This window comes from Trichogramma pretiosum, unplaced genomic scaffold, assembly GCF_000599845.2.
Source record: "Trichogramma pretiosum strain Unisexual culture from Peru unplaced genomic scaffold, Tpre_2.0 scaffold8, whole genome shotgun sequence".
NCBI lineage: Eukaryota > Metazoa > Arthropoda > Insecta > Hymenoptera > Trichogrammatidae > Trichogramma > Trichogramma pretiosum.
The window spans coordinates 761,534-833,622 of record NW_019641699.1 but is presented as its reverse complement, the minus strand read 5'-3'; the positions used below and the strand labels follow the sequence as shown (position 1 = coordinate 833,622).

Sequence of the window (72,089 nt, the reverse complement as noted above, 5' to 3'; positions counted from 1 at the left end):
AGAGCTGAATTATGCGTTGGATTTCAGTTTCGTGCCGCGCAGCAGCCAACGTATACACAATTTTTCTTCGGCTTATGTTGTGCGCTTTGGTATTCGTTGCAATTATAAACGGAGTTGGTCGTTTTTAAGCCGAGCAGCGAGCGAGCTGGACAGGGGCACGATAGCGATTCGATTTGCTTCGACTCGCGCTTTGTTTTTTACCAATTCCAAAAAGTTGGCTCGCCAGCTCGTAGCAGCTCGCGTTGTTGGAATATTTTTTGCCGCGGCCATTTTTGAGCGGAAGCTGAGAGCTTTACTGCTTTGCAGCTCTCTTTAATTACCTGCAAAATGATGATTTAACGCGAGCTGAAAATAGGCTAAAATACTGCTGCTCGACTGGACGAAAAGAAAATGAGTTTCCGGCGCAAAATAAGCCGCTCCGCGCCTTCGTAGACCACAGAGCGGCGTAAAAGGAAAAAAGCGCCGCATCACGCAGCGCGACGAGTATTCTCGGAAAAATCAGCCGATCTGCGACTGCGACGCGCATATGCAGTGGCGGCCTCGCAGTCTTATCATTTCCGGTTGCAGTAACAGTGGCATGGTAGCTCACACACTGCCTCCGTGCCAGCCGACTTCTAAGTTGTTCCTCGTGATAAAATCGCGACTTTTCGCGCACGCGTCCGCGCAATTAGCAATCACGCATTATGTGCACAGACACACACACGCACACACACGCGCGTATGCTGCTCGCTGCGTTCCGTAACGCCGTTGCGCAACGAAACTCCGGAGCCGAGATGTGTTTCGTTCGTGCAAGCACAGACACATTCATCATAACCTCGTACACACGCAAACGCTCGTCGGCTTCGCTTTGCGCTAGCTTCGACGTGCTCGCTGCTTCGCCTTACGCACTGCTGCATCATTACCAATATTTTCTGTGATTTTGGCTGATTTCTGCTGAAAGCAGCTGGCCATACTGGCTTACCGGATTCGAAGCCGGAAACAAAGCATAGCTCGAGACCTTTCAAACACCCCACCAATTGTTGTTTTTATCACAAAAATATTTGATTCTCGTACGTGATCTTCGTGTTGCTGTTACAATTACATGACCCTGCTTCGCTGGTAAATGTATAATTTTTAAATTTCAAAAGGTCTTGAAAGGTATTGAAAGATTATTCGTGAGTAATGATATAGTTCAAAATGTCATAAAATAAGTGACACATTGAATGTAATTATGAAAAAAAAGATAAAATTTCCTTCGTGACAGTTGAGATATAGGTTCGGTCATTTGACACAGTAGAGTATTTAAATTTATATTGTACAGTCGATGAAAACATCATGAGCCGTTGGCATATTATTTATGTAAAAAATGAAAAAAATAGTAGAAAGTTTAAAGTTTTTCTAGAACCTATGTTGGAACATGAATGAGAAAAGGATTGATTCGACGAAGAGGCAAAATATAGCGGGCATAATTTGGCATCTGCTGAACTTTGGCCTCGATCGCGCAGTCACGAGTCGTCCGCGACATGCAAATACTCGGTTACTCGGAGGGCTTAGCTGGCGCACGTCGGCGACTCACGGACGCATGTGCGTGTGTATTATCGTAATAGCAGCCACGGTCTAACGTTCATGTATACGTACTCGGTACGTCGGAGCAGCAGTCGGGTAGGACGCAGTGCTGCCAAGGAGAGCCAGCCGCCACCGCCCCCGCCGCATCGATTTTTCTTCATCGACGAATGCCGTGCCGAGAGCCAATTTTCGCCTTCGCGATATAGCCATGGCTTATAATGTACGCTGCACGCACCGCACGGACGTTCTGTTATAGTTGCTCAACGCCCGCTCACCAATCTATATAATACCCATACTCGGCCGCGCGCGTACACACACGCACACACGGGCACGCATAAACACCTAAGTATACTGCAGCTTTTACTCGCCTGACGCCGTGCACGAATCTACAGTAAGTCGTCTCGAGCTATAGGATGACGTTTCTCTTACTTTACGATGCATTCGGCTATGCGTTCCCTAAATGTGTATGAAAAAATGTATTTTCCTTCGCCCTTAAACTCACGGGCAACACGCCGTTGCCCTTGTACAATCATATTGGACGCTTTACTTCTATGTTTTTGCCGCCAGTTGTAGGCACCGTATAAAATTAATGACAATTGAAATTATTCATTGCTTTTAAACTTTGATTAAAAAAGAAGCTGCTATAAAATTGAAATGTAATACAGCTATAGATTTTACGGTTTTGGATGAGAAAAATGGGCAAGTGTGATCGAAAGTCTTCCAAATGCTCGCACTCATTTTCGGGCCTCGGCTTATTTACATACTTTTATATGAAAAAAAAAAGTTATATTACGCTATTATGAATATTAGATTCGATGCGAATATAAGTAGTCTCAGCTTTGGTATGAATTGCCGCGCTATTCATTTAATAAATCACTCACGATTCACAAATTTCATCTGAATTCATAAAAAATTATGAGCGAATAATATACGAGCTCTTTGGACAGCTCGACTATATAGCTATTACAAGCCAATTACTCTCGATCAATTTGTCGAACTTTCGCAGCGCAACTCGTACATGAATGTGTATGTGCAAGTATCGTGAATACAGCACGCCACACACGAACTCACCTTTGCTTGCGTATGTACATGTAAGTATGTGTGTATATGTATATGAAAGCTGTACTTAATAAATATACGTGTATACATTATCCCTTGATATGACTTTAGTGATGCAGAGGCCGCCTCGAGTCGGTAGAGTCTTCTTTGTCCTCTTAATATGACATTATACATTGCATATCCTTGGTTTAGATGAGCTCGCTCGCTGAGCGACTTTTTCTGCATATCGGAAATTAGCTGCTGCCGTCGACGCTGCCGAACACCGACGACGTCGCGCTGGACAAAGAAAATTGCACTTTCCGGAGATGCCTTTCTGTGTAGTGCGCGCCTCTATATAGACGATCTACCGGGCATAGCTTTCCCTTGCTCTTGGCCAGCGGAGCTCTGCACTCGAGCGAAACGCTTTAGCGTCACACTCAATTTTTTTACAGCAGCCAAGGACCGATGGACCATGTAAATTGACACTGCAGCGAGGCAGCTTTTGTTTCCGTTTCGGCTAGCTTTTCTAGCCATTTATTTATCTCTATTTCTGCGTCAAACAGTTTATAGCACGGAGCGTGCGGCTTCGACCCGTTGGCTCGTCCAAATCGTCCGAGTCATTTTTATTTTGTAAGAAGCGTCGCGAGCACGAATTCGAGTGCTAATGGCCCATTCAATTTGCCACTTGTCCATAAGCACTTCATTAGTGACTGGGACTGGCTCGAAGCCCCTATTCGCGCGCACCCATACAGCAGCCAAAGTCACCACCCGATTAAATCAGGCACTCGCGATTTTAATTCAAAGTATTTCGAGCTGCAACCAACGCAAAATATACAACGAGCCGCTTCACCGCCGCACTTATTTGCACCAATAGTTTCTCCCTTTCTCCTGCTTCAGCTCGACTCTGTAATGATGGAAAATAATCACAATAATAATGACAAATTTAACGATATAAATTCGCAGCGTATCGGCCGCAGAGGCCGTGCTCTACGTAACGCTACGATCGAGCTGGCGCGTAATCGCTGGCTGCGGTCAGTTCAATCTATATATCGGCCCGTTGCTCCCCCCTGCTTGTTCGACGCTCCTACCCGTTTTGCCATTTTCACTTTTTTTTCTTTCTTCTTCAAACACTCGGCTGCGCCAGAGCAGTTTCTTTTCCCCGCGTAGCCCCGTCTCGCTTTATCAGTCCTGTGTATATAATGTGTATCTGTGTTGCGACTGTTGCTCGTGCTGCTGCAGCCGCGCATAACAGGACCAATGGCAATTTCATTACCGATATGTCTTTTAAAAAAATTTCAAATCCTAGCGGACGACACGAACCACGCGCCTGTTCCTTCCAAATCGCGGATTGTCAACAAATTTGAGACAAGTGAAACGTTGTGAAACAAAGTGACAAGGCTTTTTTCTTTGCGTACACCAGCGGATCTGAGAGCAAGTTTTTTATCGCCAGTATCGATGATGCACACAAGTATTATTGTTATATCATTGGTAAGTGCGAAAATCTCTCGAGCGATACCGAAACTAGCCTGACTGCCAAAATCGAAACTATATCTTCAAAATAATTTATAGAATAAATTGAAATAGCTTTTCGTCGACCTAGGCTATGAATAACCAAAAAAATCGTGCGATTATTTTAAAATGAGCATTGAACTCGTACTCTGGAGTTTTCCGTTTTAGAGGCTGCTTAGACCAGTATGTTATTTTTCATATACCATGACTCAAAAAAAAAGTTTTCTTATTGCCACAACTAAAAAAACCGCTGCCAATGTATTGGCAAGTAGCTTCCTCATACTTTTTTTTTAACTTAAAAATAATTTGAAAATATTAATATCATCTTTCTAATTACGAAAGCGAAACGAAAGCGCCTCTCAGCTTTATCGGGTATCTCAAACAAACAATGCAAAAAAAAAAAAATTTTTTTCTTAAATAGAAAAAAAAACGTTACGTTTATCGATAAATGAATTTTTCTGGCTTCGTCCCTATGTCATAACGAAAAAAATAAGCCCTCCCCCGTCACGATACGTGCTACCGTTATCAAGGAATCACTCTACACAGCCATACAGCCGCATACACCCACATACATTCCAAAATGTGTCAAAAATTCGATCTAGTATATAGAAATATCATTAAATATATCCTACGATAATTATATACGAAAGCCTAAATGTATCCCATCACAAAACTTCCTATATGAGGGAGCAAAAGGAAGAAAACGACAATTTCCCGCAAAAAAAATTTNACACACACACACACACACACACACACACACACACACACACACACACACACACACACACACACACACACACACACACACACACACACACACACACACACACACACACACACACACACACACACACACACACACACACACACACACACACACACACACACACACACACACACACACACACACACACACACACACACACACACACACACACACACACACACACACACACACACACACACACACACACACACACACACACACACACACACACACACACACACACACACACACACACACACACACACACACATACATACCAACATGTGTCAGAAATTCGATCTAGTATATAGAAATATCATTAAATATACCCTACGATTACTCTATAAAAAAGCCGAAATGGAGCCCATCACAAAGCTTCCTCTATGAGGAAGCAAAACAATCTCAGTGGTTTTGCCATGGTTGATAATTTACATGTGATTTAAGAACTTTGTCTTTTAGCTCCCTTATCCAGTAATATCCTATTTCCCTATTCCTATCTCCAGTAATATCCTATTTCCATTTCAGGACATAGCCGAAAAATTTTATTTTCGGGTCGCTCGCGTGAAAACATTTTATCCGTAACACGAGATGACTAAAAGCAAAGATGTAGTAGGTAGCTAATTTTCATTTTGTGATACCATTGCTTGCTCAATCCTAATCAATACAAAGCTGGACGATGGATCAGAGTTGGGTTTACTCGTCGAGCGGTGCAGGATAATTTGAGCTATACAGGTATGAAATATTTATTGCACCCATTATGGCTAGACAGATTTGAGCAGCTCATAATATGTGAAGGTATCTGGCTCGAGCAGGAGATGCTCCATAACTTTAGCATCGATCTAAATCTAGACCAAAGAAACGAATAAACGATATATCCTGTTGGATATATATAACGGCTCCCGCGCCGAGCAGCATCAGAGTAACTTGTTTTTATCACACGAGGATTATCAGGCGCGATTAAACGGCCATTGATATACGTACGCGTATAAATATTGTTGCTAACCTCCGAGCCGATGCAGAATAAAGAAAGCCAACGAAATGGCAAAGTTATGAAGAGCTGAAAGTTAAGGTACTCGCGATGTATTCCTATAAAACATATAGAAACAGACAGACAGTGGATCTTAAGTTTCGAGAATAAAAGTTTGAGTAATTTAGAATAAATGGAAAGTGATACGTATTTCCGTATCTCTCTCTTTCTCTTTCTCTTTCTCTTGTGCAGATTTCTGTGAAATACCGGAGCCATCGCGGGCAAATTTCGATCGCGTGATGCGATCAACGCATCTACTGACTGAGTCCATACAAAATCGAAAGACCACGAGACAACCTGCGTTAGCCTACTTTGTTTCTAAACTGCTTAAAATTGCTTGTCTCAAAATTCCCAAGTTGAAAGCAGCACAACGAGTTTTAAAATATTTTTATCTTCTTAAAGACAAAAGGAATCTACTTGCTTCTACAAAACGGTTTGCTACAATTAAAGAATCACACCTAAATTTAGCCATTGATCATACATTAATCGCTCATTACATCAATTTTTGAGTATGCTTACCGAATGAGAGAAAAATAAAGATAGTAATGGATAATTTGCAAGTGAGTAGTATCGATCCTCGGTAATCCAACGTGTTCTCGAGCAAGTGTTAATTTTCTGATTTCAATAGCCTCTGAACGTTTTATAATACGAGCACGAGCTTACCATTGAAAAAGGTATAGGTATGGTAGGTAAAAAGCAAAACAAAGCAAAAAGTCACTGAGCGCAAACAAACATAAAGTGCAGCATTTAAGATGCTGGTGCATTTTCAACGCACACTTATACACAAGTTAGCGTGTGCAGAATGTAGGATCTGTATGGAGAGAAAGAGAGAGAGCAAGCGGGAGACTGCGCACATACACATGGATGCTTCAGCACCTCCTTCTCTTCGTCGTCGTCCTCCTCCTCCTCCTTCTCTTTCTCGTTACTTTTGTTCTCTAATTTCTTAGCCGTTCGCGCGGTCAGCAGCAGCTATATAGGAGCAAAGAGCATCGCGTCCGGGTATTAATGCTCTCTCCCGTGCACGCGCGCGAGCAAGCAAGAGAGAGAAAGAGAGAGAGAAAGAGAGAGGCGCTCTAGGATAAAACGAGCGCGTGCTCGAGAGATAGACTGCGCGCACACACACACACACACACACACACACACACACACACACACACACACACACAAATGCAGAGAAAAGAGAGGGCTCGAAGATCTTCGTGGGAACCGTCCGTACATCTCTCCTACTTGCTATAGCTGTTGCTGCTGCTTCGCCATCTCTGCTCCAGCACTCGTGCTGCGTGCAAGTTGTGATTGATAAGCGAAAGCAGCATTTCGGTCCTAAATCGAGAACTTTTGTTCAACAACTTCAAACAAACAGTAACTTTTTGCTCCTTCCGCGGTTGCCCCGATTTTTACTCCATCTGCGAACAAAATACTCGTTTTCCTTTCATTTTAAAGCAATTAATTTACTAGCGTTATAAAAATTGTAATAATAGTAAGTAGAATAAATCTGTCATTATTTTTATATGTCAGTATTTTTTGATCCGTTGTTTACACCATTCGGCCACACGTTGAAATATCTGTTAAAATAAGACAATTGTTTTGCATTATATTCTGATACCTTCAAGCCGATAATATAAAATTTGAGTTAGAAAAAAGATGTAAAAGTAGAGTTTGTATTCGGATAAAAGCTTAAGATCTCTTATCTTTGCAATGTAGAGAACGGTGAACACACGAGCTTGCAGCTAGAAGCAGAAACAGTAGAGCCACCGCAAAAGCAGCGTCGAGCGCTTTTTGAGTTAGTAATATCGCAGCAGGTTTTTTTTTCTCGCTGTATACTTACTTAGTATCGTTAAGTGCAGTTCGGAGAGTCTCAGTGGAGAGCAGCGGTCGAGGTGGCGGCGCGAGTAACAGTGAAATTTAGTTTATTCTTTTGTTTTGCTGTTTGCTCGTTGATTTTTTTCGCTCGTAATTCGCTTGATTCTCGCTCGCGCGCGTTCCAGAGGAAGGGATTAACGGTTGGGATAGTTTGGTCGATCAGGAAGTTGAACGTTTCACGCGGGGCGCGAGTCCGGATTCGAGCAGTGCCCGAGACTGTAGGGTGCAAGCGATATGCTACTTTTTTCATCTTCTTTTTCCAAGCACGATAAAAAGCTTTCGTGTGGCCGTTGCGCCGAGGTATTTTTGATAAAAAGTCACGAGGATCGTACGCCGACATGCCAAGCATCAAACTCTTTGCAGACCCCGCGTCTACCTCGCACTCGTAAGCTCGTAATATATTATATACCGTCCGCATGCAGGTCTCGATGCTGGAATCTCGCGTCAGGAGGTCTAGGCATTGTTTTATCATTTAGTTAGAAAACGTAATTGAGTTTCACAAAGTCGCCTATAAGCAAGCAGTACAGTCAAAGATCCGAAGTAGTAAGTTTGGAACGATCGAGTCGCTGATGCAATAATCGATCGGCGAGTCTCGGACGCACTCGTCGGCATCGAGGGCCGCTTCGAAACGATAAGACCGTGGACTGTGAAGCGCTCCTTAAAAGAGCTTGGTCGAGATGCGTGCGCGCGGCACATGCTATACGCAGTAAATAAAACAGGCCGCGCTCGTACAACTATAGCTGCGGCTCGGATCGTAAGTACAGCTGCGAGCTCGGCACGCACACGAGCGCAGTCTAGTATTTTCTCCGTAGACTCGTGCAGTTTGCCCGAGGGTCACGCAGCAGCAGCAGCAGCAGCAGCAAAGGCAGCAAAGGCAGAAGCGGAGCGGCGCTGGCAAGGTAACGTCGGCACGCACGCGACATTATGTATTCATGGCGAGCTCGTCCTCCTCCTCCTCCTGCAGTTGGAGCCGTGCGTGCGCGTACACGAGCTGCCTGTGCTCGTGCGAGGCAAATGAGCACTGCTGCATATGCAAGCGACCGAGTCAGCTCGAGTCCTGCCTGCGTATACGTGCGTAGCTGTGCATGAGTCGGCTACGCACACCAAGAAAAGCTGCTGGCTGCGTTGAATATTCCGATTAGTAGTAAATGCGAGCGAGAGACGAGGACCTACTCCTTACGTGCAGCGCCGACCGAGCGAGTAATTTTAAGTACGACGTTGATTTTGGAGAAATCTGCAGCCGTACGTCCTTACGTGCAGTAGTGGTAGTCGCGCGCACGCATCTCGAAGATTTGCCCGCGCGCCAAGTAAGGATGATCATAGCGGATGGCGCTTCGAGCTGGCGTTGGGATGCGTCTCAGGCTCGGCTACGTTTTGCGATTTTAAAGTTGTTTTATTGCTGCTCGGCGAAACGGGTGCGGATCGATCGATCGCGAGCACGCCGTGGCATCGGGACTCGTGCACTCTGCATGTACGCAGAATCGCGTGCGGCTCGGCAGCTCGCGGTAAAAATCGACTCTCGACTTTAACTCTTTTCGGTCGAATCGGCCGCGCAACTTCTTACAATGTTTCTGCTATATACACACGAGTACGAACGAGCTATAGCAAGCACAACACTTTCTGTTTGATTTTTGAAAAATGCGTGCATATAGTACCGATAGTCGTGCTCGGTCTGGCTGCTCGAGGTGCTTTAGTCATTAACGTATCAAAGCGTCGCACGCACACGCACAAGTTGCGAAACTGCCTCAAACTGTTCGCGATCGCTTTCCTTATGAACGTGCGCCTGCGTATATTAAGCAGCCATATGGAAGCACGCATGAACGCATGAGGAATCTCGTGCGTGTATACTGTAGTATATCGAGGCACGCGCACACAGCGAGCCCAAGGTATATCGAGCCAGATTCGGCTCGGACTCGAATTCGATTCATCCGTGACTACTTAGCTCTCAATTGCTGCAGCGACCCGCTCGAACTTGTACTCGTGCGATTTCATTAAACCCTGCAATTTAAATGCTTTTTCTTAATATATGTGCCTCTGTTCTATTAGTCATTTGCGAATAAACTTGCCGATTAATCAAATGTGTTTGTAGTTTCGTGTAGCTCTGAGAAAAAAAAAGTCTCTGCTACTTTACTTTATACAATTTTAATGTAAAATGAGCATGAATTTTGATCGGAGAAATGATTCAATGCTGTTGAAAGAGTTAAAAACTTCACTCTTGCACTGTGTAGCAGCAATCCATGGTAATAAGTACGAATCGTTGGCATAGAGCAGCGAAGACGCGATGATCGAATAAAGATGGCTCGATCATTGTTATTGATAGGCGCAAAGAAATGACCAGCAGAGCATCGAACAGACGCGAATGAGCCGCACGAACGAGACGTGCACACGTGTCGCCAGTGCTAAATCTCTTTCATAATCGCAGACAGGTCGAGAGATACGAACGACGCGAGTTGCGAGGTTGCAGGTAAAAATGCCGCAGCCACCTCTCTTGTCGGATGTAATTGCTCAATTCCTGTAATCAGCTGGTCGCCGAGCGGACGCCGATACGGATAGATTTGGCGAAACAAGTGGTCGCGCGCATAATTTCTTTATTCTCGAGCGGCTCCAAGTGCGCAGACGACGATCGCTCGGTTTATATGATCATAGAGCAGAGGCGCGCGAACTATTTACAACAATCGCAGCGAACGCGTCTGACGCGTCTGTGCAGGCCTACACAATAGACGCTTCGAAATCGCAACGTGCGTGAGGACCCATACACGCGTGCTTGCATATATCTATATTCACGTCGAAGTTGCAAAAAAAAGCCAAAAGTTGGATATATTCTGCGAAGGACGCGTTTCTACCGCTGCTGCAATTTACCCTCGTAAAAGTAGGTCTACTGCAACGGCAGCAACAACAAGAGCGTCATGAACGAGGACGAAAAACAAGAAAAAGAAACGAACAGACTCTGAATGCTGCTGCTGCTGCTAACACGCAAAAACACGTACGGCATTACTCGAACATAAGAATAGGCTCCGAAGAGAGAGAGAGAGAGGCATAGAGTCGGTCTAAACGGCAATTTGCAATGTCGGAAGAGGAAGGCGCGCTCGCTCGCGAAAGCCCGACTTGGCTATGTAAGCCACAACACAAGAAGAAGACGTGCGTGATAATACGTTGGGTCCTTGCTTCGTGGCCTCGCGGAGAGATAATCGCTGCTGCGTGATACTGCGTAGAACACGCGGACTCGACTCTTTGCGATGTTGCACAAAAAGCGCCAGGTCTCGACTCGATGGTAACGCGCTCGAATGAGCCCAGGGCGCTAAATGTACTGGCGCAGCTCGACGCACACGAATGTATACGTTCTAGCTGGCAACTGTCTTATGCCGCAACGGTCTCCCCAAATATGCCTCCGACTCTATTCAGCGGCTACTGCGACCAATCATTTTTTTCCCCCAGCTCCTTCGTGCACAAAGTGCGTGTTAACGCAGCTCGCACTCGCGCACGCAGCCAGGCACGCACGGCCGTTCCGAAGCACCCGCTCCCAACTTCTCTCCGCATCGCTTCGTGTGTTTCTACCTACATTATGGCTAAGCGTGCAAAACGAGATGAGGATCCTAAAGAGAGAGAGAGAGAGAGAGAGAGCAAACTAATCTCGAGACTGCACGCAAATTACACTTTTTGTCATTTCAAGGACGCGAAGGGAATAACTTTACGCGCCGTCCCTCCTGCTCCTCGCCGCCAACAGATGAATTATTTAAAAAATCTAATGGCTTTAATGACATTCTTGCTGCAGTGGAAATATGCGAGCAAGTAGAGCTCGTATATAATCGATGAAACGGAAGACAAGTGGCCGTGAGAAAATCGATCGTCGCGCGCATATTGGAAATGCGTTTCTTGCGATTCGTCGATCCTTACAATAAACCGAGGAGTGACTCGACGCAACAGCCAAGAACGAAGCCAAGAACGAAGATTCATCCAATTGCAGTGCGCTGCTGATTATAATTGTTAGCCGTTGGCTGATTTGATGAAAATATATTTCATGTACAATGCAGTAGTCGCAATAGCTCATTGAGATTGGACGTTGCCCGATGGAATGCGGCCAGGTGTATTTGTCTATGCGCAGAATGCAGCCCAGCCTCGGCAATCGGCTGCGAGTACCAAGAGACACGCTGGCGCGTAAATGGAAAATATCCGAAAGTTCGCTCGCTCTCCGTTCGGCTCGAGCGCGTACGCTCCGACGCTACGGCATCGTCATTTGCGCGCTCACGTAAACTTTGATAAATCTTCGATTTCACAGATGCGAGCGCAGCGGTGGCAGCGGCGCGTCTCTTTAATCTCATACCGAAACTTTCCGAGAACGGTCTGCAGCTTCCTTCTTCGCTCAACTCTCTCTCTCTCTCTCTCTCTCTCTCTGCTCTATACACTGCGTAACGACTCTTTGTAAATCTGCTCTTGCTGCTTGGCCAGCTATGCACACCTATATCTATATGGCTGCGCGCTGCAGTAAAGCAAGACTTTTTCTTCTCTGCCGAGCGCGCCAAGGCGGTTTCTCGCGGAAGAACCAATTCGAATCGGTTGCGAACGCGAAAGAAAAATCGAGAGCTCGCCGTCGCTAATCGATTACGACATGCTATATCGCGAGCCTGATACACATCTATAGCTTGCAGGTAGCTTCGGATCAAGATGCTGATTTTGCTGCTGCTAGTTTACGCGTGTTATTGGACATATATCGCTGGCGCAGCTACCGAGTCCCTGCAAAACCCCGACAGCCCAATTTTTTGCTCCATTCCTCTTTTCTGATGCTTTGGTTTGCGAGGCCAGACTAACAGCAGCTTCCGATCTTTGACGCTTCGTCTTCTTACAGCAGTTTTTCCATCGATCCCAAAATCTTTCAAGAATAATTCAATGCGATGGTTTTAGTCAACTTTCATTGCACAATTATACTCGTCTCGTGTGGATACTCTTAAAGATATCCTTTTAACGCTGTAGATTGAGCTATGAGAGCCAATCTACCAATAAATCTACGGGCATGGCAGTGAAGCATGATTAATCATTCATTTGTAAAATCGAAATCAAAAAGAGGAACGCAAATCGCTTTTGCAATAATCAACTTTTTAATAGGCACCTTCTAATGGAGGATGAGTTTAGCAGTCCTTACAGATGTCCACGTCTAAATGGCTTCTTCCGCGAGATTCCCCTGATTGGTCGACTGACTTTTGACTCGAGTCGAAACGTAATAAAGTGACATCTACGGTCATAATAGCAACTTTTTCGAAACTGACTGAAAGATGTACGCGCGCGAAGCTCGCCTGAAAGTTGCTTAAAACACAAATAAAAAAATTGATACGCGCGGAGCGCGTCTTAAACGTCTAGTATTATATATATTGAAATATGTTTTTTGTTTGTTTTTTTTTTATACTGTAACGGGGAATACCTTGAAAAAGAGCCGGTTAGCTCGTGCCACACGACAATATAGTCGCAAGCCCGCATTGCACAATACAACTCGCCGAAGCCTTCCTTCGACGAGCTTCGGTGATGATCTCGCGTATAGATGCTCGACGAGTGCGTTGCTGAAAAAGGTCGAAATAGGCAACACAAAATAAACGATTAGTCTCGAGTTAATAAAATAAAATAAGGCGATTTATTCGCGTGAAAATAAATGAATAATTTGACAAATACAAAGTCGTCTGCAGGATTCACTCGCACAGGGCCGTCGCTTGACGTGGATCCGCGTTGGTTCGCTCGCACGCAAGTTCAAAACACACTTTTACGCTCGGACACGAAGTGAGAGTTCGCGCGCTACAACAATCGATCGTAGGTCTCTCCAGTCCTTGAGGTACGACGAGCCGAGCAAGTTACTTTTCTCTAAATTCAAATTCGAGTGCGAGTGCTATACAATTCTTATTGTGTACATTAATCAATTAATGCAATTGAAAATAACAGTTCATCGAATTATTGACCTTAACGTGGGTAACCAGAAGTCTTACATGCTGAGGAGTTTACTTACTCTTTTACGTCATTTATTTTCTTGTTTTTTTCTCATTATTGGTCTTGCTCGTCTCTTGACTCGTGTATTGGTCTGCATACAACTGCCTGCGCGAACGAGGAAATCGCGTTCCGTTTATCTGGATCTTCCAACGTTAGCCAGACGATGTTCTTCGGCCTGTCTGCTCGTTGAGGTATGTCTGGAGCCCTTCTTTTTTTTGTCAAAATGCGAGAAGTAGAAGAGAATATGTGCTCCGCATTTTCATTATTGATTATCATTAACACACAGATTAATCGATTCAGAAGCTCAAAATACATTATGATACAGTTTTATCATACAATGTATTGGGCATGTAAATTTATATAAATTTTTCTAAAGAAAATCGTTTTCTCAATGTAGGTCGCGTTTCGTCTAAGTGAAAAAATTCAGACAATAAATTTTTGCCTTCTATAAGCAGAAACAAACTATGTACAATATGCTGTGGTGACGTGAATATAAAGGCTTGATACAGCCAGTTATGCACTGCTTCACGCATTAATTAGAAACGTTAATTTTTACTTTTGATTGTTAAAAACGAGCTTATATGCAAATCACGAATCTATATTATTAGAAATCGAGCTCGATATAAAGTACGTAACATGGAGCAATTTATATTGAATAAAATCATTACATATTCAAGGTTGAGCAATATTCACTACATATATGATGGATTAATTTTTGCATAAATAATCAAAGCCGATGACAAAAGTGCGAATAACAAAGTACTTCCACTTGACCTATGATCGGATCGCTCTCAACGATTAATTTTTCGGACGTACGGGTTTAAAAGACAGTACGTGCGATAAGCAGTCACTCGCCTCATTTTCGACTCTATTTTTTCAATCGCTATACTAAATTTGATTTTGACATTGCGTTATAGATCGGATTTCTCTTGAATACCGAATAAAACGCTAGTACAACATGTATTGATAAAAAGAAGTAACAGCAAATCGTCTTTGGTGATGACTCGAGACGCTAATCAGTTTTGCGCGTGGTACACAAGTTCTATACTGACTTTGCAGCTCTGGCAAGTTGACGGTGGGCACTCACACACCGCAGACACATTCACATATGAGGCCGGTCTTGAAGCAAATCAGCGTATAATTAATAAACAATTAATCACGCTTGGTTCTAATTAACGAGCCAAGATTGCACAAGTGGCGACAGCGAGTCCGTTACTGCGCAAGGAAAGGACCGCCGTTTAATATAATGTATAAACGATAATTGGATATCGACCGAGGCAATGCAAATATTATAAGGCAGCTTATGGTTAAGGGGGTGGGAGTAAGCAATTGAACGTGGACACGCTGTGAAATAGCAAGATGGAACTAGTATTATAATTGTAAGTTCCGTTGCCTATGTCCGATAAGTATTTATCTTCGCACTTTCAACAAATTCCTCTTCACTTCATAGGCCATGAAGCTTTTATCAATCCGTTCGACGAATTTTCATAAATAGTCATCAGCTCTTATCAATCCCTCTGTTAGTGTATTAATTATCATGGTGTAATATCAGATATCGAGTGTCATTATCCGTCGGATTCTAAAATAATAAGTAGAGCTTGTAAATATTCCAAGAAGCCTATACTATGACTAGTGTAAGCAGCCAATCATCTTATGTATACGCCAACGACTTGCCACTACGTTGATCAATGGATTGCCTGCCAACTGGACTTTAAATAGTCAGCCAGCTGCATATATATGCTCACATGTACGCTAGACTTTGCGCGTTTATAAGCATCGGACTGGAGTTTTACACAAGAGGCAACTCATCGCGGGATCGAGCTGCACAGTAGCTGCTTTCTTTCGGCGTAACTTATTCGCGACTCACACCTCGCCTCGGCACCCACTCACTCAATGGTCGAGCCTCGAGCGAACGAGAGGCAGATGGAATAGCTAAGAAGTAAAAGGAAAAAAGAAAGCGATGCTGTGCAGAGATGCACGATCGGTCACACGCCGAGCTCTTTTTTGCCCACCTGTATCTACACTCAGCAGTTCGTCTTTTTCTCTTGTAACTCTTTTTTTCTCCACAGCTCCTCGCTCGCTTGGACGCTCCTCGTCCTTGTCTGCTCTGAGATCCTGCGTGAATCAACTCCACGCCGGAAGACACTCTATACTTACATAATAACTTTTTAAATATCACTTTTTTACTCGGCTCCAAGGTGGTCACCGCATTAAACACCGAGAGTACGAAGGAAGCTGTGAATTCAGCCGTGCCGGAGGACATTTTTTCCGGCTCCAGCGATAAACAAGTGTGAGGTGTAAAGGCCTGATACTCCAAAGCGACTTTGAAGTTTTTGCAAATAATTCAGGCAAGCAAGACATTTGTTTTTGTCTTTTTTTTTTTTAATAAAAAACGATCATAATCTAAGTTGTCGAAGGAACTTTGGAGGAGTGATGAATTACCAGTAGGCACTTGTTCTCAAAACTAGTTTGTCGCATATTCATAAGTTTGCACGTATACCTAACTGCCCGAGCATCTAAGCTCAAAGTTTTTATACATTTAAACAAACTCTTGAAAAAAATGAAACGGATCACTTGGTGCAAGGAAATCGTCACTAGGATCTCTGTGATGCTGCGTATAGTGTTGAATAAAAGAAGCTTTCGTGTAACCAAAGCGCGTCTGTACACATTTGGAGGGCACGGCGTACTCTTAAAAGCATCCAAACCTGCTTTTGCGTACGTCCAAATTTGAATTGAAAACTGAAATTCAAATTTAAAAACATAATGAATACTTGACCCGATATCGCTCTTTTAGTTGTATGCATGAAAAATTATGATCTTTCGTTTGATCGATTATTCGCCTGGATTATTTTAGTGCTGCTATTTTCTTACTCGAATTTGGGAGGAATCGAAGATCTAAAGCAATAAAGCTGCATAGCAAGCTGTGCACAGACGCAGACGGGGTGCGGGGGCCAAGTCCGTTTATCAGCGCGTCAGCTTTGCATTTTGCAGGAGGCGTGTATGAGCGGCGCGACTGGTATAGCACGAGTAGAGCGTCTTGCGGCGCGTATAGTCGCGTCGTTAAGGGATGACGTCGACATAGTCTGCTGCGCGTCGAGCTCGACTTGCGAGTTGCGACGTCGACCCTAGTGCGTACTATACGAGGAAATTGTCGCCCAAGTTGCGCGCGCCGCCACCCGCAACCTACTACCTACCGGCTCGGCTGTTCTAGTCTTAGCCCGAGTCTTCGACCACACCTTATAATATTTTCAACTTTTGCTTGCTACTTGAACGTCTTATTACATTTTAGATTGCGCATTATACTTTTATAATACTTTAGTTGAACAAACACAATACCATTTCAAGTATCATCAAGTAGGTACATTATGCCACATTAGATTTTTAATATATGTAACTGAGAGTAACAATTTTACAAGTATGACGATTATTCTTACCGAACGTCGCAAGAGATATCGTAACTGATATCACACAAAGAATCGTCTTTTATAATCTCAAGACCTAAAATTCATTCGTCATAAATTAATACTTAATTCGACATAGGCAGCAGTTGCTTGATTAAAGATGTTGTCTCTTTCTGACATCTGTCAACTTTTTTCAATAACCGAACATATCCAAATTGCAGTATCGTACACCAATCAATGGTTCAAATAACATGAATAATTTTTACGAAAAATGTCAATTAAAATTCAAGAGAATTAGTATTTATGAGAGAATGAATAATGGTTGCGTAATATATAAGCATTTCAATAAGAATAAAAAGAACAAAGCGATAAAAATTCGAGGCGATAAGCCACGTTGCTGGTGAGCTTTTCTTACTTGTTACAAAAAGTTGTAATAAAACCTCTGAATCGAGGAACAACGTTCGACTCTACAAAGTATATGTCTGTATAATTACGCAAGCCACGAACTCAAGGTATAATTTTAGCAACATTGTATACGCACACTCGGCTCGAGGCAGTAGCGATTCAAACGTGCACGTAGACGCAAATGTTATACCTATTACGTGTGTATAAGAGGTAAAAATTCGCACTATTGAAGCTCACTCATAGAAGTGAGCTGCAGCTTGCATTCATACAATATGCAAGCCATGCATTTGTTTGAGTATGTGTGTGCGAGCGTGTTGCAGGCGGCGCGAGTCGCCCCGCGCGCGTGGAAGGGGTGTTAGTTGCGCGCTAAAGAAAAGTCGAGTAACCTTCTTTCGTTGCTGCACGCGTCAAAGCTCCAATGCTACTTATAGCGTACGTATATATGCACATGTGCAGGTGTGTACGTGCGACAGGCGAAAGAGATACTTAATAGCCGTGACGGGGCTCGTCGTATCCTCTCGAAGTTGCTCGCGAGCCGACGACTAAGCCGCGCCACAGCCAATGTACACTCACACGAGTGTGCCGAGAAATATATACATCGTAGCAGCGCATCAATAATTAAAGCTCCTCGACCGATGTAATAAGCCAAGAGTTCGCGTATCATTTTTACCTCTCGAATAACGACTAACTCTGACTGCGGACACATGTGCACATACTCTCTACACGCGTGCATGTAATATCGATCGAAGAAGGGAAAGTGAGGCTATAGTCGGCTGCCTATGCACTGCTCTCGATGTAAAAGAAAAGAAAAATACGAAAAAGAGTTGATGTCACGAATAGATAAGTGGACGGACGAGGCTCGTGGCTGCGTGGCTGCACATATTGCCCTCAACTTAGTCAGAATCTATATATGCGCTTTACTATTTTCGATCACACACCTACACACACGGGAGCAGTGCGCAAATACATACACACGCGTATTTCTGGCAGAAGCGGAATCGATCGACGGTGAACAGCCACGAATACATTAATAACCTAAGATCAGAAGCCATCGGGGCTGTCTTATTTCCAACCCTTACGTGCTGTGTGCGAAGTTTATTCGTGTATCTCGGTGGCAGCTATGCACCCAGCTATTTCGATTAGTGGTCTCTGCGATCTGACAAATACTCATTACGCTACCGTATAAAAATTTATGTACGCAATGGACTCAAGACTATGGATTTATCTTCATTTTTCAATGTAATTTTATTTTTTTGTGTATTCTTCTTCTTTGACGGGCTAAGTGAATATTTGAAAGCGCGATTAAATCCATTTGCAAAATAATCAAAATATAAATATTGATAGTCAAGTTTATGAAATTATTCAACAAAAAGAAAAAAACAACAATGTAGTTAAATCTGCTGCCTTGAAGTAAATTGTATACGATGTATGACATCAGTGAAACGTAGATTCTTCTTTCATAAATATACCATTTAGGGTCGACTCTATGGAATATAATCAGACAAATGAATATATTTATGCAACATATAGTCTTACTTGTGAGCGGGAAAGTCTGAATAACACACATTTTAAGACATAATATGTGCAGTTTTTGCCGTTCAAGACTGAATATACAAAACTCAAAGATACATTGTAGCTTTTGATTTCGTCATGTTAATCATTTTTATTGATTTTCTTTGATAAAACAATGTGAACATGATTTTATTGATATCAGTGTTTTGCTAAATTTTCATCAAATACTAAAAATTGGTTATTTATAAAGATGAGTTTTTGACAAAACTCTGCAAACAAGCGACCCACAACTCCACGTTGCTAGTTTTTTAGTGCTGATCTCGATCGGAGCGACAGCGTACTGGCGCCACTGATTCAAAGATAAAATTGTTCAACGCGTTGGATGATAAATTACCACTCTAAAAATTGCAATATCTCTGAAAGTTTTCGAGAGAGTGCGTCGAGTTTGTGTCGTGTAAATACTATAGTACGCGTACTGACACACACACACACACAGTTAAATGCGCAGTTTGCCTTTTTGTGCACGCATTTTCAATTCGCCAAATTCTTTGTTGAAAGTCCTTAAAAAATTGGCTTCAAGTTCAAACTTTTTATGTATCTAGTACAGTCTCGTTGGCCTGCAGATTCGGTTAGCAAAAACTCTTTTCATTTGTGTTTTTTCTCAGTAGAAAAAAGTATTTTCTTTTCGACTATGTGGCTCGTATATGCGTTCATTATATATTGGTAAATTGTAACCAGGGTAAATTTATTGATTTATTTTCAACAACGAGGTTACTAACGAGGTCTTTACTTCGATCTGACGAGCAGTTATTGAAATTACTATTTAGTCCATACGGAGAATGTTTACAAAGTATACCCAAGTTGAAACTATAACTGTTCCAATGAAAAAGTCGGTACCAGTTGTACATACCTCCGCATTGAATGTGTATTCTCACTTATATCAACATATACTTTCAAATAAATTAAAAAAAACTAATTCAAAAGAATCGCATACTTGTTTAGTAGATAATAAACGTCGAATTGATGTATTCATCTGTAATGAACTGATAGATTCTTAAACTTTGCAAAATGGAAATATCAAGAAGAAAGTTAGGTATAAAGTTGAATTGATATCCACATTCCATCGCGATAGGTAAACTGTTGATTTGTCATTTATCTATTCAAAAATGTTCGTGTTTAATGTTAATAGTAATAAATGTACACTTGAGCTCACTGTTTATTGAAACATTAGTATGTAAAGTATAATAAAATTATTCAAGATTTTTCTCAATTTTCACACGAAAAAAAACATTGAAATCGCTGTCAAAATGAAAATTTTTTACACTTCATCAGTTACATATATCATCTACTAAATGAATTGAAAGAGAGAGAGAGAGAGAGAGAAAGAAGAAAACGGACTATAGAAGGAAGAGGCGGAAGGAGAACGAACGGGATAATTGGAAAGGTCCGGGCTTTACTTCTATATATACTATAAGCCATAGCTGTAGCTTCCTCTTCGTCTCTCTCGTTCTCTTGCTTGCTTCTTTGGGCGTGCGAGTAGCAGCAGCAGCGACGGTGGCGGTGGCAGCAGCCCAGTAGTCTCTGACAAGAATTATCAGCGGGCCAGAGCCAGCGAAGGTAGCTAGCACGGCAAGCGAATTGAGTGAAACAGAGAAAGAGAGAGAGAGAGAGAGAGAGAGAGACAGACAGACAGAGGGAGAGAGAGGCCCGGGATCAATACCCTGGGCAAATGTCCACAGTGAGTGTGTATAGACGCACAGAACGACTAGCTCCTAGGAGTAAAAGCTGCCCCGGAGAGGCACAAGCGATGCACTCCTTTATTTACCGCGTATAACGGCTGGAGCTTTCTCGATATTTCGCCCTCTTGGAGCTGCTGCTACACAAATTAAAATTTTATACCTGCCAATTTGATAAATGCTTTGGCTTCACGAAACTTTAGTGAAAATAACATTTTCAACTTTTGTATTCTGATTCGCACTATTAATTTACAATGAAAAAACGAGAAAAAGTTGAATCCTACGTCTAAGCTACAAAATGCGATATTATGCGTGTTTACCTGTCACTCTCTATTACCAGCCAGTTAGTTCTCGTGTAGCAATAAAAAAATCATGACCTAAAAACTTTTTACATTCATAAAAAACTTGGCAGTGCTATTCAAACATTTTTTCCTGTTAAAACTCCAAAGTTCAGGATTTCTAAAGAATATTGAAATGAGTAATGTACCAAATGTGGTTCAAAATTATTTTTTTTTAAACTTTCACACGGAACACATTCAGCAGTTTGAAAAAATCACTTTTATGCATAAAATTTACCCACATTTTTTATTGCATTCGTATAGACTCGGATATGACTTTGAATAGAAAATTAAAAATTTATCAAGTCAAGTTTATCGCACTGAGGATACAAATGATGTTAATAATTTGAAATGAATATAATTAGGTTAGCAATTAAATCTATAAAATCTGTTTATTAATCATGCATACAAATATTTTTCGTTTTTTTGTTTATCATTATTAAAAAAATTGTGAATCATTACTCAAGAAAATATTTATGAGAATAGGGTTCACTGAAACATTTCCGTTAAAAGAAATTAATACGAATTGATATAGTTACTCTCAAACTACAGAAAAACTTTCTCTCCGCAAAACTTTGGTACTGGTTTCTTGCAAGTTTCTGCAGTGGTGTGCTTTGTATCTACTCAAAAAGGAAAAGTTTTCAGCAACGTCATATATACCTATTCATACCTTTAAAAGTACATACATTTATATATTACTCTACTATGAAATCTATTCAGGTGCAGGATGAAGTGCAAGGTCACCATTTGCTACATAACTTAAAGTTTAAGTGCTTCGTTAATTAGATTATATACACTATAAAACTAGATAATATCAAATTCAAGATCAACTGAAGAAACAAATGAGTAAGAAACATTAAATTAAGGTTGAGAGCTTTATTTAAGTAAAAAAACAATTTGTAATAATGATACGAACTAAAAATAAAACACAACTTTATGACTTAATAGTTATTTATGCAACAAGTGCGTCCAAAATGCGTTTTTGCGCACAGTGTATGCACGAGGGCTGACACGAGTGTTGGCACAAGTGGCTTGTTTTGCGCACACTGTGCGCAAAAAGCTGGGCACGTGTTGTTTACAAAATTTTATGCAATAGAATGTGAAAAGTGCATAAATGACAAGCATGACATTTCAAAAAATACCCGAAATTTTACCGCACACCAGTGTCCAAAAACGCTTTTTGTGCACTAATGTGCGAAAAGGGCATTTTTCGTCATACTGTTGCATAAAATAATTTAAAAGTAGTTATCTAAGAGAAATACATTAGTCTACAATAATTATCCTACGATAGGAATAAGTTGGTATTTAGATTTGGCTTCTTGAAGAGCTAATTTGGTTTCTGCCACGAGGGCCTTCAGATCTCCGTAGCTTTCCTGTCCAAATTCTCTCAAATCTTGCATGAGCTCTTTGACCGTTTTGAAGATTTCCTTGAATTCCTTGATATTTTCTCCCATTTTTTTAACTTCTTCGTATAAAGCCTTGATTTCTTCAATCACTTTTAATCCATGATCGAATACAATATCCAATTGCTTCTTCATTTTATTCCAGCTCTCCAGGCTTTGATTAAATACTTCTGACGCTTTGGCTCTTACTTTCAAAACCAGTTTACCCCATTTCAACTTTATTTTGTCGAATGTATTTGCAGCCGAAGTTATTTGTTGGCTTATACTTTTATCCATGTCAAGACTAAAATCATAGTCAAAATCGTCATCATCGTCGCAACCAAACAGCTGCAAGTTTAAAAAAATGTATTATTGTATGTTGTGCATTTTAAATGTATTTAAGTATATGAATAACTTACGAAGTCGTCGCACTCATCTTCGATTGGGATTAAAGAGGTGCTTTCAACCTAAAATCAAATAGATTAAATTTTAAAAATTATTTTAATCGAATGAAATAAAAGAAAAAGATATAGATATTTATGTGAACAATTGTTACCTCGAGCTCGAATTCTTGAGTTTCTTCAATTGGCTGGGCAAAAGCCAAAGTTAGGCCCAAGAGAAGAAGTGCGATCGTCTTCATGCTGATGTTTCAATTTGCTAGTTAAATTCGACTGTAGCAAATGTGGTTTTGTTCTGACTTTTATACTTTATCGAGTGCGTCTGTCTATTTATCGATCTGTGAATAACTGATAGCGAAAATAATAGATTCTTATCATTTTTAATGATTGTCTGTGAAGCAAAAGGCTAATTTTCGACCGGTACCATAATTATGGGAGATAAGTAACACTTATTTATTTTGCAGAACGTGAGCAAATTAAATTATTTAAATTCGCAGCTTTGAAAATCGGCATTCATACGATAGGATAGATTTTGTTTTAAATGTCGCAAGCTGTCCCAGTAAGACTAACTTTTTGAGGAGATTCTGACGAATCGCCTTTTTGCACGCGCAACCAAAATATGTACGTGAAAGTTGCAGTTTTCAAAGCTACACCCTTCTATGCGCGCACATTACGAGGCACAGACGAGATGATTGTGCATGCGAGCAACGACGGCGGTGGCGGCAGCACAGCGTGACCTAAAAAGATCACGACAACGCAATGACCTGACAGGCCGTTGCAGCAGCCGTAGTCGACACTAGTGGAGCGCACGAGAAAGCGAAAAATCACGTACACGGGGCGCGTAAAAAAGATCCCGAAAGAAAGAGAGAAAGAGACAGACAGACAGAGAACAAGAGGAAAGAAGGGGTCGCACGCGCGAGCTTCCCTGTTCCAGAAGCGTAAGGTTTGAAAGAAAGAAGAAAAATACCCGAATGCGCGCGAGAACGAAATGAAAGAAAAAACACGCGGGACGCGCTGTATATGATGGGCGAGAAAAGAAAACGTGATATATATATACTTACTACAATTTTACTACTACTGCTAGTGCAGAGAGATGATGCGCACGAATGAGAGAGAGAGAGGGCAAAAAAAAGAAAGAATGAGCGCTAGTAAGCACAAACGAGGCGAGTGCGGCGGAGTGGACCGACTATGTGCAACTATATATACACAAGTAGTTTTTTACCCTCCAGTGCTTAGAGTGCTTATATACATCAGAGGGCTGGCAACGAGGGTATGTATCTGTGTGCGAATGCGCATATGTGTGTTTCAATTCAAAACTTTGCATAAGCGAATATGTGTCTACGTCTGTGTGAGCGTTATGCAAATTTACCATTGATTTGCGAATACGAGCTTAGGGCTCAATTCTTTTATTTCACTCTCATTCTCTCTTCTCTCTTTTTTAGCGCGCGTGCATCAAGCTGAACTCTTCTAAAATAGTTTACGTGCGTCAAGAAAGGAATTAAGAAAGAAAGAGAGAGAGAGAGAGAGAGAGTACGAGAGTGAAGGGTTGACAAAAACACAATCGTTTATCTTGTTGGGCGCTTATTTCGTGCTAGGAAAAAAAAATGCTGTTGCTATCTCATCATTGCAATGATAATTTTTTTTTCTCGGCTGGCCAAGGAGATTGGTCTCATGCACTTGTTTTGGGGTATCGTGTCGACACTTCTAAGCTTGCACGAATTTCACAGTTGCTGCTTTTAATGTAGCTACGCACCATCTTTTTCATTATTTATTTTCATAAAATTAAAAAATACGATAATTTTTTTCAACAACACGTCTTTGTTATCATCATTTCTAAATTTTCGAAAATGAAGACACTGTATCTGAGACCTTGAAAATGAATACTTAATTATTGAGTAGTTTTATTAAGCAAAATAATACAATTAATTTCCGAAAAAAGTAAAGTTTCGTTATCTATTGCAAATAAAGGTTTATTTATATGAACACGTTTTTAGAATACTTTGACGAAAAATGTTAAACAGCTGGATTCAAAATTTTAATCGTGTAAATCTATGATAATATTTCGACTATTCTTCGTATTAGCCAACGTGTTTACTTTCAGACATATCACGTGTAAAGATAAAGGTGTTATACTCGTAAACATTTCTTAGTTTGTTTGTTTCATGAAAATGGCCAATGTTTAGATATGAATGTAATTATTATTGAAATGAATTAAAAATAAATGGAAAAAGTAAGCTTACGGCAGATACTTTTGAATCGACAACTTTTTAACATTTTTTGTATATTTTTTAGTATAAAAGTAACATGATAAATTCCAATCTATTGTTAATTTAAAGCTCTCACAAGATTTTCAACTACTAAAAAAACAGCAATAATTGTTTACTGCAAAGGTTTTAAAAGATATTGGTTAAATATTTCTAAGAATATTTTAACCCATCAATTTTTTCCATTGCAATTCTCCTATAGACAAAAAGTGCAAATCTCTGGATCTTCCCAAATAAAATTTTTAAATATGTATTAAAATAAAAGAGACTTATACATAAATAGTGATTGACTACATCTAATCGAAATCGATAAAATCAAGGATACACAACGATGATATTGGCTAGTACAGAAAACTATGTTAATTCAATAGAATAATGATGAAAAGATCGAAAGAGCGAAGGAAAAGTTAAGGGCGAGTAGGGTCGGCGATTCGGGCAAAAATTAATAATATTCTTTGTTTGGGCCGATAAATATAAAGAGCAGAGGTCTGCTTGGACGCTGCCGGCAATTATAATTAATCTCTCGTGTAAGTATATAGCGTCTGACGACGCATGCACGCGAGTGTGCATATATGCTGCGGTGCGCGCGCGCGAAAAAATTACACACGCGCAGCCATTCGCTTACACGCTCACGCAGGCCAATTAGAAGATGGCAATTATCAATTTATACGTAGCTATACATGCAAAGTCGGAATGTATCTGGGCACAAGAGTGCGTCCGAGCACTAACAGGCAATATCGATGCTTTTTCTCTTTATCTTTCTCTCTCTCTCTCTCTCTCTCGTACTGTATGATTTACGTGTTTATACAACGCACTCAGGCTGGTGCAGCGGCGACTCTTTGGCGGCACGTGACCCGCTAACGCATCCGAGCCGCAACCATCGAGTCAGCCATCCAGTCTGCACGCGTGTGCTGCACTGACCCCTTTATTTAGCCCTCCGCCGAATGCAGAGCGCTGCTTTTATTTTTTCAATTGCCAACTCGCGAAAGTGAAAATCGTCGTAAAATTGCTTTTCCATTGCAAAGCGACGATCCAATCGGTCGGAGTAACATATCTCACAGGCCGACATCAGCGTGCACGCGTATCGTGTACACGGCAACGCATCGCCAACTGCACCAACCGTGAAAAAAAAAATAACGAAATAGCCAAGCATGACGGTCCCGCTCGTAGCTGAAAAATCCTGCGAATCGTCAACTGCATGTGGTTCCACTTAATCGCTCTCGGTATTGCCGATGCGAGATGTGAATTAAAACGCTCTCAATTTTTCCAGCTGTGCGCTTGTGTGAAGGTATAGTGGTCTTGCACGACCTTTTGACTCGATACTCAAGCGCTTGCGTGTATGTTTTAGCGTCATGAGAATTTCGAAAGAGACGGCTTTTTAATAGAAAATATCTATTATTCATAGATAAAATTATTATTTTGTTTTTAATACTTTGGTCTTTTCAGCAAACTATTTTGAACAACGCAAAAAAACAAAATATATAGAGCATTTATTACTACCAACCAGATCGAGACGTTTAAAAATATTTTTTTATGATTTTCAAAAACTCGATTTCTTAATCAGCAGGTAAATCGAATATTCCATTCTTTTCATCGCGATCACTTTTTTATATTGAATAAAAATACCTACTTTTGGATTTTTGTCGAAAAAAAATGTTTTATTCACTGTTTTATACATAATAAACTGACGATATTCCCCCTCATTCACGTACGTATTTAAATTTTTACCCACGAACTTAAGCTTTGAAAATCCTTCGACACCTGTTACCGTCAATTTTGATATTTTGAAGAGCTTATTTTTTATTGGAAACCTTCAAATTTTCATTTCAGCATTCATCCTAGGCTATACAAGAAAATTGTCTTGAAGCATCTTGGTCTACTTCAAGCACGCTGAAGTCTCTGTAAACTAAGTGTTACTACGTACGAAGTGTTCTTGCGAAGAGCTTAATGTTGATCTGGGTCGTAATTATTTATAATAAATGTCACAAACGAAAGTAAAAGTGCAACTTTTACTCTAGTTTTTTAATAATCTTAACGAGCCATTTTATGTTAAGTCTCAAATGGCTCGCCCCCGCAGCATTATTAGACAAGATCGTACAATTTCTAACTTGCTAGGAAATTCCCTAAATCCTCACCCAAAAAATTAGTGGCATACGATTTTAATAGGGAATTATTTCAGTTTTCCAACGAAATATCTATTTTCTAGAAGACTGTTTTTAAATTGTAGCGAAATATAGAGAGAGAGAAAAATAAGTGGTGTTTTTTTTGGGTTTTTGCATGTCCAGCTACCGTACTGCGCGTCAAAACTACGTTTTTTTCTTTCTCTCTCTATAGCTATTTCGATGGAAAATTTCCTTCTCTTTAAATCGCTTTTTTTCAACTTTAATGGTTTACATAGCTTTGGAAAACAGAATTTATTACTATTATATATTTTTTTTAAAACTATATTTCAAAAACCATAAGTTCCATCATTTGAAAATTTAACGCGATAAAGTATAACTGTTAAAAAACACTGTAAATAACTTTTCAGCTGGAGATATTGAAAATTGTCGATTTTCCATCAGCTTTTCGTGGTCAGTCTGTTATCCTTCGGTAGTCAGGATATTTTCTGACAAAATCATTGAAAACTAAAAATTCGACATATTTCTCAAAGTTTATACTCTTGGCGAGTGATTGAACGAAGGAAAGAAAAAAACGAAATTTGATGATTTGGGGCAAGTTAAAATGATTTTTTTTGTCCATATTGGTCTAAGATACTCACATACTGGACACAAAATTGAGCATATTGGGCACAGCAAAGTTCAAAATTAAATTTTCAATCCTGTTTTTTGAAATTTTTACGAATTATTTCTGTAAACGGTTCTATTTTGACCTTCATTTTGACGTTCTACAGCTTAGCATAGAAATTTGTGGAGAAACAATTCGCGAAAACTGGATTAAAAATTTAATTTGTAATTTGGCTTCACCGACTATTTAACTTTTATTCATATGAAAACATCGGAAGTAGAAAATAATTGCATTCTTAGCAGTATCGGAATCAATTAAACTATAGCACTTGGAAAAATCAAGCGGCTTCCGACACCTTCTCGTTAGCCCACACTATAAATGATCATCAAGTTGGTCCAACTTTACAAAGATACACAGTATGCGGAGTGGAACGGTGGCAGCAGCGGCATCGGCAATCGTCACAGTGACTGCGATACACACACATGCACTCACGCACGCACGCAGCAAATCGAGGTTCGTGGCGCCGCGGCCACAAGGATATCGATTTATCGTCTTGTTTTTTCCTTTCCACCACCTCCAGCAGCAGCAACAGCAGAAACTCACCCGGCCTCCCCCGTGGGAGTATAAGAAAGAAAGAGCGAGCAGGGCGGGAAAAGAGTGCTCGAACCCAAGCGACGGCAATTTTTCAAGCCAAGAATTTATCGGAAGCGAAAACAGGCCGCTCGAATGCTACACTAGCTCAGCGCGAGGAATATTTTTTCAAGGGACTGCTGCTTGCTTATGCCCTTAATACGATTGGCTTTTGAAAATGTGCTAGAAAATGCCCATAGCTGGGGACATGGGCAAGTCGCCACCGTCGATCGAATTAAATTCTCGATTGCTACGATAAATTTCGAGCCGTTTGATTAATCGATCGATTGGTCGAGTTGCGGGCATCAATGCAGCAGAATCAGCGGCGTAAAAGTCGCTCTGATTTCGCGCATCGATTAAGCAATCAGCTGCAGTACAACGAATAGCCGATTAAAACAATACGAACTGCGGCAATTAAGAAATCCGAGGTGGAATCCGTCGGCCGAACGACACATGTGGCAGCGACAAAATATTCAGAATCGAGCGATTAATTTTTTTCAATGTATACCAGACTTGACGAGCGCCAAACACTCGTGCAATACACGCTTATTCACGAACGAGCTAACCTCTAATATCGTTTTAACCTGCGGCTGGAAAAAAGTTTTAATAGCCGCAAGGCCCGATATAGCATCGTAAATCGGTCGATTTAAATTTCAGAATGTGCAGCTCGAAAGTTCGCACTAATCGCTCGCTCGTGCCGCTCTCTTTCTCTTTCTTTCTCTTACTGTTTGAACAAAAAGAAAAAAGAGCGCTTAGTATAGCTGTAGCTATACAGATAGAGGCTTGCGCGTGCATGTACGAGGGAATACTACTTGCTCGTACGCAAATGTTTTTTCCTCGCGTTTTTTTATTATCACTCACCCTCCCGCCCCGCCTGCTTGCGCGTTCGTGGCAAAAAAAGAAGCGATAACTCTCTCTCTCTCTCTCTCTCTAGCTTGGCGTGGAAGCGACCAAAGTTACGTAAAGCCATGAGCACGACTTACGTGTGTGCAGGCACTGCATATCGGAGGCCGCGCGATCGACATCGAGCGCCTGGGCTTAAAAAATTCAGCGGCAATGTACGAATATATGTATGTGTTGCAGCTCACTATATAGATATATGAATGTGTGTGTGGTAGGGAAAAAGTGAGAGAGAAAAAAGTGCTATTGGTTTTATTGTTAGTTCGATTAGACTACCCTTTCAACTTGCTCGTACCAATGTTCAAGCAAACTGAGCAACAGAGCCTCTTTTTTTCTAAAATTACATTATTTAGATTCTCTGTCTCTTTTCGTCTTTTTTTTTGTCTTATTATAAAATGATTTTTTTTCAACTAAGCTCTTTTAAAAACAGTTTTCAGCATTTTTCTTTGCAGTGCTCAAGTACAAATTTCGTTTATTCTAAATAAATATATTTTTTAAATCAGTTCATCTCCGAATATTTGTTTTTTTGCGACAAAATATCGCAATAATGAATTAAGATAAACCTATAAATTAGATTTTTTTCAGGTCTGATAAGAAGACTACACAAGTAGGGGTCTTATGGAATTAATAAATACAAATAATATAGAAATTGATAATATGTACATGTGATTTAAAAAAAGTTAGTGAGTCGTGATTATTTATATCATCAATGATGTTTGTTGCACTTGCAGTTCTGAATACGAATTACTTTATAAGTAGAATGTAAGATACTGTAATCTCACTCTTAATGGAAATGTTCCGGCAAATTTTTCTTGACTTTTAATCTCCATTTTATTGGCAGCATTTAGAAGATTCTATTTTTGGACTACAGTCTCCTCGTAAAAAATTCTTGTCTTTTTCATACGGGAATTTTTTTCTCTTTACAGCCATGAAAGTGATTCTTAAATTTCAAACCCCAATGTTCATAGAATATTTACAATATTTCATCGTTTCTCTGGTCATTGCGAGCCTCATTGGGTTAACTTACATAAAATGTAGCGACTCATACAGCTACAAGTCAACAACGGCGAGACCGAATAATCAGACACATAAGCGGTTATACTTATGAGAAATATTGAACAAGGCTTAAATTTGTGTGTCGTCTTCGCTATTCCGATATTAGAATTAGTTATAACCTGGCAGTAGAAATGAAATGAATAACACGAGATCAAGCAAAAATTAATGAGTGTTCACCGAAGAGCTGATAAAGTGTTTCGAGCAATGAAGGCTTTTTCAATATAATTTCAGGATTTGATGCCCGGCAGTCAAGAAGTTTACTCGCATAATAAAGGTATTCACCTCGCATTGTGAGCAAGGGTGTTACTGTGTTTATCGTGAGAGTGATTTAACCCATTAAGTCCCAAGAGGACGTTTTTTTTTGACACTTACTTCGGTCGCTGTGTATTTGATGAAAAAGGGGTCAAAAAAATATGTAGCCTGATCTTATGTATAATTTAATGTCCTTTTAGAATCTGAGCTCAGATTTTCGAAAAAATAATCAGGTCAAAAGTTATGGTTGATTTTATCCAAAAAAAACGTGATTTTGAAAAAAAAAATTTTTTATTTTTTGATTTTCCAAACGGAAAGCATTTAAAATCTCATGGTTTTCGTACAAATATCGCGTCCTCGATGTCTAAACTAAAAAGTTAGAGGGGTTCCGATTCGAAAAATTAATGTTTAAACAAACAAAATGGTGGTTGGACCGCGAAAAAAAGGAAAAAAACTTCTAGAATTTTTAATTCGAAAATGAAGGACTTGAGGAAAAAATTTTATAGAACAAAAAGTGTTTAGAATTGATCAAAGAATACGGATTTTGGATTTTTCCAAAAATCCAGATGTTTTATGTCAATGAAATTCTCGGGCCCCAGGTAGATAAAAAAGACAAAAATAAGATTCTTTAACTAGTTTTATTTCTTTGGAGTTACCGAGCCTCAGATAGGTAAAAGGAGTACGGAATAGGCTCCTTCAGGTTGTTTTAGTTTTTTTGGGTCGTTCGGGCCCCGCCGTGAGTATTATATTATAAGTTGTCGTGATTTTTATTGCAATGGTATCGATGAGGACGTTCCAACAAATTGCACCACTTTTTGACTCGGCGGAAACATTTTTGCAATCAGGGGACAAATTGAAAAAGCCTGCATAGTTTTTATCCAATAATTTTTGGTTGCAAATGAAACTACAGCCAGCGCCAGGAGTACCGCCGTCAATGACATACCAGAAAACGGTGATGAAATGATGAGGCGAGTAATTTGACCAAGTTCACTATTGAGAAGTTGCCCTAAGTCAAAACTCTCGAGAGCGCGAGGACGAGAGTCGATGTGCTCTGGCTGGCTGCCGAGAGACGATTTCTTTTGCTGGGCCGGGTGCCTCGCTTATATAGGAAGCAAGAGCGCGCTGATTGTCCGTCGGCCCATGGTGGAGACGCGTGCAGCAGTGCACGTCGTTCGAGTGGGGATGCACGCAGCGGTGGCAAAAATAAGATTCTTTAACTAGTTTTAGTTCTTTGGGGTTACCGAGCCTCAGATAGGTAAAAGGAGTACGGAATAGGCTCCTTCAGGTAGTTTTAGTTTTTTTGGGTCGTTCGGGCCCCGCCGTGAGTATTATTTTATAAGTTTCCGTGATTTTTACTGCAATGGTCTCGATGAGGACGTTCATGATGGCCACCCTGATCTCCAGGTACTTCGGAGGTAATCGCCTATGACGAATTGGAGCCTAAAAAGCCGAAATAAGCTATAACGTACACGAGAAGTTGACTCTTGGCTATTTTTAATACCTGGAGCATGAACCACTCAAAGAAACAGGAGTCATGAAATTTGATTCAACTCAAGAAAGATTGAAACCAAGTTTATTTCACGAATCAATTTTATTGGTGAGTTAAAATTGATTAAATAAAAAATCAACATTGATTCGTGAATTAAAATCATTTAAATAAAAAATCAAAATTGATTCATGAATTAAAATAGTTTTAATTCATAAATCAATTGTATTTATGATTCATGGTGTTTTTTAATTGATTTTTTTATAACCCTGTAGGCGACGTACAAAATAGTCTGGATTATCAGAGTCGCACGATGAATAGTCTCGATTGTCGCATAATGAAACGCATGTAGATATTTTTCATCAGCTCATGCAGTAATAGGTTTACAGAACGTATATCAGCCCAGATGATCTTTGTTCTACTCACGTAACCTTAGAAATGGCTCTGCCACACTGTATGCTATATAAGTATGTGCGTGTTCGAGTATGTTTTGTAGTGCATTTGAACACATCTCCTCGCGCGTTACCTAACAAGAACAACGCATGGTGCTGGCACCATTAGGAGCCGCTGCGACACACGAGAAGCGGCGCAACTTACGTAGATACATGCGAGCTCAAGTCTTAGGTAGTTAAGCTCGGACTGCGTAAATTAGCACGAGACACGCGAAAGATCGAGACAGAGAAAAAAGAATTCAAGCACGTGCTTCTGCAAGTGAGGATGTGCTGCAAGCAGCCTTATTCATTATGCTTCAAGCTCAGAGTATTTTTACTTTCTGCGTACAACTCTTTGCGTTTCTCCGTAGCTCAAGCACCTGAAGAATTTAATTTCAGATACAAAAATGAAGCTTGAAGATGATTTGCTTTCTTTTATTTTCAACTTGCAGATCGTTATTTTAGTAATGAATTAGTAATGATAATTATTTTAGCAATAAAAAAATTTTGAATTAGTTAAAAAATTTTTTTATTGAATTTTAATATTCTACAAAAATATGAAACGTTATATGTTACAAAAGAAGGCCTCAGCCGAGATATTTGACAGCAACTGTCTTGTTGATTTGGTCAACTCCTGCTTTGAGTTCATCGACGATCTTCTTCAATTCTTCGAAAGACTCTTTTCCAGCCTCCTGTACTTCAGCATACAGCTCTTTTACCTGGACAAAGGCGTTTTTGAAATTTTCAAAAACTTCATTTCCTAGATTTTTCACTTCGTCGTACAAGTAGTTGACTTCGTCGATTAGTTCCAATCCTTTTTTGTGCAGAGATTGCCATTTTTGTGCCATTTTATCGAAATTTTTCAGAGCTACATCTTTAATAACAACTAATTTTGCCATTCCTTTTGCAACGAGATCGGTCCACTGCGCTTTCATCTTCTCGAAACTAACTTCTATGGCTTGCTTATTGAATAGTCCATCATTTATGTCCAAAGCCTCATCTTCAAAGAGCTACACGAATAAAAATTAATTTTTACATCAACTGTCGTAATTGTATGCATATTAAATCAGAAACCAAGTTATAGTAATTTTATCTACCTGGAAACTCCTAACAACACTTAAATCATTGCTTTGACCTTCGAGTGGCTGGGCCTGAGAAAATCAAAGAGGAAAATTTAGTGTTTATTATGCGAAAATACACATCTATGATTTAAATTCAAATATCTTACCAAAACCAAAGATGAGCCCAAGAGGAGAATGAAGAATTTTGCCAGCATGGTTGTTACAAAGAAGCTCGGAGGTTCAGACGATAATGATTCGAACATTTCTTTTTTCGTATATATAGCATATTTTTTTATTTGTACTAACAAAACAAATCAGTTTCGTAACGAAACGTCAACATAAACTCAATTTAACAATTTACTCACTTTTATCAATGCAAAATCGAGTTAATTATACATACACAAGATAAAAGTTCAAAATTTGGTTCAAATGGTCCAAATTTTCGTGTAATACGTAATATGCAGATAAATATATTGCCTGAGTGATTTCATAACACAACGTATTACAATGGTTTATACGTAATTACATAATTAATTATAGCATCTCTTTCACAACATAAAATAAAGGAGTTGATTAGTTGATTTAAACTTTGAAATTAATCATTTCCAAAAGCGTGACTGCATTCGTTCTGAATCGTAAATAAAAAATTAAAGAATAATAATCATTATGGATCTAAGAAAGCTTATGTACAACACGAGATATTCGATCAAGTTTTCACTCGAACACATATTATAAAATTTAGTACTGTAAAATTTAATATATCATTTCAATAACGATAGTCATAAGTATTATTATATAATATAAATGTAATGATGATCTAAAGAAATAACGTACTGATCCGAAAAGTCATGATTTATGTGAATAAAAAAATTACAGTGATAAAAAAAAGTAGAAGGAATGGAAAAATATATAATAACAAGATTAAAAATATTTTTCTTTTCAGCGGCGATGCATCGTCGTGGTCGCGTCAGCCACGTACAATGCGCGGTATACGTGTTTTAGCGTCTTCTACATGTAGATTCATGAAAAAATATGTATTATATATATAGGCGCGCTGCGCGTGTGGCTGTATCGACTGTTTGGCAAAGTACGGCGCAAATAAATACGTAAGAATCGGTTGCGTGCAGTGGACTCATTGTTATAGGCTCGCAGCTTATGTACACCTACACGCAGGTCGTGCAGTTGGTGCAAGCTGCAGCAACAAAACCTTTCGATACTCGCGAGCGTCGGTGCGGTGAGCTGCTCTACAGGCTACAAGCCGTTCGCGAATAAACGCCTGTGCGTACAACACGCACACAAGCAGACTCGTGACTCGCACATAGCCAAAGGCTCGAATCATTTACATTTTATCTCTCTAGCCGCACACGCGAGTGCCGACTTGTTTCTGCGTACGCCGGCGATCTAACACTCTAACGTCGATATCGCCGCGATGCGTTGACTAATGACCCTCGCAAGTATAAGATGCACCTTTGTCAACCATTTTTTTTTATGTAGTTGCAACGCCAAAAGAAAAAGGCACCAATTTATTACATTTTAATTGACAAAAAATATTATAATTATTTTGTAAACAATTTTGGATGTATGTTTCCATATGTGATAGAGCACCCAGCCAAGCTTCACGGTCAGGGCAAACTATTCGCGCATGGCTTGTTTCATTTCGTTTTCCTCGCTCTATCGCATACATATCTTGTTCCTATGATTATATGCAAAAAGAGAAGTTGAGAGGGAGAGAAATGCATATAGGCAGACATTGGAGCTAGAATATTTGAATGAGAATCTATACTCAAACGCAGCACTCGTACGCATCTAGTTTTTAGTTGTTAATAGATCGTGAACGGGTTATGTGTGTTTGTATAACATATAATATAAGCAGGCAAGAACGCTGCAGCAGTTAACTCTCTCTCTCTTGCTCGCTTGCTCGCTCGCTTGCGCTACTGCAGCTTATATGCGTACCCTTGAACTTGGCATTTACGCAATTCTCTTTGGCTTTCTCGGCTGTTATCGCGCTTCGCGATCGCCGACGCAAATCTTTCCTATTATCGTTGTCGCAAAGTCCAAGTTTAGCAATGGCATGGAGCGATCACATTGCTCGAAAAACAATCGGACTCTTGTCCTCGAAAATACAGGGAATTCGGCGAGCACAATTAGCGGCCGTTTTTTCATTTGCCAGCTGAACGCGTGATGCAGGTAGGTAAAGCGCGAAATCGTACTTCCGCGCAATGCTGCACGTTCATCATTGCGTCGCTCGTCTACTGCGTTTTCCTTTGCATTCGGAAGAATCGGCCTTTGGTCTTGCGCGCGGTCATTATTTAGAGATGCTTGCTTTTTTTCACTCATTTCAGATATCGAAATTTCTCTTACTCGCCATTGCGGCCATTGGCTTTGCAAGTTTAGTCAAGACGGTAAGTAGTAGATGTAAACTCATCGAAATAAAAAGTTGCAAATGTCGTGGCTGGCAAGTGGCATTAAGAGTCGTGCAAAGGAGTAAAATGCGATCACATAATGTTCGCGTGCGTTTGTGCGAGGAGATGCACAGGAGAAGGCGAGCAAAAAATGTATAACAATAAGCTGGCACCGATGAGAAAGCGATGATATCTCCCGAGGAATGAATACACTTGTGAGATTTATACCGTTTACGATAATTCGTTATTGCTTTATCGTACACACAGACGGATGCATACACAAACTCACAAGCAGAGAGAGAGAGAGAGAAACTGCGCACGTATGTTATTGTACGAAGCGAGCATGCGTGTTGCTATCTACACGTACAACAAGTCCGAAGCCTCAAAGCTGTGTGCGTATATGCATGCACGTCGAGCAAAGTCGCTTGTTCTGGCGCGCGCAATGACCACAAAAGAGGCGATATACCAACACTACGTAGCGCAACGTATATATAGCCTCGTACGTACATGCCAAGCACATGTGCGCGCACACCGATAGGCGCCAATACACGAATATTCCCCAACAGTCGACCATACGTTACATCTTCGGCTCTATGCATCTCCACTTTCGAATATACGTATACATATTATATTATACATTCGTGTACGATGTCGTTTGTTATTCAATCCCTTGTGCCGTCGTTGCTACTGCTATAAGACGAGAAAGAGAGACAGAAAGACAACTGATTAGATTAATTCGGGATGCGGATGATTGCCGAGCTCAGGTGATTTTGTGCGTAACTTGGCGGCCCGATCTATCATTTTAACAGCTGCGAGACGTATTATCCAACATTTTAATTCGTAGCGATAATTTGCATCGCGCTGCATATTTATCACATTTGTATACGCATTATTTCTATACGAATTATTTTTTTTATAATTTAATGAGCCTCAACGTATAGTTTGACGGCATTTTTTTCTCGTACAATTTTCCACGATAGATTTTCTTAACATTTACTTTTATTATAATCAATAAGGGGATCCTTGTTGCACGAACTGCGTACTATGATCCAGCGGAGCAACTCGACAGTTGCTCACCGTACGAATCAGTCGTGCTGTATACATAAATGCATTGGATAGAAAAGCCGACTATAGCAGCTGATACCGACTTGGCTCGAAGATCGTGCACAATTGCGTTTTAGGACTTTCCTTGGAGCGAGATTTTTCAAATTCAAATCTATCGATTAGTGCGTGTTATGAAAGATGACTCAACAGTCGCGTCGAAAAGGGATCGCAATAGTCGGGTATAAATTTCTTTTGACCGATAATATTGAGACGGTCGTTGATGCGCGTGCGAAAATGTACGTATAATTGTATTTGCTACATACCAGTACAACTGCACGAAAGAGAGAGAGAGAGAGAGAGAGAGCTGATTGATTATTATTATTTTCTTATCGCTCGATGGCATCGCCATTCGCTGGAGCTCAAGAACGAAATGTAAATCGAATAATGCGTTTTGTAATGTTTCGACGATATGGCATTGGGATGGAATTAAAAAGGAACGGGTGAAATGTTGAAAAGTTTGTGACGTTTTGGCCAAGTAGTTTTGTAAATATATAGGTGTGCGCGCGTATTTGTACATAGGTATAGGAAGCAAGAGGGATAAGCCAGAGAGCTAGCCATGTGCGAGCGAGTGCGCGTATAGGTGTGAGTTAGTGGCGGGACGCTTGCGTGTGCAGCTCGTCGCGGGAGGTATGTAGCGAAAAGAGATATAGCGGTGGGCGCACGAGTCTGTGTTGTGCGAAACGATGCGTGCACGTAGGTGTGTGTGTGTGTGTGTGCGTGTGTGTGTGCGTGTGCGCGCGCGCGCTCGAGGGTCGAGTGCGAGAGGGAGCGAGAGGGAGCGAGGAGAGCTGCGCGGGAGGGCCAGCGAGTCCTCTGCGCGCCGATTGATTCGCCCGCTCTCGCTCCCTCCTCGGCCCTCGCCTCCACCTCGTTCAATCTCTCTCTCTCTCTCTGCGAAGCTCGCTCCGTCTCGTTCTCTTGTACTCGCGCACGATGGTAGTGGTAGAACGTATACACGCGCTCACGCACACAGCACTCGCTGCAGATATCTGCACGAGTCTGCTCGGTCGCACACAGTCGCAGCGTGACGCAGACTCGCAGCTCGAGCTACGGACGCATGCACAGAGACTACGTATAGAATCAGCAGCAGCAGCAGCAACAACATGCATATAGACTGCAGGCGCAGCGAGGAGCAGCAGCGAGTGTAGAGCTGTAGAGCTGTAGAGCTGTAGAGCTGTAGAGCTGCAGAGCTGTAGAGCTGTAGAGGCGCGTTGCTGCTGCACGGTAGGTTAGTTGACCGCGGGGGCCGTGAGCGCGCGCCAGTAGGCCGGCAACGTCACTGCGGGCCGGTTGTGTGTGCAGTACCTGCACTACCTGCACTCCGTGCATATCGCCGTACGCGTGTGTGCGAGATTCGCGGCCGCGCGCCCAAACTTCCAGCTGTCCCTGACTCTCGTCCTCGCGCTGCTCTGCTTCTCTCTCTCTCTCTCTCTCTCTCTCTCCCTCTCTCGCTCGCTATTTCCATCTCGCGGGCAGGGCTACCGTTTCATCGACTCGTGTGCATCGAGCCTGTCCCAAACAGCCGATCGAGTCCGGAGAGCTTTGCACGCAGCTCGATCCAACGACTCCTGCTCGTCTGTGCAACGACCAATACCGCGTGCTCGTCTACTCGTGCCTGCCCGCAACTTTCGCGCAACTTTTTCCTCCTCTTCTTCTTCTATTACCCTTGTTTATGTATAACCAGTGCAGAGTTCGCTCGTTGCAAAGCTCCTGAGCCGAGCACGGCCGACGAATCTATACGTCGAGTGCGCGCATGTGGCAGTCGAGCAAGACGTCATAAACAGCACAAGTGTCAGTGGTGAACGCGACATCTCTTAAAGCGCGACGACTCTCTACATCACAGTTACGCTCATCTGTCGTCGTCGTCGTCGTCGTCGTCGTCTTTGTTGTTGTTGATACTGTTATTGTTGTTGTTGTTGTTGTTCTTGTTGTTGTTTAATTCGTGTTTAACTCGATTCTCAGTTACGCACGCAAATTTAGTACAGACAAGCAAAGCAAATTTTCGATCGATAAATATTATATGCATAGAAACAACAAATACGGCTGTGCGTGTGTGCATGTGTGTGTATGTGTGTGTGCGACGAAGCAATAAAGAAATAGTCGCGAGAACTTGGAGCAGCATTACGATTGAATCACGATCGTTCGACTGCAGCAAAAGCAGCGCAACTGATATCCTCTTGGCCACGACAACATCCTCGAGCTCGCGCGTGTGTGTTATTTTCATTGATTTACTTGATGTGCAACTTCAACGATAACGACCTCAACTACTACTACAACAACAGTAGCAGCAGCAGTGCCAACGGCAGCAACTTGGAAAACGACAACAACAAACGTCAACTATTACAAAGTTTAATTCAATTTTCACGTGGCCAATCCTTGCCCCAGTAGTGCGCTATTACTTATGTAGCAAGGTAATTAAATCAAACTTTTTAAGTGCACAGCTTCGATATTTTATTTTTCCAATCGCTTATCAACCTTGTATCGACTACGTCAAAGCGTAAATTTGCATCCCTCTCTCTCTCTCTCTCTTCTCTGTTCTTTTTACCAAGATGCTCCGTTGCGCCTATTCGCGAGTATTAAACGCGTGCATGTAGCCTCTCTCTCTCTCTCTCTCACTCTCGAAGTAAACTTGGCCGACAACTTGGCGGAGCTTTGCTATTTTTAAAAGTGTCCACGCACGCACATAGGCGCGCGCGACAAACGATGAGAGCACTCGGCATAGAGCGGAGCTTTCAGCTGAATGTCACGCTCGCACTCGCGCACAGGGCCAAGATCGATCTGCAACGCGACGTCGCGACTGTGTCGTGCATGACTGATGATGATTAGCCGACGAATCGCGACTCGGATTCTCGGCTCTGACTGCGTAAGCTCGATGATACACGTGGATCGCCATTTGGCACGAGTGCGTTTACGCGCCGCGTTCTCGCGACACTAGCCAAGCTCTAGCGCAACGGACTTGCTAAAACAGCCTATTTGTAGCGTATGACTGGTGCATCGATGGACACGCGAGCGCACACGTTCGTGCTTTCATTTGGACTAGTCAGGACGCACGCTGAGATGTATGCCTTTGCTTCCGCCAGACGCGATCACTTCGCGATTTTATTCCAAACATACCAAGCTTTTTCTTTTTTGACAATGTTTTGCCTAAACCAAACAAATTGAAGCATTGAAAATTATAATGCTCAACGAGTAATGTTACAATTATGCAAGTTTAAAATTAATTCAACTCGCGTATGAGCTTCATATTCGCGGAGATTTGGGTATTCGTTGCATAGCTTGATGCCATTGTTTGCGATCACATGGTGACTCGACGAATCGAAATCAGAGTTCAGATAACCGAACAAATTTACATACATTATCACAAAATAATAATAAAGGTGGCATATAAACGCATTTATAAAAAGAAAGTTTTTAAAATTCGAAAAAAGTTGTTACAACCAAAACAATACATCCGTATAGCATGAGCACGCTGAAGTAGGAACAGCTGATCGGCTCGTTGCTAACGTGCACATATATCTGCAAGCAAAATGCAATCTAGCTATATCACAACTACAAATTAACTTTTATCTCATAAAGCTCGTATTTTACTTGATGCGTATCAGTGGAATTGCCCTGTGGATTATCACAAATGTAGCGCTAGAGTCGGGATGAAAAAACTAAAAACTAAAGGAAATAATAAAAAAAAACAACAACGGGACGTATATACGTGAGCTCACGCAGCCGATCAATAGAAACGCGCGCGCGTAACGCCAGCAGCTCACTGAAAAAGTGATATCTATATATATATATATATATAGAAAGAGAGTGAGGAACAATTTTGCTCTATGTGTATATAGTATACAGTAGAATTGTGAGTGCGAGAAGGAGCGTGGGTGAAAGAGAGACGAGCTTCCGTTTAAATATGAATTTCGAAAGCTCGCGTGTGCGCCAGAAAGATTTTATACGCGCGCGCGTGTGTGTGTGTGTGTGTGCGTGTGCGTGTGTGTGTACTCGGGTTTATGTGTGCTCGTATGACCTTGTTCACGCGCGAACTGCGTTTTGCATGTATGTGTACGCGTTCTCGCCTTTTGGCAACCTGCAGCAGCACACACGTTGCACACGCAATTCCGCTTTTCTCTCTCGCTCTTACATCTCGCTCGCACTGCTCCGCGTTTGCGCACACTCGTGAAATATATACAACATGTGGTGGCAAGCTTTGAGCTTCCGCATTTCCTCACTTGCATTTGTACGTGCGAGAGAGAGAGAGAGAGAGAGAGAAAAGAGTCGGGCGCGCCAAAAATCTCAATGCTGCGCGAAATATCACGCTCGCTAGTTTTTCATCTTCATTTTCTTTGCCTGCTTGACTCGGTTCTGGCTGCGACTCCACGTGCGAGCGGCTGGTCTCGTAGCCGTTGCAGCGATCTCGTAGCTCTGCGCGTCATTCTTTATTAGCCTCTATTTTATGTACAATGATATCGAGCGATTTACCAAATGCCTCATTCCCATGTAACTCTACCCAGAATGAAATGTGCTTATGATACTTACTCTTATTCGTATAAGCTATGTTCTAGTACATGAGTAAGTCGAGCAACTGCTGCTCTTCCTTTTTCTTTTAAAGATTCGAGGATGAGAAGTTTGGACGGCAACGAAGAGAAACTTGGAGCTTTCCTTAGGCTTTTTCTCGTCGAGTGTATGGTTTTAAGAAGATTACAGGTGAGATTTATGCATTAATTTGACTAGTCTATTATATTCGATGAATCGAGCACGAAATTCGTTGTCGCGAGTGGGATTGCGAATATGCCGATGGCTGCGCGCACATGAGCATGTTTATATATATGCGACTGTAGCTGCGTGTGCGGTTACACGATAAAATAACGTCGACACGGGGCAATGACTCAATTAATCTTCTTCTCATTGCAAAACATTATCAACTAGGATTATCACATTACAAGCGTGAGAGAATTCAGCGAGCTGCCCTGCTGCTCTTCATATAACTACTCGAGTACATAATATTCCATAAATAACACAGAGAAAGAGAAAGAGAAAGAGAGAGAGAGAGAGAGAGAGAGAGAGAGAGAGAGATACGAGTGGACGGAAAATTGTGTTTGAAATGTAAGATATACATTATTATTCTGACCATATTGAAAGTGTGTTCGTGCGCAAGTACGTATGTATATATTTGCAAGCATTATGATACAGAAGTAGATGATTTATCACGGTCACATGTCGATTCGCACGTATAACTTTTTCGGCTTTCGGTGTCCTACGCCTCATATTTCGAGGCGCTGAGAAGTCGGTGCATCTAAGCGCAAAGAATAAGTACTTTGAAAATCAGCCCGGACCACGCATCAAGCACAGTAAACAATGATTGATTCGAGCACAGCTATACATCTCTCTCTTTCTCCCTTTGTATCAATATCTGAAGCGCATAAAAATTGTCCCTGCACATTGATCGATCGCTCGTGTTGGCAGCTATATTTTGAATGCGATTTTCCTGTAGGTGTGTTGCGTTTTCAGACTAATTCTTATCTATAAATAAATTATTTCCATTATATTAAGTATACATGGAGCCGCAAGTCACATCGCTAACGATGCATAAAATCAACTCGCAACTTTTAATACATTCACATAAACGCGTGCATAATTTACACTCGTTTGCTACAGTAGTAGGCGTGACGTAAGTGAAAACGAGATAAAAGTAGAATTTTCCCAGCCGGGGATTTGGTGTAAGCGCCTACGCATAAAGTGTCATTCATCACAGGTGCATTGAGATGTATGTAGAGTACCCAGATATATGTAAAAGTAACCCAAGTAACAAGACAGTAAAGAAACAGTAACGATCGAACTGCACTCGTAAAGTCGAGGGAAGAACTCGGTACCGCTGGCCGGCAGCAGTTGATTCGAGACCTGTGGATCCATTCGCAGCGGGACGGGCCAAATAATAGCTTGCAACTCGATCGTTGCGTTTATCCGCGAAAACAGACTATCGTTGAAAGCTTGAGCGCGCGTAAAAAAATGTCAAGTCTTGGCAAGTGCGTAGCTGTTTAGTTCGGCGTCGACTCCAACCGAGAGATGTACTTGCGAAATAGCTCGTTGTGCAATTGCAGCGTAATGATAGCCGTGATCGTCCTCGACACACGCACACAATCGCACATGCGACGGCTCGCGACTGAAATGCAACCAAAAATTGTCCATGTACCGAATGGAAAAGCTCGAGGTAGTTTAGGCAAAGCTTTCCAGAGGCAAATGTTTTGCCCAAGAGTAAGAGTTATAATAGCGTAGGTTGTGCAGCTCAAGGTTCGTTCATTGCTCGTCGGCATCCTTCAAAATGCGCGCATATTCGAATCTATAATGCGTAGCGGTGAGCGTCGACGAGCGCTGAAACCTCGAACTTGACAGGCGAGCGCAGCTGCAACAGTACTGCTGCTGACGCTACTCACACACACACGTACGCGTCGAATGTGTGCGCTACACAGTATTATATATAGGCGCTCGGCGTTACATAGACACGATTGCGCGCGCTTTGACGTATCGCGCGAAGGTCGCGAGTCGCGATGCTCTTCCGCGTGTGCGTGTGCTGCTGGTGAGCGAGCATCGCAGTGCGCTTCCCCTTCTCTCTTGCCTATAGTAGCTCTCTCTCTCTCTCTCTGTCTCTCTCGCTTTTCTAGCTTCGCTCGTTCTGTGCAATTCTCGTGCATCGCACACGTAGGCTTACGCACACGCATGCCTCGAGTTGCGTGAGTGCTCGTCTGTGTACGTGTGTAGCGCGAAAAACACGCGCGCATCCGAATCGGGCGCGTGCGTGTACAAGTCATCGTGCGGCTCGTGCACACTGCAAAGCTGCGAGCTCGAGTTGCGCCAACGATCCCGCACCGTCACGCTGCGGCCGGAAGACAATTAAGCTGTATTATTCGCGCGAGCCACATTATACATATAAGTTTCTGATTATACTTACTTTCAGCTCTCCTCCTCCTCCTCCTTTACTCAACATTTTATTTTTCCATCTCTTTTTTCTTCGTGCTTTTGCGCAATTATACTTCTCCGCCGCTTCTTCTATTTTCGTGCCTCGTCGAATTTAACCTCTGCAGCGGTTCGTCCGGTACAACGTACTGATCCGAACGCTTTATCGATGCGATATTGCTTCCGAATTCGCTCCCGTACATTCGTTGCTCGTTCATTCAGCTTCGAATTAATAATTGCGTAAATTTTATCGAGCGTCCTGACTGCTCCTATCCTGTTTTTACTTGCCTCGTGAGTTGGGCATCGTGAAATCCCGTGATAATGAACTACTGCAGTTATTCTTGTATCTTACCGTATTATCACTCATTCAACTTATTTAACGAGCTAATAGCGCGATTGGTTTTTGACAAATGTAATTGCGCCACTCGAGACTGAATGCTAAATTCAAATACATATATCTCGAATTCTTATATTTAACTAAAAAAAAACGCGCAGGCTCGTTACATAACAAAAAAAGCGGATAAAAAATGTATCATGATTTATCTGCTCTCTTTCAATCTGTCGCATTGAAATTTTCGATTAAATCTATGAAGCAGAAAACGAAAATCCAGTACTACGGATCACATTTGATTTAACAAGCTTGGAAAAAAGCCCATTCCCCCTTTTCCGATCCTCCGACATTATTTCTCTCAAATCAGAACGAGCACGCGAAATCATGCGGTGTACGAACGTATAGGGCAAATCTGTGCGAGGCCCGCGCCAATACGTGGATGAAATGCAACACGCGAGACAGACGATGGCTGATCGGACAGCGGCGACCGGTCCGACTATAACGAAACTCTTCATTTTCACATTCAATTGAAGCGCCAATCACGCACGAGACCATCGTGGTGAGTTTAAAAAAAATATCGCCACGGGGACACACCAAAAGCTCATCGCAGCGGCACTACAGCCCGTGTGATTTTTCAATTAAAAGCTCTCTCCGTCCTGGCCGAAAAAAGATACAAGTACGGCACGCGAATCCATCGGTCGGACTATCGCATATATATGCGTGTTCCGATGTTTGCCTCTTTATCACTGCGTACATGTACGAGCTGTTATTTTTATACATTGTACCGATACTTCAATCTTTTTTTTATTTATTTTTTCTTTTTTTATTTTTTTTACTTTTTTCATCAATTGTCGATCGGTCGACGGCAGCAACCACATGCCAGCCTTTGTTGTATTTTCATTGGCGAGCTTTTTCCCCGATATACACCACGCAATGTGAAAACTATTTGTCTGTCTCGAGGTAGGCCTATATAAGTTAATTCTTTTTTACAAGCCATCTACGATTTGCGCGACTTTGCACGATATTCATGATTTTCCTGCAGTTGCTTGGATGTTTAGTTGGATTATAGCGCGACTCGATTCGCTCCTTTCATTTCTTTCGAGAATAGGTAGACGCTTTCTTGTCCACGCCGCGGACGATCTATCGGACAATGTCTAGAATAGGAGCGAGATAACTTCTTATTGGCGCTGACTCAGCGAACTGGTCGGGCTTGGGCAAAAGGTAAAAAGTAGTCTCAGATGGGAGATGGCCGCATTATTAAATAAAGCAGCGAACGATGTAAACGCAATGAGACGCGTTGGTCGTACAGTCGATCGCATCCGTTTCATTATACTCCGATCGATCGCAGACGAGTTTGCTTCATTAGACGATCAGTAAGAAAAGCGTAATTCCTTAAAATTACAAGGCTCGAAATGACATTATTGTCTGCGCACATATTATACGCATCGAGCCAGGCATGCACTCGGACGCGTCGAGCATCACACTCACGCAGACGTTTGCTCGCTTGCCTCGTAACTGCTTGCGTGATCCAGTATGCTTGCGTGGGTGACATGTCTATGTGTGGTTGTGTGTGAGCGACGCGTCATTATATTCGCTAACGATCAACTACTACATAGCATTTGGAGGTCCGCTTCGTCGTCGTCTTGGTCGTCTTCGTCGTCGTGGGCTGCGCGAACACGTCGTCGTAGGCTCGCTTTTTTCCTCAATGCGCCTCGTGTGCGAGCTCGAGTGAGCGCGAAAAAAAGAGGTTGGAGGTGGAGCGAGCGTGTGTGCGAGTCTAACGAGAGCATGCCAGAGAAAAAGGGACAAAGGAAAAGCCGATGCCGGTAGGAAACGTAACGCGCCTCTATGTACGTGCAAGCGCGCGAAAGGGAGACGCGGAAATAAAGTGCGAGGCAAACTTGCCAGCAATTGTTAATGAGGATATTGTCCCCGATTGTGCTTTCTCTCTAATACCGGCTATTTCAATTCAAAGTGTTGAGCTGCCTTCAGGATTCTCATTCGTTTGTTTTTTACAACGATTTCAAAATTTTATTTTCCCATATTTCAATGATAAAATCGAAGGAAAATTATGGAAATTAAAATATATAACCATCATAATTTGCCGAATAAAATACACTCGTTTTTGTCATAAATTCATTATTTTTCAAAAGGACTCTCGCATTTTGTTGCTGTAGAAGAGCTCAAGTTTTTTTTCATCTGAAGAGAGACCAATGCTTAATTTTTTAAAGAATTTCTATTCGATGAAAAGTTTTGGCAATTGGCTGAATGAGGATACAATTACTAGTACAGTAGGGTACAAAACTTGGATACCCTGAAATTACAGATGTAAAGGAAAAATTGAAGGTGAATCGAGGCAGTTGCTGAAATATGCTGATGTGTAGGATATTTGAAAACAGGGTTGTAGAAAAATCAATTAAAAAACACCATGAATCATAAATACAATTGATTTATGAATTAAAACTATTTTAATTCATGAATCAATTTTGATTTTTTATTTAAATGATTTTAATTCACGAATCAATGTTGATTTTTTATTTAATCAATTTTAACTCACCAATAAAATTGATTCGTGAAATAAACTTGGTTTCAATCTTTCTTGAGTTGAATCAAATTTCATGACTCCTGTTTCTTTGAGTGGTTCATGCTCCAGGTATTAAAAATAGCCAAGAGTCAACTTCTCGTGTACGTTATAGCTTATTTCGGCTTTTTAGGCTCCAATTCGTCATAGGCGATTACCTCCGAAGTACCTGGAGATCAGGGTGGCCATCATGAACGTCCTCATCGAGACCATTGCAGTAAAAATCACGGAAACTTATAAAATAATACTCACGGCGGGGCCCGAACGACCCAAAAAAACTAAAACTACCTGAAGGAGCCTATTCCGTACTCCTTTTACCTATCTGAGGCTCGGTAACCCCAAAGAACTAAAACTAGTTAAAGAATCTTATTTTTGCCACCGCTGCGTGCATCCCCACTCGAACGACGTGCACTGCTGCACGCGTCTCCACCATGGGCCGACGGACAATCAGCGCGCTCTTGCTTCCTATATAAGCGAGGCACCCGGCCCAGCAAAAGAAATCGTCTCTCGGCAGCCAGCCAGAGCACATCGACTCTCGTCCTCGCGCTCTCGAGAGTTTTGACTTAGGGCAACTTCTCAATAGTGAACTTGGTCAAATTACTCGCCTCATCATTTCATCACCGTTTTCTGGTATGTCATTGACGGCGGTACTCCTGGCGCCGGCTGTAGTTTCATTTGCAACCAAAAATTATTGGATAAAAACTATGCAGGCTTTTTCAATTTGTCCCCTGATTGCAAAAATGTTTCCGCCGAGTCAAAAAGTGGTGCAATTTGTTTATAACAATATTTTTAATTGAAAGTAAAATTGATTCGTGAATTGAACTGGATTAATATTAAGAATTAATTTAAACTTTTACAACCCTGTTTGAAAAAGCCTCGCATGATCCTGTTGGAGAGTTAAACACAATACGATCATACATAATATCGTCGGAGCTGTAAAAGTTAGGCTTGGTTCATAGGAACAAATGTGAAGGTGCACATTATACGTCGGCCGAATCACCATAAACACTTGACATTTCAATGTAGCGCAGGAGCAAACAAGAGAAACAGCAACAATAGGCTCCTAGGCGGCGCTTATGCCTCGCAAGTGCGTATAAACGCCGGCGAGAACGAGCAATTGAGCGCGATAGCACTAAACTTTACAAAATCCGATAGTCACGCGTGCGGTGACGCGAGCTCGCTGCGTCAAAGAGAAAGACTATTATTACATATAAACGCATGCAGCTAACTGCATGCAGGCGAGTACAGCGCGATTCTGCTCTTCCGTCGGCTAAAGGTATAAAAATAAGAGCAGCAGAGGGGGAGCAAGAGGGACCAGTTTTTCTTTTTACGAGACCCTTCATCGCGTGAAAGTACGTATAAATGCGCGGGCTTTACAAAGCCGTAACTTTAACGATATGTCCCGACACTGCTCGCGCTCCTGCTCCGCAACAGCACTAGGCGACTATATACTCACGAGAGTGTGATATACACGACCACGTGCTTACTAGCTTGCGTCTCTCAGGATGAATGCAACGTGTATTTAGCACATGTTTTTGGTCTTCGCTGACTAGCTCATTTTTAGCGATATCGTTCGAGCTTTAGATCGCTTCCACTGAGTAATCGCAATAATCATCGCTTTGATTTGTTTTTTCTTCTTTTCAACTTCCCTCGTATCAATATTTTTTCATCCTATTCTTAATTAATAATACGAGGGGTATGGACGCAGGAATAATATACCGCATCGACTGGCACGTACGCGAGTGCATAAAAGTACAGACACGCAATATCGTTTCGCAGCGCTGATTAATTCATGCAAATGCGTTCTATAATCTTTCCTCAATACTGTGTGCTCGTTCGCGCTAGCCGCATACGCTTATGACGGATAGTGTGCGCCTATAAGTAGCTCAATGCAACTATGATATTTTTTGCTGTCTTACAATATCGTAATTAATTTCTTACATTATACAATGTACCTGAGATACAAAGTATGCAGACGAGACGCGCATTAAGCATCTTGCATCTTTCTAACGCAATTTTTTTTTCTTCGACGAATCAAGCGGCGACAGCCCTCGCATGCATTTATAAATTGTTCTAACATGTGCGCTTTTTCTATGATTCGAGTTGAACCGAGACTCTGAACACACAGAGGCACCGCATTATATGGTATCCAAAACTAAAGGACGACACGAATTAAAGAGGAGCTGCTTCGAGAGCAAGTCAATTTTAAAGACGCATACTACAATGTGGTTGTCTGGAAGTGGCAGCGAGAAGTGTGCAGGTAGTTCCCGAAGCCCCGACGAATCAGTAGTGGCAAACACGGCCGATTATGCATGCTCCCGAGCGTCGATTCTACGCGCGCGCGTGTATATGTGTGTGTGTGTGTGTGTGTGTGTGTGTGTGTGTGTGTGTGTGTCGTGCCTCGGCAGCAGTTACGGTCATTTCAGCCGGCAAGAAGACTCGGCAGAACCGCGCGACTTTGAAAGGCTTTGAAGTGCGCCACGATGACGCGAGCTGCAGCGCTTTTTTGTCAGATCGTCTAGTGAGATATTCGACGCGATGTTCGACTGCACAGCGAGCTTGTGCTTATCAAAAAATTACCTTGAACAACAGAAGTAAAAATTAGCCGAAACTCAGCCTCTTTCTATTCTCGATGTAATCTATGCTATTCTTTTACGAAAGTCTTTGAACGATCGATTTATATAGAAATCATTATTGTTTTCAGCATTTTAATGCGTATTTAGCGTGACATAAATGCACGTGGTAAAAAAAATCCTCAAAGCACGCATAAAACGTGACGTTACATTTTTATAGTATGCTAGATGTCGGCGATAAAAAGTCAAGGCTGCTCACAGCAACTTTGTATATTTTTTTGCGCGTAATCATTGGTAATTAGATGACTGCATCGAAAGTCCGAATAGAAAGCAAAAAATATCTTGACAACAAAGTTGATTTTCTTGTGCGAATACGATGCGCTAGTGCAGCGCATAGCGAGTCTGCGACATAAGATTTGTATACAATAAAAATCGTACATATTGTTGCGTTTAAGAGCACTTGCAAATCGTTTGCCTATGAGCGTGTGGCGCGTGAAAAAAAATTCATTATTATTCATCACGCAATGATGTGTGTGCATAGATATAACGTACGTCGAGCTTATCCTCTCTCGTTCGCTCTCTGTAAAGAAATACGATCGTGTTCTCGTGGATAAAATGTTTCAAAGAAAAAAAAAAAAACAGTCTCGCGTAAAAAGAGACTCTATATAGATACGTTGCATGTGCACGATAGGATGCGTATATTACGTGTATTGAAAATTCGAGGAATGTATAATGAGGCGAAACCGCGTAGTTTTATCCTTTTAGCTAAAATTCAATGTCGCGCAGGTTGGCGTGTGCACGCTCGCGCGTGGCTCAACAACTGCGTTTCGATAAATTTACCGCGAATAACAGCCAAGCCGATTTTTTTTTATCCGTCTCGTACAGGCGATTTAATAATTCCGAAAGGCATAGACACAGTCACGACATAAATTGCAAAGTGCAAAAAAAAAAGATTTTACCGTGAGCAAAGTCGTCGTCGTCATAAAATGCATACGATAATTATATAGCTATTATGCGCAGCGTGGCAACAATGTTTACGCGTGAGCATATATATATATAGCCGAGCTAGGCCTGTATCACTAGGCATTAGATGCGTGCGTAACAAGCTTCAACGTAACAATAAAAGCTCCAGCGATGTTGTCTATTCGTTCTTTTAAAAAATCCAACTCAGTTAATGATTCAAGTATCGATTAATTTTACCCGAATTGAAATAAAGAAAAGAGCGAGTAAGGAAGAAATATCGGGCCATGCGTTGGCAGCAGCCGGTAGATCGCAGTGTGCCTACAGCCGTTGAGGTAAAGCAAGTAGAGCGCAAACTTTGATGTTCCGCGACACGGGCGTAGGCGCGCGCGGCCGTAACGCAGCTATCAATTAACAAGCGCCGCGTACTCCAGCCTCTGTTTGCGCGTTCACATTTCGCGAGCCGAGTCTGCTGCCGAGCCTCTGCGGTACACGAGTGTAATTGCACAGATATGTAAGAACAACGATTGAGCGACTCTTTTTCCCTCGCACCGGTCTTTATATATATATGTCGAAACAGCTCGTTCGGCGAGTCGCATCTTTTTACGCGAGTCGAGCTGGATGCTAAATATTTAAAGGCGTCGGCGAAGACGCATCTAATCGATCGATCGAGGAGAGAGACCGTTAATTGCGCTTGATAAATCGGCAAATAATAGTATCGGCGAAAAGCGAGTAGGCCGATTTCGAGCATCGTTCATGCCAGCCTTGCGCGAAGCTGCATATCGTTACATCGGCACGAGCAGCGAATCCGTCCGAGCTGCGGTGCACGTAACGAAGAGCAGAACTGGCGCATTACAAGGTGCGTGCGTGCGCAGCCGCGAGCCATGCCAGGGGACAAAGCTCGGAGCTCCGGCTCGCTCGCGTAGACGCGTACGTGTCGTTTATATATTATACATTGGGCCTAAACGGATTGACCCGCGAAGAAAACCTCTAAAATCACATAAATAAGCGAGTCGCACGAGCGAGCGCGCGCTTCTATTATGTAAGCCCTGTCAACTCGACGTGCATTCGTCGTACGTGTCTATGCGTTTATGTGCGAGAGAGAGAGAGAGAGAAGGGGGAAGTAGACGACAACGCGACGCAATGATGCATTTTTTATAATATATAAAATATTACAAGCCAGCCGCTGCAATACTCGTGAGTTTATAAGTACATCGGTTGTTGCTGTAGTGGCAAAACAGGTGTCGCGCGCTGCTCTACTGTGGGAAGCCATGTAGTTTCGCTATTTTCCGCCACTTCGGCTATCTTCTTATTTCCACTTGCGACTACGGCAAAAATGGGTCTGGCATCGCTCCCGTCTTACGTTTCACAGTTGCGTACAATGCTCCAATTTATTTTTTTTTTCGCGAGTTTTCTTGCTCAGCAGGATATTTAGTGGAGCTTTTTTACTCGCACGAGCGGGCCTGGGAGCTCAAAAGTTCGGTAGCCAAACAGAGTCAAGCGAGTCGGCGCACGAGAGGCAGAAGCTCGCTCGCACGCACGATAGCTCGAGCGAGCCAGGAACGATTACAAGACGTATGTTAGACGAGTGGCCGAGCGCCGCATCGCAACTATGTGCCCACTACCTATATACGTTACGTACGCGTCTTGCGCGCAGAGCGGACGCGACCGCCAACTTCCGTGACTAGTTGGCTGAACAGATAGATAAGATATATTACACATAGGCAGGCTGCGTGCATATATATATACGCGTAAGTCGCTCGTGTGTGCAGCTGCGTCTGGCATGCTTCGCGAGCTCGAGCAACTGCCGCGAACAGCCTCGGGATCGGGGAACAAAGTCTAGCGGCTGAAAAAAATTTCGCCTTTTCGAACTTTCGACTGGTGTTCGGTGAAGGAGTAACTCGATCCATCGAATGGCCAATTTCGCGAATCGCGCGCGCCTACAATTGACACAATTGCCACTGACGCACTGGCCATTATTTCAAAAGCACGTATTCGCGGAAATGCGTTTTGGAGAATTAATAGCAGCGGAAAGAGGAGCGAGCGCGCGAAAAGCGAGAGACACTGTTGTCGTGCGCGATGCAGAACGCGCGCGCCTGCACATGTGCTCGTATCTGTCTCGTGTGTGTGTGTGTGTGTATATAAAGTTGCGCAAGCTTTTGCCTTCTCGGTATCTGACATCGAGTAAAGCGAAGAATACATAAAAGTACCTGGGCTCTGGCCTAAAGTTCCCGATTCGTAATACAAGCTCGAGTTACTTTTCGTTACGCTGATCGCAGCAGTTATCATTTTTGATCGCAGTGGCACGTCGCGCAAGACCAATAACTAAAATTGTTTATATTATATTTCGGAGCTGCTGGTGTCGCTGCTGCAGCTGATCAAGCTCGAACTACAGCGGTGGCACCGCTGTAATTATTAGCATATCGTGCACGAGGTTTACTTTTCAACGCGTTTGCACGCTCGGGCTAGATTTTGTTTTTAAACATTTAAATATATGGCTGACGCGGTAGTACGTTTGGAAATAATAAAATAATGTTTCGTCGCGCGAGCAAGTGCAGGCTTTTTTGCGTATGCCAGTGAAATTATGCGCCGCGCAGTTTGCACGCGGCCTCGCGAAAAAGAGCAGAGAGCGCGAGCTAGCCGCTGGTCGATGATCCGTTCGTAGTAATCGGAGCAAATATCCGAGTGGACGTAGGGCATCTAGGAAAGCAGTAAAATGCTACGAGCCCGTTGCCGCCACACTACAGGGACAGATTTCGATCTCGCTAGGTGGAACATAACGTTGCTCGCTGAAATATCGCGCGAGCTTGCAAGCTCTCTCGGGCCGCGCTCGGGCAATACGGGCGCGATACGAGCACGCAATAGAGAACGACTCGACACGCATCGTGCAGCGCAGTCGTATCGTTGTCGAAAAGTCGCTCGGGCGTCGCTCGTCCAAGCTGTTCATTACAGAGAGAATAAAACGGCTCGAATCGAAGTCGGCTCCGACAATTAGGATCGCGCGCACGTGGCGCTGCATGTGTCACGCGACTATGCGTGCGGCGCATTAGCTCTCTCGCATGTAGCACGCGCCAGTTGCGACTCGGTTGCGGCTCCGCGCTCTGCTCGCGAATATCGCATGTACTCCGAGCGAAACGTGTACGCGTACAAAGCCAGTCGCGGGGACGCATGCGCCGTGCTCGCGACTGGTCACGACTCGCGCGGCTCACGCATTCAATAAAATCGTCCGATCGTGTCTTGGCTCGTTCGACTCGTTTCGAAGGCGACAAAAATTAAGAGTACAATGCTCGTGAGATAAGAGCGCGGCTGGCTCGTTCTTCGGGCTGCGTAATCGATGCGTGCCCCGAGTCAGCCAAGAATCGATCGAGCACGGACGATGCTCCTCGTCGTTTTCCAATCGATCGTACTAGCGAGCTCTGCAGCAGGCTTCGATCGATCGAAGCTCCTAGCTCGTACATCGACTAACGCCGACGCTCGACTCGAGCGTGATTATTTTCGCTTCGGCGAAATAGCGCTCTAAATCCGTGCACGACAAAGCAGGAAAATTACGCCGAGTTTAATTATCTTATGCGTTGGCGAAATAATTCCAAACGGCAGTGCTGTACGCGAACGTCGCGATGAACGATGTACGCTCTGCATACACGAGCGTGTAAAACAATTCCTTCGTAATTCGTCACTTATCATGTCGCACGAATTGCATAAATATATGTGCGCACAAGTAGCACTTTGAATGTAAAATTCTCGAATGGCTTTTTTTCTTTCATTTGTTTAAAAAAATATCGTTTATCTAGAATAAAGTTGAGAAATAATATAACGCGAGCCAGTGCGCGCGCAAGTGAAAATGTGCAGCGTCGCGCACGCACGCATTATCTTGGTTATTTTTGCAGGCAAAGTCGAGTGAGCGATAATAAATTTGCGAAAAACGTCACGGAGGAACGGCATGAGTATACAAGCTTGACAGTTGCTGCTGACACAAGCGCGAGCGTCTCTTTAGGAGATTTTTTTCGGAGCAGCATAGATCAGTCGCGGTAGCCGGCTCGATCGGGCGCTCTCGCTCCGCCACATTTCTAGCTAATGTGGCTGATCGTTAGTCATCGCGTCTGACTAGGCTGATGCGTGTACCTGCGTGCCGCAACTAACTCGAGACCATTTGCAAGCGCGTATGTGTACACGCATTCACGCAGCTTGGTCAAATTTTATATTATTACAAATATACAGTAGGGGCGCAGACATTCCAAATTGGGAGTGCATTACCATAAATGGCGCCATTTTTCACACGAATTCCCCACTCCTTTTTTTTAATAATGTAATTTCATCTATTTTTAAATAATTTACAATAGCAAATAGCCCAGCTCCCCCATAATATTTATTGAATAATCTGCAAACCAGAGTGCAGTAACCTATGTAACCCAGCTCTCGACTGCTGATGAACAATTAAACTACCACCCAAAGTGCAGTAATTCACGCTGCTCAGCTCGAGATTATTTATTAAAAATTAAACTGCAAAACAATTTAGAAAACCAAGTAGCCCAGATAACAAATACTTATAAACAATTAAACAGCAACAACAGTTAAGTGAGAAAGTCGTAACCAACTTTATTAGGCTGGTGATAACGGTTGACTGTTGCAAACCAATATAAAACTTGAAAAAACAGATTGTGTTTGTTTTTGAATAATTTTATTTTAAAGAATAATTTTTTTTAACACTCGCCAGTTGGGCTACGTGAATTACTGTACTTCGGGTGGTAGATTAATTGTTTATTAGCAGTCGCGAGCAGCGTAAGGTGGGTTACTGCACTCTGGTTTGCATTTTAATTTTTTTAAATAATCTCGAGCTGGGCTACGGGGGTTACTACTATGGTTTGCAGATTAGGGTTTTTTCGTTAATTTTTCTGGGAATTTATGTTTTTTTCTCTTTTTTTTTCCTCCTTTTCTTTTTTTTCGTAATTTTTTTCGGCATTTCGGCGCCCCTCCAAGTCATTTAGGAGTGCCATGGCACCCATGGCACCCATACTGCGCTTGCTACTGCATATAAAGCCTACAAAATCAGAGCATAGATTCATTTTTTGCCTGCAACACCTGTTGAGGAATAACCTATAAATATATGACTGACTCTCAGTGAAGTAAAAAACAAATTTTTTTTCTGCAAATATGAAAAATTTGTTATTTACGATGTCAGATTTATCCCAAAAAATTTTTAGAAAAATTGGGGTCTTCTATGAGACTTTTTCAGAGGCTCAAAGTTGGCCATTTTAGCGTTTTTTCGAAATTCATTAAAAATCGCAAATATTTAACCCATTAAGTCCGGGACAGACACATTTTTGATACTTTTTTGAACAGTTATACTTTTGCGGAAAATGGTGTCTGGAAAACTTGCAAGTAAGCATATTCTACGCAAAATTTAATGAACTTTCCAAATCCGGTGTTAGATTTTCGATATCACAAACAAGTCAAAAGTTATGGATGGTTTTATAAAAAAAAAACGTGATTTCGAAAAAGAAATTTTTTCTTCTTTTCGAATTTTCCCATGAAAATCTTTTAAAGCCTGCGGCGTCTTTTATACAGATAAAGCGTCCATGGGTCCTTCTCTTAAAGTTATGCCGGTTCTTATTAATGAACTATGATTTTAAGTATCAAAAATTTGTCCGTTCCCGGCACAATGGGTTAATGTTGAGTTCGCATAAAAAAATGACAGCAGTTAAGGAACACATTCGATAGATGGTCTCGAAAATTGTAATAAAATCTGGGAACATTTCTAACATAGGAGACAACGAGTTTCTCATAGTTATAAAAAAAAAAAAAATTGTTTAGCCATTCGACTTGACTGAGAAGCGATAATATGTATGAAAAGTAACAAGCCGCGCTTGTATGTATAGGTATATGCGAACGTTTGTCGCTCGGCGCGTGCACGCTGATGCGAAAAAGCTCGTGTGAGCACGAGCTGTGCTCCATAGACGCGCTCGCGACTCTGCTCGATGTAACGGAACGATGTAAAGACTGCACGTCTGCAGGGGAGGGTGCACCGAAGGATGGGGGCTTGTTGTATACCGTACGCACACACACACACAGACGTATGCGCTCGAACAAGTGCGTCTGATAGCTCGCTATATTATATGTATACGAGAGCGTCGAGACTGCAGTTATCAGCAACACACGTGTATACGAATAGCGAGAGAGAGAGAGAAAAGAAAGGTGGAGGGACGGAGAGGTGAACGAGTCTTGTAAAACACGATTGATAATTCATTACGTGTGGAGGCAACGAGTGATATAGAGAGAGAGAGAGAGAACGAGAGCGAGCAAGGCTCCGTCTCCTACCTGTCTCTTTCGCACTGTTGGACACAACTCGAGTATGCAAAGAGCAAGGGACAGCCGGATAAGCTGAGCTGTTAAACAGGTGTTTTGTATATACACATACGCCGCCTGCATATAAACTCATGTATATTATTATTATGCTAGTCTCTTTATATACTTGGCTGTAAAAAAGGTCATTGTCGCTTCATTTACACTTTTACGGCGCATTTCACCGATATTTTTTACATAGCTCCACTACAAGTGCCGATGATCGGCATTACCTTTACGAACCAATGGATATAGAACTGACAGAATTACGATCGACGGACGAAAATATAGTAGTCGCGAAAACAGCTTCTACTTTGCTCGTTTGTTCAGCCTACCAAAAAATACGGCGAAACAATGTACAAGTGATTATATCTAGACGCGAGATCAAAATCAACTGCATCGTTACGAGCGAGCGCGAGTATGATATCTTGGCGGGCTGCCTTACCTTCTCTCTCTCTCTCTCTCTCTCTCTCTCTTTCTTTCTCTCTGCCTCCTCCAACTGCTCCTTATAAAGGCTAGCTTTCACGCAGTAATGCTATATAATGTACGTTTTACGGCCGCACGGAAAAATGCGTTAAGTAAGACATATATCAAACTTGAACGTTGGCAATATCTTCGCATGTGCGATCGTCTCTCATCTTCCTCTCTCTCTTTCTCTCTCTCTCTCCGTTTTATTTCAAGCCTCGAGCCTTTACTGATCATAATAAGCAACAGTGAAATAATGAAAAGCAAATATGATTCCCGGATTATAGTAAATATCTCATAAAACTGCAATTAACCTAATGATATAGGTGCGCGAAAAGATTTTTTCACATACGTCTCAAGCCGTTCACTGCATGCCAAGCATACCGAGAGCATCATCCAATCTTGCAAGAAGAAAAAAACTTTGATACGCGGACCGAAAACGTAACATCTCAGTGCTATCATTATATCGTATATTTATATGTACACAAGCTTGCTTGAGTTTATAGTGTTGTACGTGCAGAGACGCAAGCAGAGCTGCAGCTTACAGAAATGCGCGATGTTGAAATCGGGAGGCGCCTCGTGCCCTGTCCGACTCCCTCTGGTACTCTCGGCGTTGCTCCCAAAAAAATTGCGCTCCGTCTCATAATAATAAGCCTGCGCGCGTCGAGGTCCGTAAGACGGACAAGCTTCGCGGATCGCGCAGCCACACGCATGCAGCGCATAGTACGAGCGGGCGACGTTGCCGCGAGTAGCGCGAAATATGTTTTATATATAGAGCGCGATGAGACGAGGCACGTGTATATATTTACTTTTATTATGTATATATGTATGTATAACATGGTGGTTCGTTTGGCGCATTGGTTACAGCAGCAGCAGCAGCAGGGTTGCGGGCAGTACAGACATGGGAAGTGAGCATTACTGCCTGAGGTGGAACAATCATCAGAGCAACTTGCTGGGTGTGTTCAGTCAGCTGCTGGAGTCCGAGTCGCTGGTGGACGTGACGCTGGCGTGCACGGAGGGCCCGTCCATACGCGCCCACAAGGTCGTCCTCTCGGCCTGCTCGAGCTACTTCCAGACGCTCTTCCTCGACCATCCGAACCGCCATCCGATCGTCATACTCAAGGACGTGCGCTTCGCCGAGCTGCGCACCCTCGTCGACTTCATGTACAAGGGCGAGGTCAACGTTGAGTACTGCCAGCTCTCAGCTCTACTCAAGACGGCCGAGAGCCTCAAGGTCAAGGGCCTCGCCGACATGACCAACATCAACGCCGCCTCGAGCACCGGCAATCCCATCAAGCAGGAGTCCGTAACGGCGAGCCTCAATCCATCCAGCCGGCCGGCCGTCGACTCGCCTCCCCTCGCGGTGCTGAGGCCGCTGCCGACGTCCGCCTCGACGCCTGCCTCGACGCCCCCCGTTACGACCTCCAGCGCCATCAACACCGCGTCCACGACCACCACCGCGAGCAGCTCCACGACCTCGACCAAGACCACCTCGGCCCAGAACAACGCCAACTCCTCGACGACGAGCAACTCTCAACAGCAGCAGCAGCAGCCACAACAGATTCAGTCAGAGAACATGGCCCAGAATAACGACAGCACCAGTAGAGAGCACGAGCGACAGCGACGCTCCAGAAGCAGAGACCGGGAACGCGACCGAGAACGCGACCGAGAACGCGACCGAGAACGCGACCGAACGCGAGATAGAGAGCCCATAAGGGACGAGACGAGCCGCGAGCGAGACGCTCCGCTGGCGGCCCATCATCGGCACAATTCTGGCCACACGACGACCTTGTCGCCCAGCAGGGACGATTCCGATAACCAAGACGCTCCCGGCTACTCACCGCCTAGGAGGACACGAAGTCAAAGTCCCTGCCCGGGGCCTTTGGCTCTCGATCGGCCTCGTTCCAGACGCGACTCCGACTCGCCCGTCAGTCAAGGGGACACAAAGGGCTCCATCAGTCCCATATCTTTGCACAGTGGGCCTAGTGACATGAGTCTCAGTAACAATACCAGCTCGGCTCAGGCGACCTTGCCGAGTGTCATTGCCGCCGCCGCAGCGGCTGGCTTGTCAGCGCCACACAGTCGGCTTTCGTCCCCGCACAGTACCGAGCCTCTGGCGGGACCTTCAGGACTTCCACCTGTTCAGCAAGTGCCACTTGTGAGTATTCTACTTCTCCTCCACTATCAGCTGATTCCTTATATTTCAAGCACTTGATTTCAATATTTATTTTTTTTTATTAACATTGTTATTGTCATTACTTTCATTTTCTCAATTATTTCTCTCGATTTTTGATGCCGAAATCAATCTTTGATATTCTCTAATATTTTAACGTTTATTATACTATGACTTTTTTAAGTTTGAAAAGGGGTTCATTTGTAATGTTTTTTTTGCAGTCTCTGAAAAAGGAAGTAGACTGGGATCGATCAGAGGATCGAAGTGCAAGCAGTGAAATGTCCAGTGACTATCGGCTGCCCCCAGATCCGGTAAGTTCTATTTTCTTCTGCATTTTCAATTTGGATATCTTATCGACTATATTCTTGTTCTTGTATTTCTCTCTGCTCTGCATATAAATATACATATTTAATATTATATATATACATAAAATAACAATTTACCAATCAATATTATTATTCACTATCATTATTACTATATTATTATTGTTATTGTCATTGTTACTACTACTTACTACTTACTACTACTACTACTACTACTACTACTTCTACTACTATTGTCTTTACTATATATCGTTATTATTGTCATTATAATATATATTAAATAATTATTTATTTAATTTTTATAATTATTATTATTATTATTATTAATACAATCTTTGGTATTGTTTGTTACTTGTAATAAACATTTGCTCTGCCCTGCTCTCGTCTTGTAGGCGCTTGCATCTGCAAACGGGCGACTTATTTCGTATACTTTCTTCGTCATTTGCATATATTTTAACATGTATATGCGTATGAATGAAAATAAGTAGATATTTTTAGAGCTACCGGCAAGGTCGTTTGGTTGCAGATGATAATGCAGCGTATATGATATAATTTTCAAAGCGCAGAAACGCATATAAAAATACATATACAGCAGAAATTAAGGCGCGATAAGCACGTCTTAACTATTATATTTACACTATATACTGAATAATGTTGTATGTTAACACTTTGCTCTGGTGTTTTTTTTACATAATCTAATTAAAGAAAATTGCTTTTATCGATAATTTAGTTAAAAATTTAGAAATAGCGTAAATTTTATTCTTTAAAGTCAAAAATATATTCGAATTTTCAATTCGTGTAAGTGCTCATTTTTTTAAAATATTTGTGAAACCTCAAAATTTGATGATACATGAATGTACGGAAAACTCTACACAGTGATATCGTGAATCATATTTTTGCATGTTGGTCTTTTGCTGCATGAGCCCACTATTTTGCTATTAGTTACGCACTATCACAATCAAATTTCATCACAAAACAAAAATCATGATGTCTCAATTTGTAATTTTTTCCTCTCATGTTCTTCGGGTTAATAAACATTTCAATGTCACTGTTACGAACTTGCAATAGACAATATTATTTCAATAGATAAATCATATGGAAATAAAAATGTTTTGAAAAAATCAAGCCAAATTATAAAAATAGAAATTATGCCATGGTGGAATCTGAACGTGATTACGAATTATGATGATTAAACGTTTTACCTAAAGCTGTTAGCTACATATATAGATATAATTCATAACTGTGCAAATCCTAATTTGTTCTTTTGCTTTAATTAATTGTTTTTTTTTTTTTTTTTTGAGAGAGGTGCTGAAACGAGTTCAACAAACATTTCAAAAACCTTTTGCCAAAATTTTTCTTTTTATTTTCCGTTTAAAGCCAATCACTCTAAGAAAAACGATGATTTTTTCAAGAGCGTATTGAATGGAAATGTTAATAGTCATAATGTTGATAAATGTTAACAATTTTTTTATACTTTAGCATCTACTCAAGCTTAGAATTTAGATTTATTACTACTTGATTATGTTTCTGTTAGACATCTATCATCAAAAAAATTCTCTAAAATGATGACTGTAGGCATTAAAAGTTCGCGTAAGTTAAGAGCGTGTAGTTAAACATATCCTCGAATTCAATATAGAACGTCAACTTAATGAACTAAACTGCGAACGCGCTTTTATTTTTGTATAATTGTCCATAACTATAACTCAATCGATAAATTATTAATAACTGTACTTTGGTCAGGTGAATGTTGTAAGAAGTTATTATCAGAGAAGTTGACATTCCTTTTTGACATGTACCCTGTCTTTGTTATACTCGGTAATGGAAAGTTAAAAAGAATACGAATAAACGTACTTTCATTGAAAAATATTTATTGCTCATCTGAACTTTTTTAGTGGAACCTTCGTTTACTATTAAGCTCAAAGATTTTATTTATTTTCAAAAACAATTACGCTCGCACACATAAAAGCTCACGACATCCTATGCAAATCGTTAACATTCTCTTAATTGCTCTAAAAATTTTCTATTGATCACCATATTTACTGACGTGTTAAGTTCGTATTTTGCCATACACATGTATCATTTATCTCTTTTACTTTATCACACATTCTCATTTATATTATTATACTCTTCTATTATATTATATATTTGTCTTACGGTTGGTGTTTGCGTTGAATGCAATTTGCCTTTGCTCTGATGCGCCTTACATTATTATATATCGCAAAAAAGTATATTGTACAAATTTGTGATATTTTTAATGTACAGGGGAACCAGTAATAAACAATAAAAGCTCCGTTCAAAAGTCCATTAAATCACTTGGTAAATCGAAAGATTTTAATTATAGAAAATTTTTTATTCGCTCTTGCAATACACAATTACAAGTTAGCATATTTTTCTAAACTCGAGTGAGAGTTTGGACTTTGGAGCGGCACTTGCTGCTAAGATGTTTTTGTTCGATTGTTAGTTACTACTTTTCTATGCTATTTCTTTTCATCATCTACTTATTAGCAAAAAAAATATTTACTACACGAATTTATTGATTATCACTACTTACTGTTCTTTTTATCCACCATCGAAACTTATCGATTATGAAAAAAAAAACAATCTTCTATAAATTACAGAAATATTAATAATTAAAATTTTTGTGACTATTATATTTCGCGAACGCGCCAAACAAAAATGAGCGTCAACTTCTTGTGTTGCTGCCATGCACCTTTTTGTGTATATAAAAATGTAGACAAAAATGAAAAATAAATCAATAAATAACTGCTTCTGAGACCAATACAATGATAGAATAGAGCGGAAACATGTGACATTTCTTGCCATAATCCTAATGTACATACACGTCTAGAATATTATTTACACAAAAAAACCAAACTAGCTTGCGTGTTTGAAGAAAAAAATCTTTATTTCAAACGGTGAGATTTGAAAATTGACCGAATTTCTTCTGGATGTTCTTTTCTAAACGAAAAACACAGAGTGCACCTGCTCTATGTTCTATACCTATATCTTTGTCTCTATCTTCTCTGTTTTCATACTAAAATGTTGCTTCATCTGAAAAATTTCTACTTTTAGAACTAAAAATTCAAAATTCGAACTAGAAAAGTTACCACTGTAATTATCATTGATCTAAAAGAGATAGAGAAAAGTAGTTACAATAGAAAATTATGTATTATTAAAAAATTCATGTTGATTATGAAGAAATTTGGTGAAGTAAAAGAGTAATATTAGATGCTAAAAACTAGATACCTATGATATGAGCTTATCCAATCGTTATTGAAAGGAACAAAAAATGAGCAAACATCGAAATTAGCTCTTGTGCACATAGTTTGCCTGACTAAAAACACTGCACAGCAAATGATTATATTATTGTCTCAATACCTTTCCTGAAGCTGACCATCATCCAAAGTCCCAAACCGAGGCAAGAGCAAATTTCGATGATCGTAACGCGTTTAGAAACCCTCTTCTTCCTATTCATAGAGCAATTAGTTATATTTCCGAACTTTCACAAGCCAGTTTTGATTCTTTCAGAGGCGTCCATCTGCATTTGGCAGGATATTAAAGAAACAAAGCATGTGAAATTTCGAAAATTGTTGAAATGATAATATTAGCAACGACACTGTATCTAGAAACACTAGCACAAAACAATGCCTTCTGAACAACCAACACGTACAAAACGCTAGAGCAAAGAGAAAGACAACAAACATATTTCGCGACCATAATATACGCTTTTTTTAAGTAAAAGAGCTAAATCGCGAGTCTGTAGAAGCGCTGTAGAGTCAGAAGATGCTTGTTAAATAAGAATAATTGAACAATAGAGTACGAAAATAGTCATTAGTTCGGTAGCTAAGTGAACTTTGAAAATGGTTACGAGTTAAAAAATGTATCTCGAGTTGGAGCATTTGCAAGTGCTTGCGCTGACGAGAGAAGAGCAAATGTTTAGTAGTGAACATAGTTTTTGATAAAAATGACGATAATAATAAAGACAATGATGTATGAGACGTAGTGGCTAAGAAGTAAAATGAAAGAAACAATGCCAAAATAAAAAATCAAAAAAAGCAAAGAAAAAAGAAACAGGCAGCGAAAGTGCAATAGCAGGCGCGCGAGCCAAAAGGGCAGTAAGCGAGCAAGCAAGAAGTTGATGTGGAAAATTTTTGTTTGGTTGCAGGAGTTGATGGGTATGGATGAGCGGGTGTTTGCGTGCATGTACTGCGGTGCCTCGTTCCTGCACCAGTCCAAGCTGACGCGGCACATCCTCTCGCACAGCCTCGAGTCGCTCAAGTACCGCGAGCAGGCGGCGCACCTGCAGCTTCAGGCCCAGCTCGGCCTGGAAGCGACGGGTCTGCACCTGCCGCCGGAGGCGCACTATCCCCCCGTGGGGGTCGGCCCGATCGAGCCGATGGACCTCGAGCTCGCGTCGGCCGTGCACTCGGATCCCTCCTCGGGCGTGGTGCTCTGCAAGTTTTGCGGCAAGTCCTTCCCCGACGTCGGCTCGCTCATCAGCCACCTGCCCGCGCACACGGGCGACCGGCCCTTCAAGTGCGAGTTTTGCGGCAAAGCCTTCAAGCTGCGCCACCACATGAAGGACCACTGCCGCGTGCACACGGGCGAGCGGCCGTTTCGCTGCTCGCTCTGCGGCAAGACCTTCTCGAGGTCGACCATCCTCAAAGCCCACGAGAAAACCCACTACCCAAAGTACGTGCGCAAGTTCCTGTCGCCCAGCCCCGTGGATCCGGTAGTAGCGGCGGTGGCCGCCGACGAGGAGGCCTCGGCGCCCAGCTCCCAGAGCAACCAGGCGCAGTCGAGCCACCCGCACCTCCAGCCTCACTGAGCTACGGCCAGACGCGCTGCTGCTGCCGCCGCCGCCGCCGCCGCCGACGCTCACGCCAACGCGTCCTCCTACTCTACTAGCAATAACGATATCTTTCCGAGGGAGTTGCCGTTGACCGCCGAAGCAGCAGCAGCAGCAGCCGCCGCCTCCGTTGCTACCGGTCGATCGCTGCTTCCCGACATTGAGCACCAGCTGCGCCACGCGGCACCCCTAGCCTTGTATCTCACGCTGCTGACGCGCTGCACTCGATGACGATAGACCTCTCGCCGCCGCCGCCATCGTCGCCATCAGCACCAACGCCAACCTGACTCCGCTCGACCGATCGTTTCTCTTCGAGCTTTTCTCGGAAACAAAAAAGCAATGGTATGTTCATCGTCGTATCTGCTGTCGTCGTTTACTGGTTCTTCTTCATCGCCGCCGCCGCCGCCGCCGTCGTCGTCGTCATCGTCGTGATTTTCCTTGCAGTCGTGCTCATCGCGCTCCGGCATTTGTTGTTAAGTACGTCCTGCTAAGTTCAGACGTATAAAATTAATAGGATTCACTTATATGTATATTGTGCGGTTATGTAAATGGAATGTTAAGGAAAGGATTGCGAAACGCATACATTTTTAATGACTATACACATATAAATATATAAATATATTATATAATATTATAATAATGGGGGGTTTAGTGTGCGAAAGCCGCGAGGTACTTTCTAGTTAGTCCTGTGATGATTTTTTCGTTAGTTGAAAGATTATTGTAAAACATGCAAATACACACATTTACACGAAACAATTTTCAACAGAAGCAACACTCATATTCGTGACGGAGGAGGTTAGGTATGAGCTAAGCTCTGTATCTCGGGATGATGCGTCGAATACGCATTATTTGCACGACTTACACACCGTGACCCTAACTCGTTAAAAGGGGCACGCTAAACAAATTATTCGAACGAAGCGGGAATAAATGATAAATATAAAAATATAAATATATATCACAAAAATTATGAATATAAATTATATATACATATATATATAAAAAAATTATATATATATATTGTGCGCGGATGCTCCCTCGCTTAATCAGTGCTTTAATGACAGATGAGAAATTAGGAATTTTTCCAACCAAGAAAGGTTTACGAGTATAGGTAATTATTATTACTATCAATTCTACTTTATAACGACTATACAATATAAACTCGAAGACGCGTGTTCTATTTAGACTATAATAATAATGTCAGTTAGTTTTCGACACCGTTCATTTTCGAGTAATTACATGAAAATACATGTATAAAACAAACAAATTTATATATGTATATATAATACACACGCATGAACATATGAACATAGGTAAACCTGATGAGGATTAACGTCATTGTGATGCAAACATTCGAGATTTTCCGTAATGCACTGCACATTCGCTTATCGTCAGTTATGAAAAAACACAAATTTTGAAAAAAAACTCGATAACTTATTTGGTGCAAGAAATGTACTAACTCGAACCACAAGACATGGTGCAACAAACGAGAGAAACACGACAATATCGTTGAAGTTTAAAGTTAAGTATACACGAAGCAAATTATTTAGGGTGAGACTATCAGTACGACAGATTTTATTTTCTAGTGATTTTTATATAGACATTCTTTTTAACCTTTTTTCTCTTCTATTTGAAATAATTGTAAAAAATCTGGTGCGATAAAAGTATTACTTGAGATCACTTATTTTCAAAGTTTAATCCTTTTTTTGCTGGTTTAAAATTAAAAAAATAGTTATTTGACAATCCCACCGTAGAAAACTTTTGTAATATTTGCGTCATAACTTCCAAATAAACTCCATAAAAAAGTCTGTATTGAAATCCAAATTTTTGATTTCTTAAAACTCAAATTTCGCTTTTACTCAAAAAATTATTGTATTTTGCGAATGTATTTTGAAGTTGGCTTGAGGAAAAATTAAATTTTTGTGCTACCCCAACCTAAAGTAACATTTTACTCTCGCTGAGCAAAACCAAAATGTTACTTACTAGGCTGGGGAATTCACAAAAAATTGTATTTGCACCTATGTAGCGAAAAAAGAAAGTCTCGGAGCACGTGATTATCAACCTCGGCTTCGCCTCGGATGATACATTACACGTGCTCTGAGACTTTCCAGTTTTTCCCTCCCTAGGTGCAAAATATACTAATTTAGTCTACTAGTGCAATTCTCCGTCTGTCGTACGTGAACAAATTGTTGGATAGTTTATCCTGATTTTGACTTTTAGAATTTTTCTACTTATTCAATCATAATTTTATTGCTTGAGAGGTCTCTAAAAGTGCTATTTGTGATTTTAAAAAAAAAAAAAATATTTCAAAAATCTACGTTTTTTTTCTTAGCTATACGAAAAAATTAAAAAAAATCCCTAGATCTGTCGTACCGCTAGATCCAGCCTAAAATTGATGCTAAATTTTGAACAAAAAACTATCTAAACGCCGTTAATTGAAAATTCAATGCAATATTTCTCTTAGAGAGTACTTTGAAACATGATATTTCCACAATTTTTCCCCTTAGGTTCATCCTTCATGAATCTACAGAGCCTCAAAGTTGCATTTTTAATTTTTAAATTTTATTCTAGTTTTCTGGGGTAAAAATGAAAAAAAAATATCAAATCATGATTTTTAATGAGAAATTCAGTAAAGAATTAAAATTTTAGTCAAAAATCATACTTATAACCTCAAAATCTCTTAAATATGGAAAAACAGTACATCAGTCAAAAAATTAACTTGTTTCAATACATCCAATTGGTCAGAATTAAAATAATTCTTTGAAATACCGAAATACAACTTTTGCTAAAATTTGGTCATCGGCCGACTTATATATACAATTTGATGAAGGAAAAATATAAATAATTATCTTCGAAAAAACAAACAAATCTGAATTCCTCATCAAATTTTACATCAAAAATGATTATTCTAATATTTGTTCTTATGCAACCCAGAAAAGCAGAATAAAATTTAAAAAATGGGAATCCAACCTTAAGGCTCTGTAGAACCATAAAGTATGGACCTACGAATCTAAAATTTTGGAAATTATAATTTTTTAATGTACTCTATAAGAGCACATAATTAGTTTCAACTTTGTCGCTCTTAATATGGCTTTACCCATACATACATATATCTATACATAGGCGCTAATATAAAATGATTTTATTGGGGTGAAAGTTATCGATTTTCTCTCGCTTGTGATTGTCGACATTTACACAAAGACTAACCAAAAGTTGCTTTATATACCCACATATACAAAGCGGTTCGATGCTAGAAAGAAATTGATAAAAAATAGGAGATGTACAGGGATACCATGTAGAGCCACGGCAAGACGATGCTATCACATGCTCTGTAGATTAGTTGGAAAAACAAAACAAAAAGTTGACAATTAGACAATTTAACATTTCAAAGGTTCAAATGTATCGAGCAATGCATTGTTATACATACATAAATATATTGAAAATATGAGCTCTCACCAGAGTACGATGTAAAAAGGGTTTACGAGGTGGTTGTTATGTGCAAGTAAATCGATTATACGTATTTTTAATTGCGACTGATTGAAATGAAGGAATTGGGGATCTTAAACTTATCCAGGATTATAATAAAAATACATTATGGTATTAAGTATATAACACGTTATTGTGGACTGAGTGGTATATACTGTTCATTGTCAAGAGCAATATTTTCCTTAGACCAAATATGAAACGTTGTGTCTAGTATGAATCACATAAATTATGAAAAGATGCTGATAAATTTTTTCGTGTAAGACAAAGTCGAGTTTCATAAAATTAATCAAACATTACATTGACCGACCTCAAAAAGTTTAATTTGTAGTTAACAGTGGATCTCGAGTAGATGCACGCTGTTTTCGACATTTCTCTAGAACGATCTGGGTAACCGATTTTTTTCTGAGAACGAATTTTAGTGATTTTTTAACTGTGTGAGTATGTTTGAGAGTTTGAATTTAACGACACCTGACGATACGGTTTTCAGCATCTTCGGCCAGTGCAATATTTATACGTATACAAATTTCACAATTCCGTTTTATATACTCAGTGAAAGTTTTTGTGTTAAGCTATCAAAATCCTCGCATTTGTTATAATTTAAAAAAAAAATTTTCGAGTCGTTAAATTATATTAGCCATCGGAATGGCGTTACGTATTACATGATGATTGCACTTTTTATACCGAATCAGCTATATAATGAATTATGTTTTTTCTCATATTTTTTAAGGATTATTCGCTACTCAGTACCTACGTTACTTTGTTCGATAAATTTACTTTTTACCCATCTACCTGCCTCATAAACATTTTAGTGAGTAAATATATATTACACCAGAGGACGCATTGCAACACAACACTGCTTTTTAACGCGAAAATCTTGTATTGTAACGAAAATATAATAGTTTTGCTAAAAATGTGTTCTAAGAATTGGATTAACAATTTACAAAAATCATAACGGACGCAAGGAGAGCAAAAATTGGTTTATAATTATTTATTGGTTTAGGACGCGTATTTATTTGTTCTAAATTAACCATTCAAGCGTTGATTTTTGAGGTTTATTAATATTGAAGAGAAAAAAATGTAACTTGTGACGTTACGCTTATATAATTATAAACAATTTTCAGAATGATCTCTACGACCAATTCGCGGACGTGAACTGAATTACTCGAGACATTTGGTACGAATAGTGTCAGAGGTTTTCTTTCAACCGCTACTATAATATATACTTTTCAATTGGTGCTCATGACTTGATGAAACTTTTGCAGATAAAAAAAGTTTATATTAGCTAGCGATGAAAAGACAGAGATAAAAAAATTGTTCCCCGATGAAGGGGTCATCGCGTTGATTTACGGTTTTTTTTGCAGATACTCGATATTTACGTAATCGTTTGAAAAGCTCGTGAATATTTTGGCAGCATTTTTCGTGGTAGATTCTCTTAAATATATTATTTCGCGTACGACTTAGCATCGAAATTAGGAGAAGGAGCTCGAAGCTAACAAACGGGAAATAAGCTCGGTTTAACAGGCTGCTTACAACAATTCGCGTTACTAGCATTGATCGCTAGGCATTTAATCGTGTTAACTTTGTCGAGCTACGATACGTAATATTGTGGCGTTTCGAAAGCGAGAAAAACATTTATCGAACGATAGCTAAATAAAGAATAATCGGCGAAAACTGAGATTTCGTTTTAACCACGAAGAATCGCGGTGGAAAATTTGTGTGTTTATAATTTATGTACTCGAATGATATTTAATACGCTAATTAACTTTTATCAGTTTTAAAAAAGTTGCCTGAGTATTTAATGTGATGTTTCTTTCTGTTTACACGACGTTATATAGTAGGATTTTAAATAAGGAGAAATAAAATATTAAAATGTGTTATAGTTGTCGTAAATGAGGGTGATCTCCAGAGCTGTGATGAATTATTATACATATTATAGATTAGGGGAATAGTTTACAAAGTAGAATAATTGCATAATTAGAGAAAAGAGATCTAAGAACTCAAGTTGAGGTAAGAAAGTTGAGCAAAATTAACAATTATGGAAGCACAGGAATATGGGAAGGTGTATAACGCAAGGTGTGCAATAAATAAGGCCGAAGTCGTCATAAACATTCCAACGGGGTTTTCTCTCCATACGTCCGTTATCGTTGAACACACATCTATATGATATTGTATATATAAATTTGTATAAAGAAAATGATGAGAAAAATTGGCATGATTATTACGAGAAAAAAAAAAGCAAAACTATTTGGTTAAATTCTGGGCAACAAGTTACAGACATCATCCACAGCCGTCCGCAGAGCATTGCTATCCATTGTCCTAATGCCTGTCCATCGAGAAAGATAGAAAGGAGCAAAGCGCGAGCTAGGCAGCATTACGTACGATGATCGTTAGACGCGAAAAAGATTCCTAAGAGCAGCTAAATCGAGCTGAAATCACGAGGTTGGAATAGGTCGGAAATACGTATGATAAGCGCGAATTGCGGCACGCGATGCTTTGTATGGGCCCACCCAGCAGGGGCATTCCTTGGGGTATTTTGTCGAGCGATCGTGTTCTATTTTCGCAGCTCGGTGCGAGCCCCACGTGTGTATATATAATTGCACAGACGGGAAGAGCTAGGCGCGAGCGCTCGATAAGCCACGTGCCGCGCGAGGATCCCCTGCACGAGTGCAGCATATACTTACTTTGCGCCTCGGCGTAATCGCGATCTTGCGGCTATCGCTCTTTTTTTCCTTCTTTTTACGCTCGTCGTTTGGCTTTCTATCTATACGTAAACATACACATGTGCTCCAAGCTCAGTCTCTCTCTCTCTCACACACACACACACACACACACACACACATCTTACGTACTTTACGCGTCAGGACTGCACTACAAGATATCCGTTTACGAGCTCTGGCGTGCCTTTTTTCTCCCTTCTTTTTCGTGTAATATGTGTATTAGCAGTGCAAGGTGCGCTTCAACGCGAAATGACCAGTTTTCAAACTCCCCTTTCATCCATTCTCGTGTTATACTCGTGCATTAAAGGAATATTGCCCGATTATGTACACGTGTTTGCGCCTATATCTCAAATATAATAATACTTTATTCTATGTGTGTGTGTGTGTGTGTGCACGCACTCGGCACAAAAGTGCGTTTTGTATGACGTAACGGTCTCTGAGAACATGTACATATATAGGAATTAGGTACTCGTCGTTATGATAACGTGCACATAGCGAAAAAAATATGAATCAATATGAGTAAAAATAATTAAGCAAACGAATGTACATATTTTCGACGTAGTTGTAAGTAGGCTCTGTTTTACGCGTTCATTAGTAGCGCGTGTATTACGTAAACCTGGACACAGACACACAGACACACGCGAACCAGTAAACTTGCAACCACCGCATATTATTGTCGACTGTTTGAAAGATCACGACAAAAATGAATCAACGTCAGATTTCATCTAAGCTAGTTGGTACTTTTGGATGATGTCTTCTACATCTAGGAGTTTTTCGATCGAGCGGAAAAAGATGCTATCTTTTGCAGTAAAAATCACTATCCAGTAATTATCCATGATAATTCTTGACATAATAAATAACCGTGCCTTATGTACAATTTATAACACTTTCAGTAGCGACAAAATTATCGACTCAAGAGCTTAAATATATCATTTGACATGAAGCTTTTTTCTTTCATAGAACCCTATCAAGTTTACTTGATATTATCGTGTTTTTAAAATTTCAGTCCAACCAATTGTCGTGCGAGTCTTTTTTTCGAGCTCTACCCATATAACTCCTTAAGTTTGCTGACTTTGCTTATTCGAATTCGAAAATCAATAATGACTAATTTACTTGGATATATTTTTTGCGTAGTTGTTAACGCTATATTGCCAGAAAA

At 41.2% G+C, this 72,089-nt stretch overlaps 2 protein-coding genes across 5 annotated transcripts; one reads left to right on the top strand and one right to left on the bottom strand.

The window, feature by feature from the left end:
- Positions 1-22,381: 22,381 nt before the first annotated feature.
- LOC106651149 lies at positions 22,382-23,126 on the bottom strand. The gene is made up of 3 exons (XM_014369539.1): positions 23,043-23,126; positions 22,906-22,953; positions 22,382-22,834 (listed from the first exon to the last, which is right to left on the bottom strand). Exons 1-3 carry the CDS (start codon positions 23,124-23,126, stop codon positions 22,382-22,384), a joined length of 585 nt encoding a protein of 194 aa, XP_014225025.1.
- Positions 23,127-38,388: 15,262 nt separating this feature from the next.
- LOC106651207 (zinc finger protein 263) lies at positions 38,389-65,058 on the top strand. 4 transcript variants are annotated; one of them, XM_014369628.2, is made up of 5 exons: positions 38,389-39,608; positions 41,795-41,889; positions 58,256-59,543; positions 59,780-59,869; positions 64,047-65,058. In XM_014369628.2, exons 3-5 carry the CDS (start codon positions 58,287-58,289, stop codon positions 64,707-64,709), a joined length of 2,010 nt encoding a protein of 669 aa, XP_014225114.1. In that variant the 5' UTR covers positions 38,389-39,608; positions 41,795-41,889; positions 58,256-58,286; the 3' UTR covers positions 64,710-65,058. The 4 variants fall into 4 exon arrangements, with proteins under 4 accessions (XP_014225114.1, XP_014225113.1, XP_014225116.1 ...); XM_014369627.2 differs by having other exon boundaries at positions 58,253-59,543; XM_014369630.2 differs by lacking the exon at positions 41,795-41,889.
- The last annotated feature ends 7,031 nt before the right edge of the window (positions 65,059-72,089 follow it).

What these genes read in the sequence shown, in the direction of transcription:
- LOC106651149 (XM_014369539.1), bottom strand. Translation starts at nt 23,126, where the DNA reads ATGAAGACGATCGCACTTCTTCTCTTGGGCCTAACTTTGGCTTTTGCC. An exon ending in CTCAAGAATTCGAGCTCGAG is followed by an intron (nt 22,954 to 23,042) that starts GTAACAATTGTT and finishes ATTTGATTTTAG; the next exon opens with GTTGAAAGCACCTCTTTAAT. An exon ending in AAGATGAGTGCGACGACTTC is followed by an intron (nt 22,835 to 22,905) that starts GTAAGTTATTCA and finishes TTAAACTTGCAG; the next exon opens with CTGTTTGGTTGCGACGATGA.
- LOC106651207 (XM_014369630.2), top strand. Translation starts at nt 58,287, where the DNA reads ATGGGAAGTGAGCATTACTGCCTGAGGTGGAACAATCATCAGAGCAAC. An exon ending in CTGTTCAGCAAGTGCCACTT is followed by an intron (nt 59,544 to 59,779) that starts GTGAGTATTCTA and finishes TTTTTTTTGCAG; the next exon opens with TCTCTGAAAAAGGAAGTAGA. An exon ending in ATCGGCTGCCCCCAGATCCG is followed by an intron (nt 59,870 to 64,046) that starts GTAAGTTCTATT and finishes GTTTGGTTGCAG; the next exon opens with GAGTTGATGGGTATGGATGA.